This window comes from Arachis hypogaea, chromosome 8 (genome assembly GCF_003086295.3).
Source record: "Arachis hypogaea cultivar Tifrunner chromosome 8, arahy.Tifrunner.gnm2.J5K5, whole genome shotgun sequence".
Lineage (NCBI taxonomy): Eukaryota > Viridiplantae > Streptophyta > Magnoliopsida > Fabales > Fabaceae > Arachis > Arachis hypogaea.
In genome coordinates this window covers 37,067,259-37,139,347 of record NC_092043.1, presented here as the reverse complement: position 1 = coordinate 37,139,347, position 72,089 = coordinate 37,067,259, and the positions used below count along the sequence as shown (strand labels likewise).

The window sequence follows — 72,089 nt, the reverse complement described above, 5'->3', positions numbered from 1 at the left end:
TCCGGAAAGAAGAACAAAGCAAACCATCATGATAACGAAAGTACATACCTTGTTGGATACGTAAGTATAGATCAGCTATCATTTGATCATGTCTATCCAAACTTATACTTCACAATGAATGCTACATAATTTGGTATATGCATATATAGGCTTGGGATTTATGGACAGAAGAAAGGCATATAGAAGTAGTTGATGAATACCTCAAAGGTGATCTCTCTGAAGCGTTGCGCTGCATTCATATAAGTCTCCTTTGTGTGCAGCAGAATGCACATGATAGGCCAAACATGTCATCAGTGGTTATGATGTTAAGCAGTGAAATTAGCTTGCCTCAGCCAAATCCACCAGCTCTGTTTCTTGGAGATCATTCGGATCAACAACATCCTTCATCTCTCAATGAATTAAGTATTACAACTTTAGAAGCTCGTTAGGATTCGGAAGCATGCCTCAATAATCACAATATGCTGCACATGTAAATGAAACAAACTCATGCAATATGGCATGGCTAGTAGTGTTTTTAATTTCTTTCTTTATTTCTTTGCCTGGGTGCATTGTGTTAGTTGCTATGGAGTTCTGCATAATAATGTAGTTCAATTTGGATAGTACATGTATATCCTGTGCTATGCTATCGCCTCCATAATATAAGGCAAAGGGCAAAGGCTTTCCCTTAAAAGAAAACCAAAACAACAATCTCCTATTTCAAAATTAGTTAGTTAGTTAGTTAGTTAGTTAGATGCGCTGATGTCATCAAGTTAGTTATTTTTCTGTTTCTGATAGTTAGTTATAGCTTCATTACATGTGTATTCAGTATTCACTTCTGTGTGCTTGAATGGTTTCACACCTAAGTCCCCAACTGATTATGCTTATTAATATTACTTGATCTTTAAACAGGGATGTACAAGAAACAAACCTTTGAATGGTAGAACTCATGGGTTTGTTTGGCATTCTTTTCTGCCTTTGGAATATAATAAAATTGAAATTGATCTAAAATAAATTAAAATAGTTTTTATTTAATGTTTTATTTAATTCTATAATATCCGAAGGATAAATTTTATTTAATTTCAAAACTAGAATGAAAGCACAATTTGTGGTGATAATTTTTATTTGGGAAGAGTCAAGGTCAATAGGCAATAAGTCTTTGAGGATAAGGAGACCCAAGAGTAAGTGTACGTTACTGTCGCGACTACGGTTGAAATACGTGTTAAAGGTGTTGTTGAAGAAATGCCCCCCTTAAAACATTGCAGCAATGTCAAATTCAAAAGATGTTAGTTATAAGCTATTCCAAGAGGGTTACTTAGAAAATTGATTTGGGTCTCGATGTGAGATTTAGATTTTTTGTGAGGCAACATTTTATTTTTTTGGGTGTCGATATGTTGTCGTATGAGTTTTTTATGAGGAGGTGGAAGTGATATCTGTAAAAGATTTCGATACTTAAGTTAGCAAGAATTTTAAGCAGATTTTTAGTAGATTGGAACGTGAATATACTTGAGAAGTATCAGTATATTTATAATAGAATTATTTGACCACTTTTGTTGAAATAATTCCACCTTTATTAATAAGTGTAAGATCCCAAATTTTTAAAAATTAAATAATTAATTATTTATAAGTTATTATATTTATTGAAATTTTTTTTAAAAAAACTATTTTATCGATATAAATAAATAGAATTTTGTAATTATTAAAGTTTAATTTAATTATAACTTATTCTATTAGTTTAAAGTATTTATTAAAAATTATTTTAATAGGCAAAAAATTAAAATTAATTATTATTATTATTATCATAACACTAATCTAATTGTACTATTATTATTATTATTATTATTATTATTATTATTATTATTATTATTATTATTATTATTATTATTATTATTATTAAAAGAAAAAAAAAAGAAGCAGCCGAAAGCTTTAAGGAAGTAAAGATAATAAAAACAAAGGTTGCTTGCATGTAAATATATATAAGGGAAAACTCTGCGTACAAGCGATTAGGGCTTGTAAGTATTACAAGTCAATTAAACTCTAATCCCCAAAATTCGCTGCAAGTGCTACGTTTCTTACACGCGCTACATCCTTTCTTCTTTTTCTTCTTTTTCGATCGTTCTTTTCTCCTCCTTTCTCACTGGTTTGTTCTTCGTCGTTGATGTTAGTTCCTCCACATACTGTTACGGCATGTTTTCATTGCACCTTCTTCTTCTTCTTGCTGCACGTTCTTCTTCCTCTTCCTCTTCTTCTTCTTCTTTTCTTTTGTTTCTTGCCTTCTCTTTCTCCTTCTTCATTTACGTGCTTTTCTCTCTGTTTTCTTTTTTCGTTATTCTCGATTTCTATTGTTTTTTGACATCAAGCTCTGAAATCGTTTTTGAAGAAGAAGAAGTAGCAGAAGATGAGGAGGAGAAAGAGAAAGAGTTCTGAATTATGCATGATTTTGGGTGTATTTCTTAAATCCTTTGGGTGTATTTTCTGTAATCTTTTGGGTGTATTTCTATAATCGTTTGGGTGAATTTCTATAACCGTTTGGGTGTATTTCTGTAATCTCTTGGGTGTATTTTATGTAATCGTTTGGGTGTATTTCTATAATCTCTTGGGTGTATTTTATGTAATCGTTTGGGTGTATTTCTGTAATGCTTGCCATTTTTTCTGAAATGAAAAATACACCCATAGATATCAGTAGGATACACCCATAGATATGAGCCAGATACACCTATAGATATCAGTCAGATATCACTCAAATACACCCAAATGATTACAGAAATGCACCCAAAGGATTACAGAAAATACACCCAAACGGTTACAAGAATTCACCCAAACGATTATAGGAATACACCCAAAGGGTTACAGAAAATACACCCAAAGAATTTAAAAAAATACACCCAAAATTCGTTGAAGTACATCTTATGCATAATTCAGAACTCTTTCTCTTTCTCCTCCTCATCTTTTGCTGCTTCTTCTTCTTCAAAAATAATTTTACCATGAAAAATCGAAAAAAAAAAGAGAAAACAGAGAGAAAAGACGTAAATGAAGAAGAAGAAGAAGAAGAAGAGGAAAACGAGGAAGAAGAACGTGCAGAAACGAAAGAAAAGGAGAAGAAGAAGAGTAAGAGGAAGAAGAACGTGCAGCAAGAAGAAGAAGAAGAATTTCAGAAACCATGAAAATCGAAAAAAAAACGAAGAAGAAGAAGAAGAAGAAGAAGAGGAAGAGGAAGAGGAAGAGGAAGAGGAAGAGGACAAAGACGAAGACGAAGACGAAGACGAAGAAGAAGAAGAGAAGAAGAAGAAGAAGAAGAAGAAGATGAAGAGGAACCGTTTGAGTGGGGCGCGTGTAGTTACGCTCCATTTAAAATGAGTTAATGCGCGTGTTAATGAAGTTTGGGCTGATAACTTGTAAAACTTGTACGGCCTTTTTACTTGTATGTGTAGCAGGCCCATATATATATAAGCATGACACATGTTATTCTATTTATTAATCATCACCATTTTAACTTCATTGGCTTCTTTATCACCGAACCAATATGAAAGAATCAGAGAAAGGAAATTGACCGAGAGAAAGGGAGAGAACCGAAGCTCTTTGATTTTTTTGGCTTTGATTTATTGAGATTCGTAACTTCAATTAAAAATCTAATTCGATAAAAATGTTTGTATCTTTTTCTTTTATATATTGGCGTTATTTTTATCCGATAGAAATTGACGGTGACGTAACTCCTCTTCCCTTTGAATTCGGCCAACTGGAGTTCTAGGAGGCACAGATGATTTCTGACGCTTTCTTCTTCAACAGCTCGTTCAAAAAGTTTTTTCAAAATTTTCGTTGATTTTGATTTCATACGGAGATAGAAGATTTCATTTTTAAAATTACAAATTTTTAATTTAAAAATGCCAAAAAGGTTATTGAGTAATTGTAAATAATTTATACGTATTTTGTGTGCCTAATTGATGAGAATTGGTTGTAATTGTGAGTGTTGGTCAATTTGGTGTTGCTTGTTAAATTAAAATGTGATTTGAGTTTATGAATTGGATTTGAATTAAGACTGTGTTTGATGCTGGAATTTATGGTTATGGAAGTGGATGGTAACTGCTTTTGGTATTAGTATGATGGTGAATATGTGTTGATGAAGGGCTGATAAAAATACGCAAGAAGGTGATTTTGGTTAGTATTAAATGTTAAATGAGTATGGTCGGAAGGATTTGTAAAGTCTGAATGAAAAAATGAATTTCCTTTAATTTCAAAAGAAAAATATTTGAAACAGGCTAATTTTATTGAAATAGAAAGAGGCTTAGCTTTAAAGAAAATGATTTGATTCTATTTGATATTTTGAACGGTGTGAATATTGAAAATGATTTGTTACTTGAAAATGTTTTGAAAAAGGTTTGAAAGGTGGCTAGGTTGGGACCCTTGAAGGGTGGCAAAACCCAGATTTTAAAGGAAATGCTGCCAAATTTTTATAAAACTCTAAAACTTTATTTAAAGTATTATTTAAAAGCAAATCTAATCTAAGAATATTACTTGTTTTTGATATATTACGAAAAGAGTTTTGTTTTCAAACCGATTTATTAAGAATAGTATAATGTTTTAAACTCAATATTTTGAGAAGGGATTTTGCTTTAAGTTATGTTTTGAGTTCGGTTTGATAAAAAAGAAAAGAAGAAGAAGAACGAAAAATAAAGGAAAGGAAGATAATTAAAGGAACCTCTGCCACAGGAGAGCAGAGAATAAATATTAAAGAATATACTAACTAAAAGGATCTCTGCCACAGGATAGCAGAGAACAAAGATTAAAGAAATATATTAATTAATGAAATGACTGCCACAGGAGAGCAGATGTGACATTGTTTGGGCCTTAGTGCCAAATGTAAAGTGTGGACGCCCACACACTGAGAACTGTTTTCCAGATGTACGCTTATTGATTTGGAAAGTCACACTGTATGCGGCCTAGCCGTACGACTTATAAGCACACTGTATGCATCTGGAAAGTCATATCTGGGACTCGTGCCCAGGTAATGTCGGGAGCAGATAGGCAACCAACACATGAGCTCATGGCCTGCATTAGGAATAGACATGCATCATGTTGTTTGCACATTTGTATTTGGTTGTGTTTGCTTGTATTACTTCTCTGTGATTGTGTCGTTTGACTTGTTTGTATGTTGGTTTGAATCCCTTACTTGTGCTGTTAGTTCACAGATGTATTGAGGTGAGATGTTGTGGTTGAAATATGATTATGTGGCTGAGAGATGGTTAGTATGACTAATTTTGTGATTAAAATCTGTTTTGAGTTTAGAAATTTAAAGAAAAGTAATTATTTATCTAAAGTAGAAATAAAAGTATTTCCAAAGGTTTAACAAAATAGTTTTACTAAGTAAATTGATTATTTGCATTAAATTCATTACTTTTACGGCATTCTCATTCCCTACTGAGAATGTGTGGTTTGTTCTCACCCCAAAATTTTTCACTCTTTTAGTGACAGGTTTGAAGATTTAGTATGAAACTGCGGACGATTAGTAGATTTACTTGTGATACCTGTTGTTTTTATAGAGTTCTCTCGTCTTTGTTGCTTTAGCTTTTATTTTTTCCAGAGGGATATGTATTGTTTTCAAATTTTATATTGAATTCATTTGTATAGCATTTATTATTATTAATAATTAGGTGATTTTAATTACTAAAAATAATTTTCTGGTATTTTCTCAAAAACTGAAACCCGATATCGACGTAAGGGCTCAATAGTAAATTTATAATAAAGGAAATCGGGTCTGTAACGCCTTACTTTTGGTACGATCATGACGTGCTAAAAGTTAGGGTGTTACAATAAGTAACCGCTCTATTAAGATATTCGAAAAATAGAGATAGTGAAAGATATTCGAAAAAGCAGTTACTTATTTGGATAAGTATACATCGGTCGCTTTCATCGTATCCTACCTCTTTAAAGAGATTGAGTATGCGATAGAGACTACCCTCTTAAGTAGATCTTTTATCCTTATTGAACCTAATTTTTATTTTTTGAGTCAGATATGAACATAAGTCACTGAAATTAATTATTAATATAAAATATTTATTAAAATATAAAATATATATTAAACTTAAATTAAATTATATATATTTATATAAAAATATATAATAACTAATTTTGACAAATAATTTAATATATAAATAATATTTTTAAATAAAAAACATCTATTTTTTAATGGTTATTATTAAGTGTAGTTTTTTATTATACACATTTTAAGTAAATAAAAGATAAATATGTATAAATTTATAAGAAAATTTAAATTTATTTTCAATTTTATTAAGAAACCAATTAAAGGTGCAGTCAACTGCATCCAACAAATTAAAAAAGCAAAAAAAAGCAAGCCTATAGTGAGGCGTGTGTTTTTTGAACGCAAAAGTATTTTTTTTTTTTAATAATCCTGCTAAGAAATCGACTAAGAATATAACCAACTGAAGTTAACTAGCTGGAAAAATATGTTTACAACAACAACAACAATAATAATAATAATAATAATTCCTTATTATCCTAATTTTTTGAATTTCAAAATTGAAAATAGGGTGAAGTATCGTTTTATTTCTAACGTTTGGGGTAAGTCTTATTTATGTTTCTAACGTTTAAATCGTCATATTTGTATCCCTAATGTTCATAAAAGTGATTCAATGTTATCTTGCTGTCAATTATACTAATAGATTAGATTGTATTTCTCAATTATTCCCACTTGAATGTGTTCGATTTTAATATTGTACTCAAAATTTGTGTTTATGTTTAATTATATTCCTAAAAAAGTGAATTATGTAAATGTTGCAGGGATTAGTTTCAACTTTTAATGAATTATTATCCGGAGTGAATCATCGATGCTGACCCATAAATTTGTATTCTAACTTTAAGAAGAGATTTTTAGAACTACTAAAACTCATGATGTTTACTTGACAGCAGGATAACATTGAATCACTTTTACAAACGTTAGGGATACAAATATGACAATTTAAACGTTAGGAACATAAATAGGACTTATCCCAAATGTTGGAGACAAAAACGATACTTTACTCTTAAAACTAAAAAGAAATTGATTTAGTTGACTTATATTGTAGTTGACTCTCTAGACTTTTTCTAATTTTAAAAAGTTTGTTCTTTCAACTAGTTGGTTGCACCTCCAGTTAGTTACTTATTTTTTTATTTTATATTGACTAGTATATATAATTACCAGTTTAATATTTAGTCTAATAATTTAACAACATATTTTTAACTAATATTTTTAACAGATCTGCTACACATTCAAGGCTTATTGTCATCCAAGTCCAACCAAGTAGGTCCAACACCAACAAAAACTACTCTCATTAAAAGAGCGTGTAACACGCGCCCGAAACCCCAAACAAACATTACCTCTCGTTTTGCGCTCTGATATGAAAAACTGTTCACATCTCCTACTCAAAACTACAACAAATGAATTTGAAATCTCTCTAAAAGTTCTTTCAAATTCTCTACAAAAACTACAGGAAAATCCAGTTTTGCGTTTGAGATCATCATTAAAAAATACAAAAAAAGAACAACAAAGATTCCTCAAGGTACTGACAAAACTACTTGTTCATTATGTTCAATTTTCTCCTTCGCATTTCTCGCATTTTTACCAGTTCGGTTTAGGGTTTAGTGGATCGAGTTCATCCATGTAGTAGATCGAATTTCTCTGATTCAATCTTTTCTTATTTTTCTCTATGACTAGGGCATCGAATGAAACTGTAGTACTTGTGCTGCATTTTAGGTTCATTTTTTAGTTTATTTGACGTTCATTTGGATTCAGAAATGAATTTAATGTGTTTTTGTTGATGATTGAGTCTTTTTGACTACTTGTTCAAATCTGAATTAATTTCGGTTCATTTGTGAATTAACTGAGGCTCACTTGATACTGCTGTTAAATATTAACTACATATTTTATTCTTTAATTTTCTTTAGTGCTATCATTAAATAATCTGGTTCATTTCTTAGTTTAGGTTCATTTGGATCCAAAAATGAATTCGATCTGTTTTTGTTGATAATTGAGTCTTTTTTATTGCTTGTTCAAATATGAACTAATTTTGGTTCATTTGTGAATTAACTGAGATTCACTTGATGTTGCTGTTAAGTATTTACCAAAATTTTTATTCCTTAATTTTTTCTAATGCTATCATTAAATAATTTCGATTTATTTATTAGTTTAATTGAGATTCATTTGGATCTAGAAGTGAATTTGATGTGTTTTTGTTGATGATTGAGTCTTTTTTATTACTTGTTTAAATATAAACTAATTTTGGTTTATTTGTAAATTAACTGAGGTTCACTTGATGCATGCTGTGGTTAAGTATTTACAAAATGACAAAGAAGACCATCTCAAAAAAGGAGAAGCCACTTTACGATGTATGCATATACACATTAAATCAATTCTATTTTTGTATTATAAATATATCATATAACATGTTTCAAATCCTTGTAGAAAACTCACAAATTGAGATGCTCAACGAGAACGATAGCTAACGTATTCGCCAACATGAATGATCGAAAGAAAGCTATCATCGAGAAAATGGGATTTGGTGCACTGAGACATATCCATAATTGAATGTCTCACACAAGCTCTTGAGAGAATTGATACTTTTCTTCGATCTCTATAAAGAATTCTTGGAGACGTGCCATGGAAAAATCTACATACCCCTGCCAAGATAAGAGATGCAAGGGCCTAAATTTAAGCGGTAAAAAAAAGGCTTTTCTACTATATTCTATCAATAAAGTTTTGCTATTTTTCTATATTAATTTGTTTATATTAAACTATTTCGGTGATGATGCTATTGTAGGGGGATAATTTTCCTGAAAAAGTTGTGTACAACAAACTGAATAAGGAGCAGAAGGAAATTGTTGACAACTTCAAAGGTGTTACTTTGGCGTCTTTATTAACAAAACCTGTGCTGGAGATAAGTGTTGAAGGGGAGGAAAACCTGCTGAAATTCAAGAGGACATTCATCATTTTTATCCAGAAATTCTTTTTATTGCCGATAGCAATAAGCACAGTCTCTCCGATCCATAAGCCAGTTGTCCTTCATGTGGACACAGTCCGAGAATAGAATTGGGCGTCTTATGTGCTCAACTTCCTGATCAAGGGATTAAAGCCTAGAAAGCAAGAGAGAAATTTGCAGTTAATGGCTGCATTTTTGTATTGATAATAATCTATTTTCATGAATCGATGTTCACTGACGCAGTAGCAGATGATACTCCGGACAACCATGGGTGGTGTACTGGACACCGAAGAGGTTGGTTAAAAGGATTGCCTTTGAGAAAAAGAATGAAATGGTAAGTAAAAAAAAATCATTCCCCTTGAAATAAGTTATTGTGTTAACTAAATAAGTTTCTGTGACCTCGTAAAAAGAGCAGAGCTGAGGGGGAAAGAGAAAGAAGAAAAGAAGGAGAAAATGAAAGACAAATAGAAGAAAGAAAAAAAGAAACCTGTCATCTTGCATTCATCTTCGAAAGAAAAAATTGATTCTGAATATGAGTATACTTCTCACAATAACTTATCAAAAATTATCTATTTATTTAAAGTTATATATTGTTATTTTAACAAATTTTTTTGTATGTATTACAAAGAAGAACAAATATAGAAAATACCACAAAAAAAAAACGAAAACAACCACAAAGAATGGCAATAAAAAAGAAGATTGTTCAACCGAATTCATCTTCGGAAATCGAAACTGAATTTGAAAATGAGTAAGATTCAGAAATTATTTTGTTGTTATAAATATATATTCTATTTTTATTTTAATAAATATTGATGATCTACTCTGATAAAAAATTAATTCTTATTTCTCTGCTTGTTTTTGAACATGGATTATATGTTGCAATCATTTAAAAATTTCATTTCATTTCCTTTTGAATTAAAGTTCATCCTTATTTTAAATCAAAAACTTTAAAAGTACAATAATTATCTCTGAAAGTTTGCTTTATTTAATCTTCTTGCTATGCGACTAGGGCTTCTTCATTGCACTTGATGCTAACTTGTGTGATTATCCGGTGCAATTGGTTACCAAACTTCTTCCTACACATAGATACACACTTGTGCACACTCATATGTTAGCTTCCTCGACTTGGAGAATGGTTTGTGTTGCTAGTAACATTGTTGAAAACTAATATACGATCTTTAAACTAGATTTTTACTACTGTTCCAACTAATAAATAATGAATAAATTACTATTTGTACTCATGAAAGATAAAAATACTGACATATATATTCATACTAGATTAAAAGTAAACTTGTACCCACCTAAGATACTATCCGTGTGACAAAAATATCCTGTCTTTGGAGAATTAGAGTGTCACGTAGAATACTTTTGTTACATAGAGGGCATCTTACGTGGGTACAAATTTAATTTCGATCTTATATGGATATATATGTCAGTATTTTCATCTTTTATAAATACAAATGGTCATTTATTCGACAAATAATTATATTATTTTCATTATAGTTTCATTTGGTATGAATTTTTTGAGTATTCCAATGATTATCCTGATTATATTGCATTTTCGAAACAATAGAACATGTGTAGTGCATTATTGATAGAACCTTGTATGAGACTTTAAAGTATTGTAACCAGGATCATTCTGTTGAAATCATGTCATCATTAATGGATAAATTGTTAATTACATATTCTAATAAAGTATTGTTATAAATATGTATTCTATTTTTATTTTAATAAATACTGATGATTTATTTTGATTAAAAATTAATTTTTGTTTTTCTGCTTGTTTTTAAACGTGGATTGTATGTTGCAATTATTTAAAAATTTCAGTTCATTTCTTTTTGGATTAAGGTTCATTCTGATTTTAAATCAAAAGTTTTTGTATGAATTGTCAGAAGTGAAGAAATAGAGGAGATAACTAAAAGAAAGAAAAGAAACAGAAAAAAGATTGAAAAAAATGACAGTCCTGCAAAAACAAAAGTTGCTCAAGCTGAAACACAAAGAAATGACCGTGACTCGACAGACGTGCACTATGACTAATCATAGACATAAGATTTAGTTTCTTATATAAAGTTCTTTTTCTTTCTCTGCTAAGTTTTCCCAAAACCTGATGTAATTTTTTTGGTTTTACTGAATAATATTTATTTTTTTGCTTAGATTGCCAGCTGTAAATTTTGGTAGTAAAAATGAACCTAAGTTTCAAACACAGACAAGCTTGGAAGGGTCTGTAAACGCACTGAGCAATACCATGTAATTTCTCGTAACATTTATTTACTTCTTCTGTTTCTAATTAGAATATCTTGGTTGATAATTTTAATTTCGTATATTTTTTATTTGAAATAATACCCCTTAATCTCCAGTTAGATTTTTTACAAGAAAAAAATGGCATGAAAAAAAATTTGAGTTTACAACCTGCAACTATGTAAGTTGACATACTTACGTTGTTCTGTTAAATTTAGGTAATAATAAGTTTTTTTAATTATTAACACAGAATTTTATTTATTATGAGTAGCCCAACAGTTGATCGCGAAGAACAAATTCTAGTAGTTTGAAAACAAAGTCAGTCTCACTCTCTGGATATGTGAGTTTTTCAATTTACTTTCCTATTATCAATGTGCATATTTCATTTAATGTAGATTTCCAATTTACTTTATTGCATGTTAATTCCTTTCTTATTTACTTTCATTAGAGTTTCTATTGTAATTGCTCTTCCAAATTCTCTTAAGGCAAAGCTAAAACAAGAAAAAACATTTACTTTTGTTCCTTCACAAACTCAAACAGAAGAAGCTTCTATTAATGAATAAGTTCTACTTAAATTTTTTTTATTAGTTTGATGTTATATCATAATAATTTTAGTTCATTTTGAAACACTTTACTGTGTGATCCAGCTGTCCTCCACAACCACAATAGCAAGCTCCCACAGAAATTTTGGCAAGGAAATCAGAGCAAGAAACTTCTATTAATGAGTAAGTTCTACTTAAAACCATTTTATTAGTTTTAATGCTATATTATAATAATTTTGGTTCATTTTGAAATATTTTACTGTGTAATCCAGCTGTCCTCCACAACCTCAACAGCAATCCCCGCAAAAACTTTGGCAAGGGAATCAAAGCAAAAAGCTTCTATTAATAAGTAAGTTCTACTTAAAATCATTTTTATTATTTCTATTGCTATAGCATAATAATTTTGGTTCATTTTGAAACACTTTACTATGTAATCCAGCTGCCCTCCACAATCTCAACAACATGCCCTCGCAGAAATTTCGACAAGGGAATCAGAGCAAGAAGCTCCTGTTAATGAGTAAGTTCTATTTAAAATATTTTTTATTAGTTTTGATGTTATATCATAATGCTTTTTTATTATTTTTGAAAACCTTCTTCTGTCATCTTGCAGTCCTCCCCATCCTTAGCATTTGGAAGATGACTTTAGTGCACCTTCATTCGACCTTGGCATACGCACAGACCTTATAAATTTTGGTACATGTGCGTACTCACACTTTAAAAATCTTCCTGGGCGTGCGCACACACAACCCTGCGTGGACGCACACGCCCTGTTTCAAAATTTTAAACTTTGTTTTCAACTATTTTCCTTTCCCAACAAGGTTGTAAGCTTCTTAAACACCATTTTAAGGCTTTTGGGCTTAAATTTGAGTATGGGAATATGAGAGATAGGCGAAGGGTTTTAGTTAATGATTATTATGAAAAGTTAGAACACGGAGGTTTAAGTTTCTGGTGTATTGAGGATGAGTTTGATTGAGAGAGAAGGAGGGTAGTAAACTGGATGACTGCTGACAGTGAATTGAGAAACTGATGAACTTGAGAAGTATGAATGTTTAAGGATGTTAATGGAAATAAAGATGGTTATGATGAGTTGAGGACTCAAAAGAAAGGAATGATGACTTTGTTGAATGTGGAAAGTGTGTCAGGCACTATATCCTCGGAATGATAATGATTGAAGGAGAGTGTGCCAAGCACTATATCCTTGGAATATTGAGAGAAGAAAATTAGAAGTGATTTAAGATGAGAAATAATGATGACTTGGGGTTGATGGAATTGTGGATATGGATAGTGAGCCAGGCACTATATCTTTGGAATGATAGTGTGCCAGGCACTATATCCTTGGAATGATTTGTGATGAGTTATATGTGTTGTTGTTTCCTTCTCTGCCACAAGAGTGTGACAGGCACTATATCCTCGGATTGAGCATGCAAGTGGGCCAGGCACTATATCCTCGGAACAAGAGCGGGGCAGGTGCTATATCATCGGAAGTGGCAGAAAAGGCGACATCCGAAAGAATATGTCAGGTTTGCATTTATAGACCGACAAGTGATATCACGAGCCAATAGGATAGACATTCATCATATGCATCATCTACATGCTTGTTTGCTTTGTTTACTTGAGTTTGCCTAATTATATAACATGCTTACTTGCTTCTTGAAATACTTGCTAGATACTTGAATATTACCTGTGTTTTCCTTGCTTGTGTTATCTGTGTTTGTCTGGAATTGAGAAGGTTCGGAAGGCGGTGGCAATGGGATCGCATGGAGGATCGGTTGGTACAGGCTGTGGGATAGCGGTGCTTGACTAGATTAGAAATCTCCTAAGATAGATTACCCTTTTATGGTGCTATGATTTAGTTATGTTAAGACTTATATAATTATGCTTACTTGGTTTAGAATGCTTTAAGCTTGAATCGTTGTGATGGATATGGAGTCTAGGATTGCCTTTGGCGTCCCGGGGTCTTATATCCTACATCACAGGGCACTGTTACCATACTGAAAACCTCCAGTTCTCATACCATATTCTGTTGTATTTTTTTTAGATGCAGGTTGCAACCCACCTCGGTGAGTTGTCTGGTTGGTGACAGGAGCGGAGGATCTGGATACTTTTGAAGTCCTTTTGATTTAATATGTGTGTGTGTGTGTGTGTGTGTGTGTGTGTGTGTGTGTGTGTGTGTGTGTGTGTGTGTGTGTGTGTGTGTGTGTGTGTGTGTGTGTGTGTGTGTGTGTGTGTGTGTGTGTGTCTTACTTTTGTATTTTGCTTGGCCTTGAGGCTTGTATTTGAGAGAACAAAACTTGTATAAGCTGTGTTTACTGTCTGTTTTCATATATGGTCTGTATGTAGCTAGCCGGCTTAAACTCTGCGAGCCGTGGCTAGATTTTTACGATATTATACTACTATATTTTGTTATATCACATCTGTTTCTTGTACCTTAAGATAGTAGCTTCGTTAGTACGTTTTGCGCTTTTGAAATCCTATTTTGAGCTATATCTTTCATCGGACTTCTAGATTATACTATCCTTTCTGTGTATATATATATATATATATATATATATATATATATATATATATATATATATATATATGAGCTTAGAAATGTCGTAATCTCTGGTTAACCTTTGCTTTACGACGCAAGGTAAAGCTTAGGCTAATTAGGGTGTTACATAAGATACTTAAAACTTTTAACTTTTTCTAGGATGTTTTCTCCAATCTTCACCTTTGTATTAGGGTTTTTTCTTCGGCAGCCGAACTTACATTCCATATATTCTGTCTTGCTACGGTTTATGTGCAAACTGTACACTTCTAAAGCTTCTCTCCATAAATCTAACTTCTTATTTAGGTATCTCTTGACTTTCCCATAAGGACGATATCATTGGCAAAAAGCATGCACTATGGAACATGTTCATGGATATGCTCTGTGAATACTTCCAACACTAATGTGAAAATGTATGGATTTAAGGATGATCTCTAGTGTAATCCTATACCAATAGAAAATTTCTCTATCACACTACCTTAAGTCTTCACGTTAGTTGTAACCCCATCATACATGTCTTTAATTGCATGAATATATGCAATCCTTACTCTCTTCCTTTCCAAAACCTTCCATAAGACCTCCCTTAGCACCCTATTGTACGCTTTTTTCAAATCAATAAACACTATATGTAGATCTCTTTTATTACTACAATACCTCTTTATCATCTTTCTTAACAGGTGTGTAGCTTTGTTGGTGGATCTGTCTGGCATAAAACCAAATTGGTTCTCTATTACTTGTGTCTCTTGTCTCAGCCTCCGTTATATCACCCTTGTCCATAACTTCATGGTATGGCTCATGAGCTTGATCCCTCTATAGTTTACGCAACTCTGTATATCCCCTTTCTTGTAGATAGATATCAAGGTGCTCTTTCTCCATTCATCTGACTTCTTCTTTGACTTTAAAATCTCATTAAAAAATTTGGTTAATCAACTAATACCTTTCTCTCCAAGGCCCTTTCAAACTTCAATCAAAATATTATCGGGTCCTACTATCCTGCCATTTTTCATCCGCTTTAAGGTCTCTTTTATCTCGAAGTCTTGAATCCTTTGGTAGTAGTCAAAGTTTTGATCTTCTTCCCTCGTGTATAACCGACCAAGGTTCGGAAGAGTCTTTTATCCTTCATTAAATAACTCATAGAAGTAGCTCTTCCACCTTTTATTAATCTTCTCATCTTGAGCCAAAATCTCTCCGTCTTTATCCTTTATGTACTTAACCTGATCCAAGTCTCTTGTTCTTCTTTCACGGCTCTTTGTGTTTCTATATATATTTTTTCTCCTTCCTTTGTGTCTAAAGACTGGTAGAGACCCTTATATGTTCTTGTTCTTGCTTTACTTACAGTCACTTTTGTCTCTTTCTTAACCACCTTATACTTTTTTCCAATTATCTGCATTGCGGCATAGAGACCATTCTTTAAAGCACTCCCTTTTTTATTTTATCTTTTATTGTACACTCGCATTCTACCACCAGGACTCCTTGTCCCTTGATCCTATCCCTCTAGATTCACCAAAATTTTCTTTTGTTGTTCTTCTAATAACTTCTACCATCTCCCTCCACATTTTCTCCACGCTTCCATCTCTTTCACACTTTGCCTCTTTCCCTACCTATCTTAGGAAACTTCTTTGTTCCTCACCTTTTATCTGTCACCACCTCGTCCTTGGGTTCTTTGTATAATGTCATTCAAAAGCTAAAACAAATATTGAAAATGTATGATTCTTTTAGAGAAGCTTGAAAGAGGAAAACGAGAACTGTATAACTGCATTTTTTGTGACTCTTTTTTATGGACAACTTTTTTTTGCAAACGCTGACTGTAAGATATAATAATTGCATAAACAAAAATTAAATAAGAAATTTTCAATTTTTGTTTTGGATTCTTAAGTAAATTTGCAGAAATTAAAGAGAAAAACAAAGATTAAACAAGAATTTCAAAACATGTAGACAAATAAGAACTTACCTACAATCTGTAACTGATACCAGATGATAAGAATTAAGGAGTTTAATTAAGACAAAACATTAAAGTTCCAGTAGAAGGATTGGAAGGGTGGAAGGAAGAAGAATAAAAAAGGACACCATGGGAATAGATGATAAGAAATTATGGCAACTTAGTTTTCTTCAGACTCCAATCCTATACGGGGTTCTAAAGGAGCAAAGTTTGAGAATAAGTCAAAATTCAAAGTTCTCGATTTCAAGAAGAATATTATAGATTGACATAAGAAGAGGAGTTCTTCTATGCCTATCTTTGATTCTTCTTCAAAGCTAGAGATAAAAGACTTTGTTGAGTATGTTGTAGATGGGGATGTGTATTTGAAGGATCCAAAGATGCAAAATTTCTCAAATAAGTCCTTGGAATGTGAGCAATTTGAAAAGCAAAAAAGAAAAGAAACTGATAAAGAGAGTGAGTATTTGAGTAAAAAGAATCAATGTTTGCTAGAAAGCGAGAGTTTTGAGAGAAAAGAAGAGAATAGTGAGCGAGAGAAGCCAATGAGAGAAAAAGAAACTGAGAGAAATAAACACACTTGTGAGAGAGATCTAGCAAGTTCTGGCTTAGACAAGAGTGCATTAGTATCATTGAATTCCAAAGAGTCTTTACTTTCTCATATATCTAACCATGAATTTCCTAGTGCTTTTGTGTCAATGCAACTTTTCAAGGTTTAAAAGATTCATTGATCAATTATGCAGACATTAATATGGATGAAAAGGAAGAGATACAACTAATTCCAAACTTTGAACAAGGTAATAAGAACATGATTGTTAATGAATTGTTCATATGGTATGATTTCATCACAACGCTTATTCCTAAATTCTTAGTTTTTGATTATATAAAAAAAATTTATGCAACTAAATCTGATTTTTGTTCTATATCTGTTTCTTGTAGAAATATTGATTTAAAGTGCCAACATTTAGAGATTCACAAGGATAACAACCAGCAAAGTTATAAATATCTGAATTATGAGATGCTCCATATCTTGCATAGATTTATCCAAAACAAGCTTAAGATATTCTCATCCAAACAACTAGCATTAGTTAGCACATTAACAAACTCTTTGAAAAACAACTCAACAAGGTGTGTGTAATCTTTAATATTTTGACTTGCAATTAGAAATATCATATTAAATCTATCCACTGAAAAATTAATGATATATGTGTGTTTTCTAATCCTAGACAAACCAAGTAGAAAATCCATAGAAATATCAATCCATGTATGAGTAGGAATAGGTAAAGGAATGCACAACATACTTAAGAAAGTTTGAGATTCAACTTTCTTACATGCAATAAAATCAGAATAAAGTTCATCAACACTCCTACGTCTATGAGGCCAACAAAAATATATAGATAACATATCTGAGATTCTTTTTGTTCCATCATGACACTTTAAATCAATATAAGCAAAAGATATAGAATAAAAATCAGATTTAATTGCATAAAAAATCTTTATGTGATCAAATACTAAGAATTTAGGAGTAAGAAGTGTGATTAAATCATACCTTATGGACAATTTATTAGTAATCACGTTCTCATTATCTTGTTTAAAGTTTAGAATTAGTTGTCTTTCTTTCTGTCCATTCGTATTAATGCCTCCATAATTGACTAATAAATCCGCAAAACCTTAAAAAATTGACATAAAAGCTTTAGGAAATTCATAGTTAGATATATGAGAAAGTAAATGTTCTTTAAAATTTAATGATACTAATGTATTATTATCTAAGTTAGAACCTACTAGATCTTTCTTCCAAATGTAGTTATTACTCTCACAAGTATGAGTGTATGCCACCTTTAGAATTCCCTCCTCAGTGCACACCCAAACATTGACTGTGCAATCAGGTGAACTCGATAACAAATGATCTTCCCGAAAACTAAGTGATGTGACTACGTTAGTATGTGCGTTAAGTGCCATCGTGCACTGTAATGTATCAACGTCACAAACCTATACACAATAGGGTTATAATTACAAATGAAATCATTTACCAAAAAATAGCGTGAGGATGGTGTAAAAGCTCTACATGAAACATAACCGACATTGAAATAAACAAACACAATGCTAGTTGACAGAAAACTGGTGTGCGAAATTTAACTTCGTATTACTGACCAGCAAGTGCACTGGGTCATCCAAGTAATACTGAGGTGAGCCAGGGTCGATCCCACGAGGATTGTTGGCTTTGATCAAATAGTGGTTATCTTGTAAATCTTAGTTAGACAGATAGAAAAGTTGTTTATTTGTTTAAGCGCATAAAAGTAAAATAAAGATAACGTTCCTCAGTGGTTGTGAATTCAATGCTAAGAAGGTGGTTAAGGCTTCGGAGATGCTTTGTTCTTCTGGATCAATCCTTTCTTACTGTTTACTCCAACTGTAAATGATTTCTTCTATAGCAGGCTGTATGTGATCAACGCCGGTTGAGAGGCCGCCAATCTTCCTCTAAGCTGAACACCAGGTTTAGTGCGCATCCAGTCTGAATGAGGGTGAAGCTCCTGCAGTTCATCCCCTTGGTGATCCTACTGAAAACGCCACAAACAAGATCGAATCTTTCGGATCAGAGAATGTTGCACCTTGGTTCTAGCTTTTACCACAAAGACCTTAATCTCCCCGTACCTCAGCTGAACTGATGTCTCGAGAAGTCCCAAACGAAGTCGTGGATTAGCTGTCTAAGAGACGTATCCTCAAGCTAGTAGTTTAGTAATATCCAATGAAAGACGCTCACTGAACCCATGTAGAATAGAGATAACTTGTGACGGTTCAACTCATTCATAAGGTTGAAGAACAAAGATACATCTTAGAAGAGAATCAAACACAATTTAAAATAGAACAGTAGTACTTTTTTTAATCCATAAAACTCAACAGAGCTCCTAACCTTAACCTAGGAGGTTTAGTGGCTCATACTGTACAATGAAACTCAAAAATATGAAATAATGTGCTATGGTGGTCGAAGATCCTAAAACAAGGGTGATCTTCTCCTATATATATATTAATCTAATAACTAAGGATTATAGAAATATAATAGGCTTAGGCTTGTAGTGCGAAAATCTACTTCCGGGGCCCACTTGGTGAGTGTTTGGGCTGAGTTAAGGGTGTCTCCACGTGCTAGTAGGCTCCTTGGGCGTTGAATGCCTGCTTGGGACACCTTTTTGGGCGTTGGTTGCCAACTGCTCCCTTTTGGGCGTCTAATGCCAGAAAAAGGGTAGGTGGCTGGCGTTGAACGTCCGTTTTGGGCCTTCATCTCTAAAGACAAGTATAGACTATATATTGGTGGAAAACCCTGGATGTTAGCTTTCCATAGCCGTTGAGAACGCTCCATTTGGATATCTGTATCTCCAGAAATGCTTGCTTGAGTGCACGGAGGTCAGATCCTGACAGCATCTGCTACGCTTTTCTTGCCTTTGAATTAAACTTTGTCAAAACTCTCAGATTTCAGCCAGAAAATATCTGAAATTACCATAAAATACAAAAACTCATAGTAGAATCCAAAAATGTGAATTTTATACTAAAACCTATGAAAATATAATAAAACATAACAAAAATTATATGAAAATGATGTGAAAAAGCGTATAAAATATCCGCTCATAAAAAACATTAGCTTAATGCTATAGTCCACAGACCTAGAATAAAGCATCTTGTAGTATCCAATAGCAAGACAAACCACCAGTTTAGTATAACCACTTTGTGTTGCAACCAGTTCGAAAGGAGACTCAGCTTTAATATCAGATATGCATCTCCAAGCATAAATAACACCAATCTGCAATTTAAATAAACAAATTATTTAAAAACTAATAGGTAATAGAACTAGCTGAAATGTGCCGGTTCTAATCACACAACAAAAGTAGCAAATGGCCGACTATATATAAAGGTTGAAATTACAAAAATCATAAATCACTACATGGCAATTTACCTCTGCTGCGCTCCAGGAGGATATCATTGGCAACATTCAAGGAAAGGACTTGCTCCTTTGGTCCATCAAGAGTAAAATCTGCACCGGTTTAAATATTCCATGCCTTAACAACTACCACAAACAAATTATCAGCTCAGTTAAAATTCCTATACACAAGATGTCATTGTTACAATAAAACAAAAAGGGGAGTGAAATATGTAAAATTCTGAAATTAATAAATAAATAATTAATTAATTAATTAATTAATTAATTAAAAAATTAGAAAATTTAATTTTATACTTTGAATAGGTAAAAATAACTAAAATACGAATTTTGACACAAATTTTAAAAATATTAACCTAAAATTGAACTAATAAACCAAACTGATTAGACTTATTCACGTTGAACTTGTGAAGAAGAAAGGGAGCACCAACCTAACCCTCCCTCCCAAATTTCAATTTGCCAAATCCGGAGTTTCGATTGACAAGTTGTCAGTGGTCACGCGTTCGTCTCGAAAATCTCTATAAATCCATCAAAAAAATTGGTAAGAAATTTGAGATTTCATGCCCAGTTCTTACCCCTTCAATTTCGTGATTTTGGGTGTTATATGTTGAGGGATTTGGTGTTCTTGATGTTTTAGGGTGAACTCTAGTAGCAAAAAATCACTAAGTTTAGTCTATTTGACCTGTTGGTAACGGTAAGAAAATCTTAAACCCTGTGAATTGGTGAATTAGTAACCCCTATCATGATTGTAATGATGTTGTGTGAAGTAGATTATATTCTTGTTGATTTGGAGTTCATTTTGGCAGTTTGAAATAAAATCCGGGTGATTGGGCTTGCAAAATTGGCAATTGGGGGCTTGGAGCTTGTGAAGGTGAGGCAAGTTGAGGTGTTTTTGGTTAGAGAGAAATCGATCAAGGTATAATTTTGGTTTCTCATAGTTAATGTTTAATGTCAGATGAAAACTTGTTGAAGTTAATTATGAAAATGTGTTGAATAATGATGATTGTGATGTTTGATGATAACAACGAGTTATGAGGATGATAGTTGATGAATAATGAGTTACGTTACCTTGATTTATTTGGATTGGTTGTATGAGTTGGTTTTTGTTAAATTATGATTTTGATGAGCATATGAAGTTGTATGTAGTGGATTATGATGTTAATGATTTACAAATAATAATGATTTTGATGATTTTGGTTGAGGAAATTGTTGAGATATATGAATTGTATATGATGATGATTTGAGGATTAGGAATAATTATGAATGTGAAATGGTTGAGAAATGATGGAGAGGTAATTGGTAGTTGTAACACCTTAATTTTTAGCACGTCATGATCGTACCAAAAGTAAGGCGTTACTAACCTATTTTCTTTTATTATCTATTTAATATTGAGCCTTTACGTCGTTATCGCGTTTCAGTTTTTAAGAAAGTTCCACAAAATTTTGTTTCTATTAATTAAAACTACATATCAAAGATCTTCAAATAATAATAATCATATAAATATTATTAATAATAAGTGCTATACAAATAAATTCAATATAAAACTCGAATACAATACCTATCCCTCTAGATAAAATAGAAACTAAAGCAACAAGGGCGAAGAAAAATTTTATAAAAGCGACAGAAATCATAAGTAAATCTACTAATTGTCTGCAGCTTCATACTGAGTCTTCGAACCTGTGTCATTGAAAGGGTGGAAGATTTTGGGGTGAGAACAAAGTACATGTTCTCAGTAGGGAATTGGAATGCCGTAAAAGTAATGAATATAATGCAAACAGTTAACTTACTCAATAAAACTATTTTGTTAAACCTTTGGAAATACCTTTTACTTTTACTTTATATAATTAATTACCTTCTTTAAATTTCTGAATTTAAAGCAAATCTCAATCACAACCTCAGTTTCTAATTATAGAGAAACAATAGCACGAGAAACAGATCAACACACAAACAAATTGCAATAAGACAAACAACACAATCACAGAGAAACAAGATAAGCAAACACAATCAAATGCAATGCACGAATAAGGATGATGCATGTCTAGTTCTATACAGGCCATGCGCTCATATGTCGGTTTGTTGCCCGATTCTCGACACTGATCCTGAGATAAGCATTTCGTACCGCCGTCCTTATCTCAGCTATCGTCCCCTCCATGAGCGTTACGTATCGCCATCCTCGTGGGGGAACCTTGCTTTTGGTCTCTAGTGAGTATTACGCATTGCCGTCCTCACTGAGTCGTAACCTTCCTTTCGGTCTCCAGTGAGCATTACGTATCGCCGTCCTCACTGAACCGTCCTTATAGTATCAAGTGAGCGTTACGCATCACCGTTCTTACTAGACACTTGCCACTAAGGCCCAACAATACTCAATTTCTTTTAATCTTTGTTCCTTGCTCTCCTGTGGCAGAAATTCCTTTAATTATCTCCCTTTCCTTTACTTTTCGTTCTTCTTCTTTTCTTTCTTATCAAACCGAACTCATAACATAATTTAAATGAAATCTCTTCTCAAAAGATTGGATTTAAAACATTATACTTTTTATAATAAATTGGATTCAAAATAGAATAAATCTTTTCTTAACTAAATAAATCTCAAATAATTTAATTTTCCAAAACCAAATCTTTTAAAATAGCATTTCAAACAAAGTCTCAAATTTTATAAAACTTTTGGCAGCATCTTACCTAAAACTTGGACTTAGCCACCCTTATGGGTTCCCTCTTTCTTAACAAATCACCAACCCTTTTGTCAGCAGTGATCATAACAACAGATTCTCAATAAACAACTCATCATAATTTAGTTTAACGACTATCATTCTATCACCAACTAAAATCAGAATTTTCGTCAATCATTATTTTAAAAGTAAACCCGTCCAACTTCAAGAATTCTAAATACTATTCAAAGATCAGCCTCACATAATTCCAATTATTTTAGAGTTACTTATTCATTAACAAAGTTACAATTTATCTTAATAAAAATCAAATTTTAAGAAAACAATTCACGAACCAAACTTCAATCATTTACAATCCACAAAATTAATTCTAGTTAATCATAAATCAACATTAACAACAATCACAACCTCATCAAACAACCAGTTCATTAACCACCAGTCACATATTTATTCCGCATCCAAAATCCATCATAGATCAAGCATTCATATATTCACAATAATTCAGTAAACTTCTTAGGCATTCAAAGTTTAAAATATTTAATTTAATAAAATATCCTCTACTTCAACTCGTCGAAAATTGAAAGCTATAAAAGGCGTCAAAGACCCCTTTTTCTCGACCCGCAACAGCGGCAACCATCAAACACCATATGCAGTCACAGTAATTTCGACCCTGAGACATTAACGTCACGAAAACCTCAACAAACTAAAACAAAATGCTAATGGCTAGGGTTTCACGACAAGAACAGCTTATTGTACCGAGCAAGAACCAGGAACGAAGCAGCCGCAGCTCTAGCGGTGAACTCTAGCAGCGTAAACGCTGCTCCCGGCAACCATGCACGGCGGCAGAACCACCTCGTGATGCCTTCTCTCTCTTTACACATGTTCTCTCTCTCTCTCTCTCTCTCTCTCTCTCTCTCTCTCTTCACACACGTTCTGTCTCTCTCTCTCTGGCAGTGCGACAGTAATAGCTCCATGGAGGTTTGGCCACAATGGCGTTGCATGCAGCGCGAGTTCCTCTCCCTTGGCGCATCCCTGGTTCACGTCTCTTCCCTTCGACGATGACAGCGTGGCTGACGATGATGGCTTTATGGATGGCGACTTGGCAACGGTGGCGGCGGAACTTCGATGACAGCAAGGTAGTGAACTAGATGGCAACTGGGGCGGCGGGGCGGCGAGTTCGGTGGCAGATCGGCAGCAGGGCGCAGCGACAATTCCCTCTCTCTTCTCCCCCCTTCCCCTCTCCTTTCTTCCCTGCTTCTAATCCCTTCTTTTCTTTCTTTCTTCGATGAGTAAGGGTTTTTTAGGGGGTGAATGGCAGTTGTAGGGTTAAATTAGGGTTAGAGTCTTTTGGGAATTTTTTTGGCAATTTATGTAATTTTTAATAAGATTAGGAGTAATAGAATAATTAAAAACTAATTTTAATCCAACACTAATATTTATACAAATACTATTTAATTATCAACTTACAAGTTTATTTTCAAGTAATACTCTAATTTAATAATTAGAGATAATCAAATTAATTTTTTTTAAAATCATAAAATAAAGTTAAAAATCTAATTATTCAACTTAAAGCATATAAAATTCTTGTTATTATTCAACTACTAAAGTTTTAAATCATAAATAAGAAATTGCTTAATTTATATATAATATTTTTTAAAATATAATCTTAATTAAATATAATAAATCATAAATAATTTATTATTTAATTTCAAAAAATATGGGGTCTTACAGTAGTGATTTTTTATTGTATTTGATGTGAATTGGATTGAAGATTTTGGAAAACTAGTGTTTGGAAACTTTTAGTAAAGGCTGATTTTTTTTTACCAACTTTGGCGGGTCATAACTTGGCTTTCGGATCATGAAACTTTGTAAAACTTATTTTGAATGAAAATTGGGTCCGTTAAATTTATGTCTTTTGAATAACGGATTAAAAACTATTCATAATGAAAAAGTTATGCGCTATCGAAGTTGGATGTGTAAAATTGGTTTTTTGCAACTTAACAGCTTTTTAAAAGAATCTGAACTCTGTGCGTACATGACATGCCATGCGACGCGGACATTGAGCTTTGCCCATAAGTCTTGTATACACGAACATGCCATGCGTACGCATAAAAAGCCAAATTTTGAAGGTACGCGTACGCGATTATGTTCACGCGTATGCGAGACACCCCTCTATTTTGAGTACTCGTGTACGCGAGAAGTGCTTGTGTACGTGAGTTTGACAGGATTATAGTTATATGTACATATGAGGTGGCATGCGTACGCATGACCACCCTGTTTTAAAAAAATAATATTTTTTATTTTTAAACGTGCTTATTAATTTTCCAAATCTTTTTAACACTTATATAGCGTCTATTAGGGAATTTTTAAGTTTTATAATAAAAGTGAATGAATTAAATGATAATTAGACAATACAAAGTTGATAATATTAAATAACAAGTAAATAACGAAGATCATGATAATAATAATAAAACATAACAAAAAAATTTGAATTTTTTTTTTATTTCAGGCATGTAATTTGTGGATAGAAGAGAGACCATTGGACTTGGTTGGTGAACACCTCAGATATATATATAATTATAATTTTTTTATAATTTTATTTTTAATATGATAATTAGATCATAAAAATATAACAATATTAATAGTACATTATAAAATTATAAAATACCAATAATTTATAGCAACGTAAATTTAGAAGAAAATGAGTATTTTTTACAAAAAAATAATATCTAAAGTACATAATGTGATTACCAAAATATAACTATGTAAGTTATTATTAATATAATAATATGAATGTTAAATATATTAATATAAAAAAATAAAAGATTTTTTAAAAAATAAATATAGAAATTATTATATAAAAACTAATTTAAAAGATACAAAGATTTGGAAGTATAATATTAAATTAATTAAATAAAAAATATTAATGAATTAAATAATTAAAATATAAATTTATTACATAATAAAAAATAATACATATAAAACTATTAAATTATATAATATTTTTTCATTTTTTAAATACATATCTCATTATAAGTATAATTTTTTAAAATTTTGGGGTCGAGTCCATTATTTACCTCCCCTAGGTCCGTCTCTGTCTGAAGTATTGCGATACATTCACATTAGTTTTTTTTTAAGAAAAAGTCTAGGGGGCAGCAGTTTTGTTGAATTTTGGCCAACATGTAACCAGCAGAGAAATGTGAGCTATTGGATGAAATCTCACACCAATCTCACACCATCAAATCATCATTGATAGCTAATTGATGGCTAACAATCACAAAAATTACTGGTCCCTAGCATTGCTCTTAATGCGATAGCATTTACATGACAAGCCAGCGATGTCATTTGTAATCTCGATATTAGATAATAAAATTGGTTTGCCTAAACCAAACAACCAGCACTATTTGTCAGAGAATATTCTTCTTTTAATAAGAGTATAGGATACTAACATATTATCTGCCAACTCTTATTTATATTTGTGTTTCATGGAAGTGTGTTTGTAGATGTGTCTAATAATTAATATATTTTAAATACATATATAAAGAGACACATCCAGAAAATATATCTATAAAGACACTTTTATTAAATACAGTTATAAAAAAGACATTTTTATTAAACACATCCATGAACACACTTCCATGAAACACAATTATAAATAAGAATTGGAAGAAGTTGACAGATATGCTGTTGGTAACGTAGCGGAACCGTTTAACTTTTTGTCAATGAATTAAATAAGTCCATTTAAATTTTAGCAAAATAACAGCACATTATTAAAGTGGAATATAGTATGATTATGTTACAGTAGCTATAGTAATTATATAAATATTATTAAAATCATATTTTTTATATTTTGATAATATTTTATTAAGTAATATTTATTTTTAAAATATTATAATCACTCTAATATTGTAGTATAGTCATACTAGAATGATCTCATTATTAAATATCTTTGTGCCCATAACTACCATGATGAACCAACATGACAGTCATGTATTCCTTTCTTTCTTTTTTTGTTTCTTCTGTGTTAGTTTGTGTAATGTTGTGTATTTCTTGTGTTGTCAATAACAGGAAAAAGGTGTTTAATGGGTACAAATCTAACTTTCCATCACTAATACAACTTATTAAGGCTTGTAAGTATGCTGTCCAACAATATTGAAAAATATTAGGTGAATATTAATTTCTCCTTTTTGAATGCAACAACCAAGAAGTTTCACAAGATTACGATGTCGAAGTTTGGCTATTAATTTCACCTCGGTTTTGAATTCATTTAAGCCTTGCTTAGAATTATTTGAAAGCCTCTTAACAGCAATTTCTTGTCCATCATCTAATACACCCTGTATAACAGATGGCATATACAAGGTAATTAAAATTCCTTTTAATTATGCTGCATAATTGGTACTTGTTCTACAAGTAGTAATTTAACATGTTAGAACCTAACCTTGTATACAGGTCCAAAACCACCTTCTCCAAGCTTGTTGTTGAGAGAAAAGTTAGCAGTTGCTATAACTATTCTTGATAGGTCAAGTAATGGAAGGTCCAGCTCTCTTTCTTGTTCATTGGTATCACTAAACATCTCACTAATACTTATATCTCCCAATGCTATTTGTTAAAGAGAATATAGTAAGAAAATAATGGTCAAAAGAGGGAAATTTATTATGTGATCATCAAACTCAAGTGGAGCGAAACACATTGAGAATGATAAAGAGACAAAAATAATAAGTTTAAACAGTTTAAATTTATCTTATTTAACGTTTATTTATTGCATAATGCATTAAATAAAGCTAAAAATAACAAATTTTAACAAATTTTAACTAATATTGTTTTTGTTATCAAATATTTTTAAAAATTTATTATGCCTACAAATTTATTAAGTGTCCAACAATATTTTGATCAACATATAACCAACAATCATAAAATATTCTTAAACATGTATGTGTGCACTAATATAATTATGAAAAAAGTATAGGTGAACAATAAAAATATTAAACAATGTAAACAATAGATATATCAGATATTTATTTTACTAGTATACAGATGATTATTTTAATATTAAAATTTAGAAGGTTAATTTGGAGGTGTAGTACGTTTTTATTTGATTAGTGATTGTTCGTATTGTTCAATAAAATCATTGTCTCCCTAACATTCCCTTATAATTATATGCATGTTTTTTAACAATAAATGTGTAGACTAGAGATTATATTATATTAATTTATATGTTCAAACAAGTGGGAAGAAACTTATAAAGTAATAATAATCATTCTGCATTGTAACTGGAGTACGAGAAGTATGTACTCTTTTAAATTATTTTGCTAAGGTTTTTGCAGTGCTCTCAAGAAATGTTTTTTTTCTTTTAACCTTAATTATTCTTTAATTTCTTTATTCTTCCAAATCATTTTTCAATTCTTTTTACTCTTCTTGTATTTTTCTCATTCTATTATTACATCCTCATTCATATCATGAACTCAAAAGAGAAGTAAATTCTCATCCGAATCCAAGGAGCATGGAAGAAGAGGAGAAATTTGTGTTTGTGACAGAAAAAGACTTCTCTAAAATACTGGAGGCATGTACAGAACTTGTGGCCAAAAAAATATCTGTTGAATAAGACCTAATTACTAATCAGAGGGTGGAGGGTGCCATCCAGTCAATAGCACCCCAAAATTCATGAAAATGTTGTCATGAAAATTGTTAGGGTTTAAGGAGATCCTGACCGTTCACAACTTTAAAGAGATTGTTCAATCTTACTCTCCCGAGTTGGTTTTTCTTTGTGAAACAAAAAAACTAATTTCTACAGGTGAAAAAAAAATTCAAGATTTATGGCTACTCTAATTAGCAAATTGTTAATCCTTCTGATAGTGCGGGTAGACTTGTGTTGGCATAGAAAGATGATTTTGTTATTCATATTTTCAGTTGTTCTGAGTTCTATACTACTGCCTTGATGAAAGATATCTCTCTCAATATTAAATAGAACTTTGTAGCCGTTTATTTAAATTGTAATTAGAATATTCGGTTATTCCAGTTATAAGAAATCTCTTTGGTGCTCTCCCAACTCCAAGGTAAATTGGTGATTGTTGGTAATTTCAATTTCATTATTAATCAAAGTGAGAAACTTGGTGGTAATCCTAAATCTCATTATTCTATTGTTGCCTTTATTACTTTATTGGAGATAACTCATTAATTGATTTGGGAATGGTGGGTAGACCATTTACTTAGAGTAACAGATGTAAGAAAGGAGAACTAATTCTTGTTGATAAATCTTGGTCCCAATTATACTCTCATTCGACGGTCTTGAGACTATCAAAGATAGGTTCTGATCATGCCCCCTCCTTTTGGATACTAACTACCAACCAAAAAGATAAAAAAGGAGATTCAAGTTTTAATCCCGCTGGTATGGTGAAGAACAAATTAATAACTTCATCAACGAGGTCTGAAACTCAGATATAGAAGATTCAGTAATATTCAGATTATTTCAAAAGTTTAAATTAGTTAGACACCGATTAATTTTTTGGCAAAAGAACAGTTCTACTAATTCTAAAAAGGAGATTGTAGAAGTTACTACTCTTCTAAAATAAAAATGGACATCAAGCTTCACGGGAGATACTGAATTACTTGAGTTTGAATAGTGGCTTGAAAAAGCATATTTGGACGAGAAAATTTATTAGAAAGACAAATATAGAATTAAATAGTTGAAGGAAGGAGACCAAAATACAAACTTCTTTCATTGAAAATTTAAAACTAGAATCAAAAGAAATAAGATATGACATCTGTGGAGGAATAACGGGGATATGACAATACCAATGCTGATATTGCTAAGGTGGCTGAGTACTACTTTAAGAGTATTTTCACATATTCTAATCAGGCGAATCCTAGGCCTTTTTCACAGACTTCGAGGCTATAGTTACAGCTAACATGAACCGTAAGCTCAGAATACCTGTTTTTATAGAGGAGGTAAAAAGAACTACTTTTAATATCGACTGTCAGAAAGCACCAGAAGAGGACGGTATAACGACTAAATTCTTCCAATTCTACTAGGATATAGTGGGAGAAGACATGCTCCAGACTGTAAGAAGTTTCTTTGTCGAAGGTAGAATTTCAAAAATTTTTAACCACACCAATATCTGTCTAGTGCCAAAGATCCCAGATGTGAATGATGTGACTTAGATAAGGCCTATCAGTTTGTCCTTTGTTGTCTACAAAATCATTTCAAAGGTACTAGTCCACAGACTCTAAGGGTATATGAACAAGGTAATTAGCCCTACTCAAAGTACATTCTTGAAAGGTAGACTTATTTCTAATAACATTATTCTTATAGCACACGAATGTATGCACTACCTTAAACAAAAGAAACGAGGCTTGGAATACAAAATGAAACTTAAACTTGATATGAGTAAAGCCTACGACAGGGTGGAGTGACATTTTCTATGGTTTATTATGGTGAAGTTGGGTTTTGAATCGAGATTCATTGACTTAATTCGTGAATTGTTGACCACCGTTTCTTACTCTATTGTTGTCGAAGGTCAATCCTATGTTTTTTAAACCAAATAGAGGCATCTGTCAAGGTGACTCTCTATCCCCTTTTCTTTTCTTATTATGTGCAGAAAGACTTTTCTTCTTACTACACAAAGCATAGCAAAATAGTCTCATTTGGAGAATTCAGATAACCAGAATATGCTCAACTATAAATCACTTTCTATTCATTGATGATTCCATTTTATTTAGTAAAATCTCAAAAAATAGTTGGGCCTCTATTCTAGAATTATTGGAATCTTATAAGAGTTTCAATGGGCAAAGAGTTAATCTTAATAAATCGGCCCTATTCTTCAGTAATAACACTCCATAGCTGATTAGAACCTCCCTAGTAGCCTAACTGAATATTTCTCACATAAGTACAGAGGATAAATATTTGGGTCTATCGTCTCTTGTCAACCGCTATAAGAAATCCACCTTCAACTCAATCAAAGAAAAGGTTCTCAAAATGACACAAGGATAGAAAATGTGTTTGTTATCTAATGGAGGAAGACAGGTATTACTTCAAACAGTAGGAGAAGCCATACCAATATACACATTGTCATGTTTTTAAACTTCTGGACAAGTTGCTAAATGAAATTCATAGTATTCTAACCCAATTTTGGTGAAGGCAGTAAGATTCTGAAAGGGAATGGTATGAATTAGTGGGGATAAGATGACTAAGCCTAAAAAAGAAGGTGGAAATAGTTTCAAAGATCTCAGGGCTCAAAACTTGACTCTTTTGGGTAACTAGTGTTGGAAAATCGTGACTCAACCTACCTCTCTTCTTTCTAAAATACTTAAAGATAAATATTTTAGATTTAATTCTGTTTTTACAGTAGAAGTAGAAAACTTATCTTCTTGGGGGTTGACAAAGTATTCTTGAAAACTAAGTTCTAATGATATCTGAATTTTCAGTGAACCATGGCTCCTTCTTCCTTATCCCTTCACTGTTCCACCATCTGTGACACTACTATTAGATAGTTACCATCAGTTATGAGTGAAAGACATGTTTTTGTCAAATAAACAATGGAACAAAGTATTAATCTCAAATATTTTTCCTCCAAAAATTGCTCAACAAATCCTCTCCATAACCCAAGGAGAAGGTGAAGACATAATTCAATGGGTAATGAACAAAGCAAAAACATATGATGTTACATCAGGATACAGGATTGCTTACCAATTTTACCATACCTCTATTAAATTTTGTCTAAATTTTATGCAATAGAAACCAGTTTGGAGTTATTTACGGAAGCTGTAAATTCCTCACAAGACTTTTCTCTTTGTGTAGAAAATTCTCCATATAAGCTTCATGTTCTACTTCTCATCCACCAGCGGTTCCCATCAACTCCGACAACATGTCCAATCTACAAGTCAGCTCTAGAATCACTCATGTACTGTTTATTTTTCTGTGGAGACGCTAATCTAGTGTGGAAGAAGAGTCTTTTAACTTATCTCATTCCAGATCATAGATGTTTCTTGTTCTTCAATTGGTAGAGAGATTCAGTGTTACAAATTGGGTTTCAAGGAACAAGTCCTCAAAGAGCTTGACTGGTTTTGATTATAGCTTGGAATATTTGAAATGAGAGGTGTTGCCACTACAAGAAAGTATTGGAATAGCGACCGATTTTAGCGACTGAAAAAATTGGTTGCTAATAGCGACCAATATAGAATTTCCAGGACCAAATCAATATTGGTCACTAAATTGGTCGCTAAATTACATTCAGCGACTGATTTTAGTGACCAATAAATTCGGCCACTATTAGCTACTGAATTAGCAATCGATAAGTTTTAAATACAACCAAAATAAAATCGGTCACTAAAATCGGTCGCAATTTTTTTATTTAGCGACCAATTTAGCAACCAAAATAGAAATAATGTCTTTGGAACTTTTGGTCACAAAGCGGTCACTATTTTTTATTTTAGCGACCGATTTTGCAACTGATAGTGAAATAGGGTGGACAACTGTTTGGTTGCTAATTCAGTCGTTAAATTAATGGTCGCTAAATCGGTTGCTAATTGTTAATTTAGTGACTGATTTTAGTGACTAACATAATCAGTCACTAATAGCCACTAAATTAGCGACCGACTAGTTTTATACAACTAGAATATAAACGGTCGCTAAAATCAGTCACTATTTTTTAATTTAGCGACCGAATTAGCATCCAAAACAAAAGAATTGAAGGAATGTCCTTGGGACTCTTGGTCACAAAATTGGTCGCTATTTTTTAATTTAGCGACCGATTTTGCAATCGATTTATGGGTAGATAGAATAACGTGGTTGGTTACTAATTCAGTCGCTAAAGTTATGGTCACTAAATCGGTTGCTATTTTAAATTAGCGACCGATTTTATAAATTAATCAGTCACAAAGCAGTCGCTAAGTTAAAAAATAATATTATCTAAATTACCTTCACTAACCCTAAGTTACCTACACCATTCTCATCTCCTCTGATCAGATACCGTCATTCGTCTTCTGCGCGCGTTGTCGTCTTTTTCGCCGCCGTCTTCTGTGCGCGTCTCGCCACCGTCTCCTGAGGTCCCGTCAACATTGTCTTCTCCGGCCACGGCACCATCTCATAAGGTCTCTTCACCGTCTTCTTCCTCCCACAGAAACCGCCACCTCACCTCCCGCCTCCTCCACCCGCTTCGACCAGGTTTACTCTCTCTCTCTCTCTCTCTCTCTCTCTCTCTCTCTCTCTCTCTCTCTCTCTCTCTCTCTCTCTCTCTCTCTCTCTCTCTCTCCGAATTCTTTTTTAATTATCGCTTTTCGTCGTTTGCATTAAGGCCAGCTCACGAAGGAAGAAGCAAATCAGATATGTTTCAAAGAGATAAATAAAAATGCTCTTTCTCTTAAATCAAATATGTTTTCAAGTTTTTTTTTCTATTTTTTATTTCTTCGTTTTCTGATCTGATTCGCCTACTAGAAAATGTGTTTTCGATAAGATCACATTTGTTTGATGCCATTCATCATTTTACGAGTTTTAATAAGTTTGATCAATTTGATTAATTTTTAATTATATATTTGTTCATAGGTTTTCTTGTGCCTTATTTTGGTGGAATGATCTAATTGTCGTTTCTGTGGTGTTTGAAGGAACTATTCAGTAAATTTTTCATCTTGATATGCATTGTCTTTGAATTAGGCTGCAAAAATGAGAACTCAATAAGACAAGTTTGTTATGTTAGTTTGATAAAAACGTGTATTTTTTATGTTATGACGAGGATGATTCTGATTTTTCACATTTGATTATGTCCGTGTTATATATACGTGATTTTATTGAACACTACTCTTGTTCCACTGTTCACATGGAGACATGTGACAATTGGCAAAACAAACACATGGAGACATGTATATGTATTCATGTTATAGCACTAGCCACACCTTTATTTATAAATTAATTTATAGATTAGTTAATCTGTACTCTCACAGTTTAAATTTCTGCTGGATTTTTAATTAGCTGTTGATGGCCTAGATACTATAGAGTTATTTATGTCATTATCTTCATAACTTCATTTGCGTAAACTCCACTGTTATTACTTACTAGCTTATAGGTTAACCATTATATGTTGTTACCTTCTCAAACATCAGGTTGTGTTTTTCATACAATTGAGTAGATTAATTTTGAATCAATTCAATCTTACCATGCACTCACCTATTAGTTATGCATTGCATATATAGTCAAAGCATAGACATTGCTTTTAACAGCTATAAATTAGAAATCAGAACTCAAAGAAGAGAGATTGAATGCATAAGAGAAGACAACCCTCTTTTATAGCTTTTGCAAAGCTCCACATGCTACAGATCTGATATATAAAACTTGGTTATGTAAATTTTTCATGAAATTTCTGCTGTTTTGACTTCATTGTTAGTTTGGGAGCTATATTTTGGTTATAGTTAGTATAGGGTCGAGACCAATTGGTTGTTCAAATATGTTATCTTTTAAATTATAGTTGTGAATAAATAAGCGAACTAGAATAACATGTGCTTAAGGAGGAGGAGGTTATATTTCCATTATGATTGCATTGCTTTTGAGTTAACTTGATTAGTTCATATATTTGATTTTATGTATTAAGAAATAATGGATGAGTACCATTTAAAATTTAAGAATGCTATAGAACAGGCCATGCAAAAAGTATCCGAAGAAGAAAGTAATGTATCAAATGAGATGGATGTGTGGTGTGACGTAGCTAGAGTTGAAAAGGGAAGAATTTATGGACTTGGAATAGAATTCACTGCAATTGACAAAAGATTTAGTTATCGTGGCTCCAGTTCTCAGTCATCCGATTAGTTGCGAAGGTCAGAACATGAAGAAATAATGAAAAAATGTAAGAAGAGAACATTAACTTGAAAGCTAGGTTGGAAAAAACAGAAAGAGGACTTGAACTCAATAATCGTATGTTTCAAGAAATGATAAAAAAGCTTAATTTTAAACTTCCGATTCCTCAACTAGAATGTAGAGAAACAAATATAGGAAAGAATGAATATGGTAAACGTATGTCTGAAGAGTGATTAGTCGTTGTGATGCTAGTTAGTTAATAGACTTTAAATGATGTAATTAATAATATGAGAATGTTACTTATTGTTGCTGTCTATGATATTGAATTGATGAGTTATTTTGGTTATTGTTTAAGTGTGTTATGATATTTTGGTTATTGTTTAAGTGTTGTTTACTTTTATGTGTTAAAGTGTAGGTTTTTTGTTGATGGTTTTTCAATATTTGATGGCATAAATATAAAAATTTAGTAAAAATGATAATTAAAAAATTATGATAAACTAAAATGCTTGGTTGCAAATTAGCGACTGATTTAGCGACTAAAATGTTGGTTGCTAAAATATAGGTTCACACTTATCGACCGAATTAGAGACTAAAATGTTTAATGAATTAGCGATTGATTTAGTGACCGAAATAGCGATCGCGAAATGGAGACCGAAAAACTGCTTGCAAATTAGCGACCGAAAGGTTGGTCGCTATTTAGCGACCGATTTACTCAGAGATCGATTTAGTGACAGAAAATTTGGTCACAATTTAGCGATCGATTTAGCAACCGATACTCTTTAGTGAGGGTTTGGTGGCCTTGTTAATAAATCGATCGCTAAAATCGGTTATTAAAGTTTAGCAACTGAAGTTGGTCGCTATTTTTTTATTAGCGACCATGGTTTTAGTGACCACCCAAATCGGTCGCTAAATTCGTTGCTAAATTGGTCGTCGGTAATTTCTTGTAGTGTTGGTGTGTCTTTGAGCATGTCCAAGAGCCTTCGAAAAAAGTGCTAACAACATCACTTAAGTTGAACTAAGAACTATCTATTTTACCTTATGCATAGTGCTTTAAGATTTATTCCCTATCTACTTTTTTATATTATTTCTTTTTATAATTTTATCTGGTCGTAAATATTTGAAAATTCTCTTTTTTTATTTTTTTTGTCCAAACTTTTGAATATTGTATTTATTTAGCTATTGAATAAAATATCATTTTATTTAAAAAAAACTAATAAAATAATAATATTAAAAATTTTGGTCAATTATTAACTACAAATGATTGGCCTCCTTAATTTTGTAGACCTTTTCCGCCCTAATTCGTAGGACGCCAGAGCCAGACATTAAAAAGAGTAATATAATTTAATAAGATAAAGTTTGTTACAAAGGAGAATCCGAAATTTATTCCGAACTAACATAAGTTTTGTCGGATTTTTTATTTTAATAAATAAAATAAATATAATAATTATTAAAATAAATAATTTAAAAATATTTACTAAAATAAATATTTTTTTATTTTGTTTATAGTATAAGTGATCTCGTTTACAATATAAACAAGATAAAAAATATTTACTATCCCAAACTCTTCTTGTCTTTCTTGAATGATAAAGAAAAAAAATTGGGTTAAAAGAAAACTTTATTTTGGAGTTTTGTCAACAATTTGTTTGTATAGGGGGAAATCCTATATTCTCTGAATCTTTGTGTAAGAAATTACAAAAAAAAATTTTCACCAACGATGCAACAAGATATATGCATTTATAAATAATTTAATATAATTTTTAAAAATAATAAAAATATTAATATTTTTAATTTGACCAAACTCTTAAAAATAAAATATTTCAAATAATAGAAAAGATAAACAGTTCATTTTAAATAAGAGGGAAGATGGACAGTCCATCTTCTCTATTATTTAAAATAGACAGTTTATCTTTTTTATTATTTGAAATATTTTATTTGTAAGAGTTGGTCAAATTAAAAGCATTAATATTTTTTATTATTTTTAAAAATTATATTTAATTATTTATAAATATATATATATTCATTTATACTATAAACAAGATACATACAAAAAAAATAAGATAAAAAATATTTATTTCGATAAATATTTTTTAAATTATTTATTTCAATAATTATTATATTTAATTTATTTATTAAAATAAAAAATCCATGTTTCGTCTTATGCGACTTTGTAGAGTAGTAATAAAATGTTGAGCACCACTAATGCCAAAAATAATTTTTTTTAAAATTATTTATTTAATTACAGTTAAAAAAACATACTTTAAAAATATAAATTAATAATAAAAATATAAATTATTAATAAAATTAAAGATCTAAGAAAAAAATAATTATATTAATATCATAACTAATATTAATTTAAATGACATTAAATTTTTTAAATTAATATCAAATATATTTTTAAAAATCTAAATTTCATAATAAATTTTGTTTAAAGAATTCAAAAAAAAGATAAGAATTACTATACCAAAACTAAAACAATTAGCAATAAAAATGAGTAGATTAAAATATAAATTTATACAAATCATTGAAAAGAGAAAAATTATTAAAAGAATTATAAAAAAATTGTAAATGAAAACTCAACTCATAAAAAATTATTAAATTCGAAAAATAAAAAATATCAAAATGATAATAAAATAAAAACAAAAAGTAATATTATAAAATTTATAAAAATAAAGCAATCCTCTAATAATTTTTTGTTAAAAATTTAAAATTTAAATGAATTAAAAAATTAATATCAGAATTAAATTAATAATTTAAAAAATATAACAATATTTTTAACAAAAATAATATTTTTAATTTATGTTATATATCAATAATTTAATATATAACAATTTATTTAAGGAACAAAATTAAATATTTTTATTTAAAAATATTTTAAATATCTTTGCTTGAATTTTCACAGAATTAACATACTTGAGGCTAAGAATAGAATGAATATAAAATTACTGAGCAGGGCAATATACTGTACCTTTTGACTTTGTTCTTTTAGCGAGCATGTACCAAGAAGCCAAGATCACCCCCAAAATCAGAACAGCGCTGCCAACAACTACTCCCACCACCATATGATGCTCGTTGCGCCTGTGACTTTGGTGTCCGGGTTCTGATCGATTAATTCCCCGTCATCGCAAACAAATAGCATTAGAATTTACCAGAAAAACGAAAGAAATTATCATTTAACTATTTTTTCAAAGGTTTAAACTTATAAAAAAAAATGTCCAAACAGTTATATTTCTAAAATATCTTTTTATATATATTTTTTTAATTTTTGCATAAATTTTTTTCTCTTCTTATTTGATTTATAATAAAAAAATTTAAGGTCAACAAACTTATTTAATATTGATCATTTTTTACAAAAATTTAAACTCAAAAAAATTACATGAATAGAAATATTTGTAACAAACCTGCTACTTGGTCGAAAGCCGGCATTCTAATATAAAGATATTGGTGTCCTCCCTGTATGACCCTAATATCAGACAAATCAGCACTCCAGAATTTGCATCCACCGCTGCCAGTTGTATAAGCAGCCATGCAAGAACAATTACTCTTGCAGTTCTCCTTGCAACCCAAACTCTGGTCCAGCACAGAATAATACGTGCCATTTCCAGTGGGTTCTTGGAGCACAGGATAGGTAACAAACACATCGGTGCTACAGTCGAGTGGTTTCTTTCTGACACACCCCTGCGTAAGGTCGAGGCTACCGAAGGCAGTGAGAGACCTAGGTGTGAAACCATCCAAGCATTCACAAGCTTGCGCCTTATTAACGTCGCAGTTCTCATTGGGTCCACAAATTCCAGGGTAGTCGCAGTAGCTCTTTTCGCTTTGGTTCCGTTGAGTTAAGACAAAATGAGCACTACTAATTATTAGCATCCACTTCAGAACCATTTCCATCCGCTCTATGCTTCTGCCTGCAGCTTTTCTTCTCTTCTCTCTAGTTGTCATTTAGATATTACATCCCATATACATACATATCAAGAATTCTACTGAGTTTATAATTTAATATCTAACTTTTATCTAACTTATTTTTTTTTATGATCAATTTTAAATATTTAATAATTATTTATTTTTATTTTTTAACATTAAATATTAATTTTTATTTTTTTAATAAATTAAACAAATATTTTTAGACATTATAACAATCAGCTATATATATTGTATGGGAATAAATATGATTAAATTTTTATTATAAATTATTTTCAATGTTAAAAATAAAAAGATAAACAAGAAATAATAAACTATGAAATATACACACTTTCTTAATTTGTCTTAATTTGTCGTATTTTAGTGTTGGACGCATTTTAGATAAAACACACATTGACACTCGTCTATTAGGTCGTGTCTTAATAAAAAATAAAATTTTTTTTCCAAACGTACTTGAACGCACTTAAATATCACTTAAATATCATCATGTGTCAGCGTATCTAATCTTATTTTTAACTTATATTCTTAAAATAAGTTTATAAATAATATATATTATTAATTATTAAAATAAAATATATTTTAAATTAAAATATTTAAAAATTTAATTTATATTTTAATATTAATAAAATATTAAAATATTATTATAATTTATTCTAAAAATACTTTATATTTTATATATATATATATATATATATATATATATATATTGTATTTCTATATCATATAAAAATTTTAAATTCATATATCTACATATTTTACATTATATAATATCCTGTATGTATGTCAATATTCATGTATCATATGTGATGTGATATAGATAATGAGTGCACAAGAAGAAAAAATAATGCACAAACCAAAATTAAACACAAACGTCACAAGCACGCAAAATTCAACATCGCCTTCGGGACCTTAGAAAATTCAACAAGCATCATTTAATAGTCAATAATAAGGATAATTTACATCAATAAAATGTTTGGGGAGGATATTATCGGTTTTTCCTGTTTGGAATATGCATATATGCATATCATTTTTACTTTCCGTAATTCATTGCATCCAAAACCGATTTTATTATTTCCACGTAAATCAGTTTAGGTAACAACGATTTAGGTGAGAAGTGGGCAAAAATGTCATCAGTTTTGTATCACAACGATTTACTTAAAAGGAGAGAATGTCGGTTTAAATTCTAGGGTTTTGAACTTGTGGTTCGTTGTCGACTCGAACGAATCAAGGGAGAAAGGGTGCCTAACTAATTCGTGTGCATTACAACGATTTAGCATTTCAAATTTCTCTTACCGTTCGGGGCAACGATTTACGAAGGGGAAGCCACTAACAGTCTTTAAATAAAAATATTTTTTTAATAATTAAAATTTAGCTTATATTATTAATTAAATTATGTTATTTTTATTAAAATTAATTTAGATAAATTAATTTAACAAAAAAAACTGACAAATCAAATTTTAAACTGATCTAAATTAATATTTTCTTATAAAAAATTGACTATAATATTTTTATTATAAAAAATAACTAAAATATTTTTATTTTATATATCAAAAATTATTAATTATATAGTATTTTCAGCCACCGTATATAAATACAGTAAAATACTATATATATATATATATATATATATATATATATATATATTTTGTTGTAGAAATAATCACGCTATATTAAAGGTTGTAGAAGGCTTAAAAAAAGGGATTGAATATATGACCTTTTATTTTAATGAAATAACCATTTTAAAACAAACTTGTGATCTGAATCTATTTGAACTTAGCAGCGAAAAATTTATGAGATAATTTCATTTTGTCTCATGAATATCAGAAAACAGAATAGAACAGGGAAAAGAGAAGCTGACACCATTATGTATCCTGATTCGGTTACCTTGTGCAATGCAACCTACGTCCAGTCTCCACCACAATAGTGGTGGAATTTCCACTATAATTAAAGTATTACATACACCAATTCCACAGGAATAACACAATCTTTTCACACTCAATTTCTAACCTAACTTGACTTGGTTATGCTAATACCTAACTCTTCACTCTTAGTGCTAACCCAACTAAGAAAGAGGTACCTCACTGGTACTGGATACAAGACACATAATCAACCTAAAAAAATCTGAAATCACTCTAGACTTTTCACTCAAGTGTATCACTCTACCTCTTTCCACTCTTAGGCTTTTACTTAAACTCTCTCATTCTGCCTTTTACCTCTAAAAATTACAAAAAGATAAATATTAAAAAAATTACAATCTGTAAAATATGGAGATTAATGCTTTAACAGCCTCTTTGCTATGTGATAAACCAGATTTGCTTGTCTCTGATTTAGTTCCTCATTTTGGCGGAATGCTCCTTTGACTAGGAAGCACTGTCCAAGTTGATGAACTTCTTCAGAGAACTCTTCTCAGAACATGATGATGGATCTAGTTGAACTTGAGAAGGGGGGTTGAATCAAGTTAGTTTAAAACTTAAAGCTTCAAACTCTGTTTTTGCTGTAGCACGATTTGCAGGAGATTATTTGAAATAGTCTCATACACAAAACAGTAAAGAGTAGGGAAGAGAAGATGAAGACCAGCATATATCCTGGTTCGGATTTTTTGTGCAATGAATCCTACGTCCAGTCTCCACCACAAACCATGGTGAAATTTTCACTAATCATTCACAGATTACATACATCAATACTATTGAATTACTCCCTAATTCAACTAGTATCTACCCCCCTAAGCTTTCATCACCAAAAGCTTAGCTTCCCATAGTGCTGACCCAACTAGGAAGGGGAATCAACCAGATTCAATTTTCCCAAGTGCTAACCCAACTTAGTAAGGGGAACTAATCCTAGTTCATAAACCCAAAATACATCAGAAATTAGTGGATATTTTGCATCACTCTTGCCTTTTCTCTCTTGACTTTTGAACCTCACATAATTGCCTTTTCTGAAAATAGAAAATAACGCAAGACAGCCATAACACAAAGATCAGAATTAAGCTTGAGTAGAAGAAAGAGATTCCAGCTCTGTGTTAGAGATGGTGCTCTGAGTATATGTGTTATCTCTTTCTTAACTTGAAATGGTGGAGTGAAGCTCGTTATATATCTTTATCGAGTTAAACCCCAAAATAGTCCCTGAGATTGACGTCGTGTACTGAAATCATCCCTGAGATTCCAATTGCACCAATTACGTCCCTGAGATTGAAAAAAGTGCACCATATTAGTCCATAACCTATTTTCCATTAACGACGCGATGACATGGCATGATGACGTGGACTGTAAGTGACACGTGTCACTTCATGATTTGGCCACGTATAATGGTATGATGATGTGGTGACCAATGACACGTGGCATACTGACGTGGATGGTTGTGCCACGTGTCACAATGTTATTTGGCCACATGTTCGTTTGTGCCACCTGTCGCAATAGTATTCGTCCACGTGCCATCCATTATTTTATCATTGTAGATGCACCAAATTTGTCCCTCATTTTACATTAAGTGACTCATTTTAGTCCCTGAAATTGAATGTCGTGCACCAAACTAGTCCCTTCACCAATTTTTTCTCATTTTTTTTAAATTTAAGATTTTCAATATCTTGGATACACTAATTTTAATTATATGTTTTCATATATCGTTTAAATACAAGTGCTTTCATCAAAATTTTTAAGATTTTAGTTTTAATTATATAATTTTTTAATAATTTAATATTGGTAAATTGTAATATATAAGTATGTTATTATAAAAAAATAATTATATGATTGATTAGACACATTTTTTTCATAAAAAACGTGTGTTTTTAAAAAGAAATTAATAATTAAAATAAACACCTTTTTCTTATTAAATACACGTTTTCATTATATCTAAATGAGTTAGATTGAAGGCACTTCAAGCACCCACACTACAATCTCCGATCTCTACAGTCTAGACGTAAGAGGTCGGAGATGGTAATGAGAGAAGCTTGAAATGCCTTCATGTCAACTCCAAGACGGCGGTTAGGGGTATCCGCAAGAAAAAAATATTTTATAAAAGCACTGAAAGAGGTCGGAGATGGTAGTGAAGATGCTTGAAATGCCTTCACGTCAACTCTAAAATCGGCGATTAGGGTATTTGCAAGAGAAAAAATATTTTATAAAAGCACTTTTATTTGAAGAACAAGTGAAAAAATATAATAGAAATTAATGCATTCAAAAATATTGAGAATTTTGAATTTATAGAAAAAAATGAGAAACAATTGGTAAAGGACTAGTTTGGTGCACAACATTCAATTTCAGGGACTAAAATGAGTCATTTAATGCAAAGTGAGGAACTAATTTTGTGCACCTACAACAGTGACATAATGGATGACACGTGAACGAATACTGTTGCGACATGTGGCACAAGTAGACACGTGGCCAAATAACAGTGTGACACGTGGCATAATCATCCACGTCAGCATGCCATGTGTCACTGGTCAACACATCATCATACCATTACATGTGGCCAAATTATGAAGTGACACGTGTCACTTATAGTCCACGTCATCATGTCATGTCATCACGTCATTAATGGAAAATGGGTCAGGGGCTAATATAGTGCATTTTTTTCAATCTCAGGGACGTAATTGGTGCAATTGGAATCTCAAGGACGATTTCAGTGCACGACGCCAATCTCAGGGACCATTTTGGGGTTTAACTCGACAATCATCTTGGCTTCATTGTAGCTTCATCCTTTTGCTTGTCCCAGCTATCCGTTGGGGCTTTCTCTGAGGGCATGCAGTCCTTGCTCATCTGCTCCACTAACGCTGCTTGTTGGAGGGTCTGATCCACCAACCTCTGTTGTTCTTGGAGTTGCTGTCTTTCTTGGCATGCAAAGTACTTCCATTTTTGAGCCATTCCAACTGCTATCCATAGCTCTGCGTTTTTGTTTTGCTCTTCCAAACTTGCTAATGATCTTCTGCATTTTGATTTGCTGATGTCCTTTGTGTAGTGGCATTGTCCTTGTGTGTTGTTCTTTTCCTAGAGCCACAGCTGTCCCATAATAGTGCCAAATGTCCCATTACCTTTTTCTTCTTTTGTTCAAACCATAAACTTGCGAATCTCTCTCTTGACTCATAGGTTCTGATTAGTTTCTTCATTAACTTGTAATGGGCTGAAGCTTTGGAGTTGTAACACTTGAAGTTGCTGAAGCAACATTAACTTGGGCTGAAGCAACATGTAAATGGGCCTGCATCACTTAATATACACATTAAACAAAATTGGGCTTTAACCTAAAGAATGTTTGTCATCATAATTTATTTATCAAAATCAATCTTAACTCAATACATGAACCTCAAAATACTGGTTATCTCTCCTTGGCTTCAGAATGATGAAAAATCTTCTTTTGTATCTCCTTGCATGTTGATGAGTTGATCTCTCTTAGGTCAACCCTTGAGCTGTGTGTTTCACCAACTCACTTTTTCATTTTTCCAGTTAATCCTTAAAATAGGAACTTTGGTTCTGACCCTTCTTTGTTGACTGAAAGCCATAGGACAGCAGAAACAAATATTTTCAATGGTAAACCCAAATCTTAGCCATTGAAACATTACTTGGTCCCCAAGACACACTTTTGACCATAGATTTACAACAGTGTTGAACAGAGATCATCTTCCCATGTATCCCAATTTGGACTAGCAGAGAGTTGGGGAAGAGGAGAAGAAAGCAATATGCATGCAAGAGAAAATGTGTTACCTTTGACCTCTGTCTTAGCTTGATTTGGTTGATTAGACCTTAACCTTTCTTGCTTAACCTTTTCTTTCTTTCTTCTTTTGTGAATAGTTTAGGAACTAAGCTCTCTCTCACTTCTCTTATTTCTGACCAAGAGGAAAAAAGGTGAACGTTGCTTTTGGTGAAAGCAAATTGGAGGGATTTGAATGAGAGATGCAATCGGGCTTGGATCGGTTATCATTCTTGCAACCCATTTGCCCATCTGAATTCTTTTGCTTTGATCCCTTTGGGCTTCCTTTGTTTGTACAGTCCATCAGTTTTGATTTTTTTGTCTATTTTACTGGGCTACTGCACCAAGGAATTTTGGCCTGCAATACTCAACCAAAATAATCAAAACTAATTGGGTGATTAGCCCAATATTCTAATGTTTGTCATCATCAATTATGTTAGTTAATTTCTTAACTCAACATATACTTACGCGCTAAAACAGGGAACCATAATCCCACCCAACCCAGTTCTACGAACTCGCGCCAAAATGGAGAACCACAACCCACTCAACCCAGTTCTTCGATCGAGCGCCACTACTCCTCACTCCTCAATTTCTTCTTTTCTCCATACAGCGCTTCACTCTCCTCTTCTCAGTGCAGTTGAGTCTCTTCTTCTCATCGTTGTTGAGTCTCTTTTCAGCGCGTTACTCTTCTATTTTCAATGCAATTCATTCTCCTTTTCTCAGTTCGTTTGACTCTCCTCTCCTAATCAAAGGTGGAATTCTATTTTGGTTTATTTTAAAAGCATTACGTCGATTTATGTTGGTTCTTCTTCTCTTAGGGTGTTGATTCGATTTTATTGTCCAGATTAAGAAAGTTGCTATTTATTGAAGTAAAGTCATAATTCAATGGAATCCACAAGTTCTAATGATGAGGTTTGTGCTGTGTTTAATTTATATGTTGTTAATTTTTTATTTCTGATTTGATTTTAAGTGTTTTTTATTTGTTGCTTTTCTAATTTGTTAATATATAAGTTTTTAATTTTTCATCTTGACACTGTTGTCAATAATCAAACGCCTTTTAACTTGTTTTTTTAAAGTATTTGATTATCCATATTTTATGTCATTGCAAGCATATATAGAAATGTGATTTTTCTCTATAGAAAAGTATGAAGCTTTTTATAATAATTATGCAAAGAGAGTCGATTTTTCATAGAATATAAAAACTATTAAATGGGATTAAAATAGACAGATTATATACTAAATCTTGTTATGTTCTAGATCTGGTTATTGAAGATAAAAAATTGATCCACTAAAAAAGACAAATTTAACTTTTGAACAAAATTTTTAGGATTTTGATTTTTTATCGTGTAATTTGTAGCCAAAACTGAAAAAAAATGTTATTGTGATTAGAATCTATTGGAATTAGAGCACAAATATTTTTTTGCAGAATAGAGTTAGAACACTAATGTTAGATACGTATGATTTTAAGTGGGATGTTTGGTTATACCATTCATTTGGAGACAATGGTTATGACTTTTCAACTTTTGTATGTAAACAATTTCATTTTTCATTTGGTTTGTGCTTTCAACAATACTTTGTTGAAGAACTTTTTAACATTTTTAATTACTACAATGTATAATTAACTAGCAAAAATCTACTATAAACACTCTAAAAAAACTTACTTTAGGCTAATTTTGTTGTTAATTTCTAAAAGGTTAGTTTTTGTCAAATTTATGGGTATCAAATCATCATCACAAGAATAATACTCATATTTCATATGGTTATTAATTATTATGCAGAAAAATGAGGGATAAGGGTTCATTTCAAATTGTGGACACTCTCAATGAAAAGCTATTGTGTGGATAGTGATGATATTCATGCATATCAGGTAAAACTTTTCTTTAATTTATTATTATAAATAAAAATTATTAATATGAAGCTACTAAAACTATAATTTTGATTCTTTGTTTGCAGGCTGCTCACAAGCTTGTTCTTCAACATAAAAAGCAGAATGGCTATTAACCAGTGCAAATTATTATCAATTTACATTTAATTCATTTTAAATTGTAATTGGATATTTGGATCATCACACACTACAACTTTGGAGAAAAATTATATATACCAATATTTGTTTTGCTTTTCTAAGTTATCTAAAAAATTTTTACCTAACTATTATAAATACAATAAATATACATTAAAAATATTATAATAATAATTATTATAAAAATTTCAATTACAAATATTGAAATTCTAAAACTATACATGTTAATACTCTTACTGCTATATTATTTAGTCTACTTATACATGTTACATAACATTCTTATTACTCTTTATTTCTTAATTTCTCATACTAATTAATAAAAAAATTTTCAAATAATTAAGTTTAAATTTAACACATTTTCTTACTCAGTACATTCAAATATATCATGATTATAAAATTAATTTATAATTTTATATTATATTTTTGGTATTTTTCATTCTCATTCATTTTTTTAAACTCAAGTAAGTTCAAGTTTGGTACATCTCTTTACTAGGTATATTCAAATAATATATCATGATTTTAAAACTAATTTATAATTTTATATTATATTTCGGTATTTTTTATTCTCATTCATGTTTTTTAATTTTTTTTCAATTACTTACAAGACAAAAACAATATATGAGAAGATAAAGTATGACAACTAAAATAAATATAAAAATAAAAACAACAAATAAAAATATAATTTTATACAATTCTAATATAAAAAACTTATATCCTTTTTAAAAATAAATAAATTTAAATTTTTTAAACTAATAAATTATATTTTAATTTATATTATATTTTATTTTGAATAATTATATAAAATTATATACAAATTATCAAATAAATATTTTGTAAAATATTTTTAATATAAATAATTTAAATTTAATATTAACTTAATTATGTATTATCTAACCAATTTTTAAATAATATAATATATATTAAAATACAGTAATACACTATATAATATAATTAATTTATCTTTCTATATATATTATGTACATCTCATTCTAATTTCATACAAAAATAATTACATACAAACTTTTATCTTTTTTTAAGAAAACAGGAGATTTTCACTAATTTTTTAATAAAACAAGAGGGCAGTTGCGTTGCAACGAGGGCTAACGTGAGGCCAACGGCAAAGTCACCAGTCAAAAAACACTTTTTTTAGTCAACATATGAAAGTTTTTTGGTGACTAGTCAACATATGAAAGTTTAAATTTATAAATAAATTCGTGGAAGAATTGGTCAATTAATAATATCATAGTAAGCCAATTAATAAGCAACCTTTATATTAGACTACATGTTTTAGTATAAAATATATTTTATAAACGTAATAATATAGGTAAAAATTTATAAATACTAAAATATTCACTTTTAAAATTATTGAGATTAATAAAAATTTTTGATAGGTAGATAAATAAATTAATTTTTATAAAATAATAAATTTATTTTTTAAATAGGATATTAATATTAAAATTTAGATTATTGATATGAATTAATATTTTTTAAAATATACTTTTTTTAATAAATAATTCAGTGTGTGAAATTATAAAATTAATTATATAGATATTATTTTCTATAATAATATAAATATGTTCTAAAATAAATACTTTATTTTATGTTATTGTATGAATACCATGATAATTTTATATGAAATTTAAAATTCATTTGTCTTTCATTCGTATTGACACTATTTTCATCACTTTTTATATATTATAATAGATATAGATTAGACAATAGATTTCAACATGCATGCTTTTATTAGTCAACATATAAAAGTTTAAATCTTATAAATAAATTTGTGGAAGAATTGGTCAATTAATAATATTATAGTAAGCCATATTAATTAGCAACATTTACCTTAGAGTACATGTTTTAGTATACAATATATTTTATAAATGTAATAATATAGGTTAAAATTTATAAATATTAAAATATTCGCTTCTAAAATTACTAGAGACTAATTTGGATAATTACTTTATAATATAACTACTTTTGTAGTTATTCTTTTATTAACGAAATATTTTTATAAATGAAACTAGTTGCTATTAAAGACACAAAATAATCTACATAAAAATAAACAGTTAAAAGGAATTAAAAGATAAACTTTAATATTACATAAGAAAAATAAAAAAATGATGTTACGATAGAAAATTATAAAATAATAATTTCATCAAAATATTTATGTGATAATATTAGAATTTTTTCAATATGTTAAGAGTTTATTGTGTATTTGTGTCAGTATTTGATATTTTTTTATAGATTATAAATAAATTGATAGATAGATAAATAAATTAATTAATTTTTATAAAATAATAAATTTATTTTTTAAGTAGGATATATAATATTAAAATTTAGATCATTGATATGAATTAATATTTTTTAAAATATATTTTTTTAATGAATAATTTAGTGTGTGAAATTATAAAATTAATGTTAGATTAATTATATAGATACTATTTTTTATAATAATATAAATATATTCTAAAATAAATACTTTATCTTATGTTATTGTGTGAATACCATGATAATTTTATATGAAATTTAAAATTTATGTGTCTTTCATTAGTATTGACACTATTTTAATCACTTTTTGTATATTATAATAGATATAGATCAGACAATAAATTTCAACACGCATGTTTCTATTAGTCAACTTAAAAAAGTTTAAATTTATAAATAAATTTGTGGAAGAATTGGTCAATTAATAATATTATAGTAAACCATATTAATCAGCAACATTTACCTTAGAGTACATGTTTTAGTATACAATATATTTTATAAATGTAATAATATAGGTTAAAATCTATAAATACTAAAATATTCGCTCCTAAAATTATTAGAGATTAATTTGGATAATTGCTTTGTAATATAATCGATTTTGTAGTTATTCTTTTATTAACGAAATATTTTTATAAATAAAACTAGTCGCTATTAAAGACACAAAATAATATACATAAAAATAAAGAGTTAAAAGAAATTAAAAGATAAAGTTTAATATTACATAAGAAAAATAAAAAATGATGTCATGATAGAAAATTTTAAAATAATAATTTCATCAAAATATTTATGTAATAATATTAAAAGTTTTTTAATATGTTAAGAGTTTATTGTGTATTTGTGTCATTTTTTGATTTTTTTATAGATTATAAATAAATTGATAGATACATAAATAAATAAATAAATTTTTGTAAAATAATAAATTTATATTTCAAATAGTATATGTAATATTAGAATTTACATCATTAATTTGAATTAATATTTTTTATATTATACTTTTTAAAAAATAAATAATTTAGTGTGTGAAATCATAAAACTACTGCTAAATTAATTATATAGATGCCATTTTCTATAATAATATAAATATAATCTAAAACAAATACTTTATTTTATGTTATTGTATGAATGTCATGGTAATTTTATATGAACTTTAAAATTTACGTGGCTTTCATTCGTGATGACACTGCTCGTCTCTTTTTTTATACTATTAAATTAAAATTCCTACCATGGGCAAAGAGCTAAATTAATTATATTTTATAGTATAAATTTAAAATATTATATATATATTATTTAGGGATATATTAGATCATATATAAATTAATGTTAAATTTAGAAGTTAATTTATAAAAAATATTGTACAATATATTTATTTAATTTGACAATTTATATATAATTTGATAATATTATTATTAAAAATACAAAAAAATACGATTTTAATATAGATAATAATTATTTTTAACCGTTACATTATAAATTCAATTAATAATAATATGAACTACAAATTTAAAACTAAGTTGGGTTGGTCTAATAAGTAAATGTTAGTGGTTCGAATTCTGTCTTGTGTATGCATTATGCAACAACCCATTCACTGACAAACTAACTCTTAAATGGAACCCAGTACTGCGACAAATTAGTCCTTAACATGCCGAGTTGTGATATACCGTGAAAAAAAAATATGAATTACATTTAATTAATTAAGAATTAAAGTTTAAAATTCTGTTTAGTAGCATATCAAAATTTATTTAAATTTTATAATGGTTGATGATAAATGATAATTTAAAATAAAAAATTAATTCAAAATTTAATAATTATAATGAATAAAATTATACATAAATTAGATTTTTTAATTTTATTTTTTATGAATTATGACAATATGTATTTTTAAAATTAATTCAATTTTTTATTTTATTTTTCATGAATTATGATAACATATATTTTTAATAATATTATTATAACTAAATGATATTAAAAAAATGTAAGTTCTTAAAAAAAGAAGTGATATATAAACCACAAAGATACTATATAACTTATGAATACAATTACACAAAAACATATAAAAATTAATGAATACAATCACACTATTATATAATACATACGTTTGGCAAATTAAATAAAAATTATGGTTATCAACTAAATTCTAGTTGTGCAAAAAATTAGTATAAATTAAGAGGGAGAAAGAGAAAGAGATATAAAATCATGTTTGAGGAGATCAAAAAAATATTTAAAGTGAATGTTGATTTATATAATAAATATTATTAATGTTTTGATAATTGAAAAAGATATTTAATTTTCTAATTTTATTTTTTATAAATCATGACAACATGTATTTTTAATAATATTATTACAGCTATAAATGATACTAAGAAAATTTAAATTGTTGAAAGGAAAAAGAAGTGATACATAGGCTATAAAGACCCTATATAACTCTAAATACAATTACTAATAGAAAATAGAAAAATTAATGAATACAATCACACAATCACTTAATACATATATTTAGTAAATTATAAAAATAAAAATAAAAATACAGTTATAAATCGAATTCTAGTTGTGTAAAAAATTAGTAACAATGAAGAAGGAGAAGGAGAAAAAGAAAGAAATATGAAATTATGTGAGAAGAGATAAAAAAAAATGTGTGAAGTGAATATTGATTTATATAGTAAATATAAAAATGAGTCTGGAGAAGATAATGAATTAGATTTTAATCAAATTTATACCTATTAAAAAAAATTAGTATTAATATTGAAAATAATAGTGTAATTTCCTAAAAATAAAATGTGAAAGAATATGAAAAATTAAGATTTAAAAAAAAATCTTATAACATTATATATAAAGATGGGTTATTATGAAGAGATAAAAATATAAAATTCTATAGGCTATGATAAAAGATTGTGATCAAGTTGTAAGAACTAGTCACTTAAGTTAAAGTGGCATCATGATAAAAAAAATTAAAAGGCTAATGATACATCTAGAAACTACTTTAGTTCTGTTTTAATATATGATTAATAGATAATAGATAATAGATAAATAGATAGATAGATATAGACAATAGATTTCAGCACCCTTGCTTGGTCATCACAATTCACAACATTGTAAGCTGCAAAGAACAATGGAAAACTTCATTATTGTTATACCAATGATATGTTTCTACCTTATTTTTCCAATTTCCAAAACCATAGCAGAAACTGATACCATCACTCACTTCCAGTCTCTAAGTAAAAGCCAGACCTTAGTTTCCAAGAATGGAGAATTTGAACTTGGTTTCTTCACTCTTGATAACTCTACCAACCATTATTACCTTGGCATTTGGTACAAAAAAATCCCAGGTCAAACCATTGTATGGGTCGCAAACCGTGAAAAACCCGCCACAAATCCCAACTTTGTTTTATTGATTATAAACAACACAACAATGAACTCACTTCTCCTTAGTCACAACAACAATAATGTTCTATGGTCCGTGAGCGTACCAAGAAAACTAAAAAATCCAGTTCTGCAGCTCTTGGATTCAGGGAATCTTGTTCTGAGAGAACAAAACAATGATGATGAGAATGAAGAAAAGAATTATGTATGGCAAAGCTTTGATTACCCTGGTGATACACTCTTGCCAGGGATGAAGCTTGGTAAGGATTTGAGGACTGGTTTCGTTAGGCGCTTAACCGCGTGGAAGAACAAGAAAGATCCTTCACCAGGAACCTTTAATTGGGAAATGGACGTGACTAAGTGGCCAGAACCAATGCAGAGAATAGGATCAATGAAACAGTTCAGCTCTGGACCATGGATTGGAGTGGACTATGGTAGCAAAATAACGAGAGAGGGCGAAAGGTTTTTCAAATATGTTTACTTCTCCAACGAGGATGAAGTGTACTTTGCATTCCAACTTGATAACAATTCTGTTCCCATGAGGATGGCGTTGGACCAAGCCACCTACAGGCGTCTGTATTTAGTTTGGATTGATTCTGACCAACAATGGCTGCTCTATAATTTACTGCCAAGAGTCTTTTGCGAGCGATATGGTGTTTGTGGTCCTAATTCCAATTGTGATTGGAATAAGTCCGCTTGTGATTGTTTGAGAGGGTTTAGGCCTAACCGTGCAGGAAGTTGCTTGCGCGACAAGCCACTGAATTGCAAAACCGATGGGTTTGTTAAGTATGTGAAGATGAAAGTGCCTGACACTTCGAATTGTTTATACCTGAATCAGAGCACGAACCTTGTTGAATGCAGAGACAAATGCCTCAGGAATTGTTCTTGTGTGGCTTATGCAAATTCGGATATTCGAGGGGAAGGTAAAGGTTGTGCTTTGTGGTTTGGTGATCTTAATGATTTGAGGACTCTACCAGATGCAGGCCAAGATCTTTATATTAGAGTGCCAGCTTCGGAGATAGGTATGTAATACATTTACCTGACCTTAAATTTCCCTTAATCTTTTTATTGGATGCCAAGACCTTTGTGTTTGCATTGTGACATTAAACCATTGAAGAGACAAACAATGGACGCAAGGTCAAGATAGGAATTGCAGTGGGAGTCACAATTGGCGTATTATATGGCCTGGTTTTAGTGCTCTTTTTGGTACGTAAAGGACGAAAAAGGAGCACTCTAAAAGGTAAAAATTCTGTTTTTTTTTTTTTTTTTTTTTTTTGAGCATTAAGAAACTTCTTTTATAATTAACAGTAATTAATAACTTGGAAACTGTAGAGACTAACGCAACATTAACAGATCATTCCAAGGAAGAACAAGAGGAAGATCCAGAGGTCCCATATTATGACCTATCAGTTATAGCTTCTTCCACTGAGAACTTTTCACACGAAAACAAGCTTGGAGAAGGTGGTTTTGGATCTGTATTTAAGGTAACAGACATACGAAGCTACTTTTGTAAGAACATCAGAACAGCAGATGAAGAAATTTTAAGCTAATTTGCAATTGATAAATGGCAGGGAACATTAGAAAATGGACAAAGAATAGCAGTTAAGAGGCTCTCAAGCGGTTCTGGACAAGGGATCAAGGAATTTAAGAATGAAATTGCATTAATTGCCAAACTTCAGCACCGTAATCTCGTCAAGCTGCAAGGATACTGCATTCAGAATGAAGAGAAATTACTTATATATGAATATATGCCTAACAAAAGCTTGGATTTTTTTATATTTGGTACAAAATCTGGATTTTTTATGTATGTTAAAATTGTTAATATTAGCCGTAAACTTCTTGCTTTGAATATGTGAAAATTTTGAATTGCATGTACATCTTACTAGATCAAACGAAAAAAATGGTTTTGGATTGGCATACACGATTTAATATCATTCTCGGTATAGCAAAAGGACTTCTTTATCTTCATCAAGATTCAAGACATAGAGTTATTCATCGAGATCTCAAAGCAAGTAATGTTTTACTTGACGATGAGATGAATCCAAAGATCTCAGATTTTGGTTTAGCTCGAATTTTGGGAGGAGACCAGACCACAGAAATTACACAATGCGTTGTTGGAACATAGTACGAATACTCATCATTTCTTAATTTCCATTGTGTAATGTAGAATTATCTATAATATCGTGTTTTTAATTATTCTATATTATTCATTAGTGGATACATAGCACCAGAATATGCAATAGATGGAAATTTCTCGGTAAAATCAGACGTTTTCAGTTTTGGTGTTTTATTGCTGGAGATAGTATCAGGAAAGAAAAATAGAGGAGACCAACGTCAAAACGAAAATACAAATCTTATTGAACAAGTAAGCAGAACATATACTGTTATTATTTCTATTCCTACTATCCACTGTGAATTAATGATATTACTGATTGTTAATTTGATGTGTTTTTTTAGGCATGGAATTTATGGATTGAAGGGAGGCCTTTAGATTTGATAAATGAAGACTTAAAAGAATCTAGCAACAGCTCTGAAGCATTGCGATGCATCCATATTAGTTTTCTGTGTCTTCAACAGCATCCACATGACAGGCCAAACATGTCGTTTGTGATTATGATGTTAGATAGTGAGATTGGCTTGCCTCAACCAAAACAACCAGCTCTATTTGTTGGAGAATATTCTTCGTTAAATAAGAGTAATTTACTTTCTGTTAATGAATTAAGTATGTCCATTTTGGAAGCACGTTAATTTAGAAAGCATTGCTTAAAAATGTGTAACATATATAGTGCATATGTAGTAATAAAATTGAGCAGATTATTAAATGACTCTATAATGTTAACTATTACGAGCCAATATGGCAGTTGTGTAATTTTTTGTTTTCTTGAGTTCCATGTTAGCTTGTGTAAGCTGTGTAAAATGTGGTGATGATTACCTGTGTATTACTGTATCGGTAATAAGAGAAAGGAGTCTTTCATAATTAATCTCTGGTAGACTAGCTACAGTTTCATATTGGAAATGAATATTGTTTGGCCTCGTTTCTTTGCTATCTAACCTTTTAGCTATAAATAGATTCTTATTATCATTATAAATTAGTGAAATTGGTTTGCCTAAGCTAAAACAAGCAGTTTTATAGTCACCAAAAAAAAAAAACAAGCAGTTTTATTTGTTATTAAAGTATTCTTCTAATAAGAAATATTCTGCTGACAAATAAGAGTAATTTAACTTTTGGCAATGAATTAATAATGTCCATTTCAATTGTAGCAAAATAACACATTATTAAATGGCTTTGTGCAGTAAATATGATGAGCCAAATTTGGCAGTCATGTAATTTTCCTTTGTTTCTTTTTTCCTTGTTAGCCTGTGTATTGTTGCGTATTACACATTTACATGAGTTGTCAGTAACAAGAAAAAAGTGCGTTTAATGATACAAACCTTTCAACTTTCTATCACGTACTAAAATGCAACTTAAGGCTAGTAAATGTCTATATATATATAATATGATGTTTAATTTATTATCGAGGTTCCAACTCTCTAACGCTCAATTCGTTTTTACAAGAGGAGGAGCTTGTGCCTTTAGAAGATTCAGTTATGAAAAATGTAGGATGTTTGGGTTGAGGTAAATCAATTTCAGTTCCAAGCATAAGAAGCACTGATGACATAGTTGGCCTATCTTAGGAATGCTGTTGTGCACATAGAAGACTAATGTGGATACAGAGTTGCACTTCATACACATTCCGTGTCTCCTTCTGCTGCCATTTATCCACCAATTCTAAAGACCTTCCTTCTTTCCATAGATCCCATACCTATTACACACACATGTTAGCCATCTTAACAACCTCAAAAGGCTTAGATAGATTTTCTTTCCTGATAAAATTCGTGACTTTAATTGTTTCAATTAGATGATGATATAACAAGTTAAGTATCACATAGCAATTTAAAAAAGGAAAAATCTGGGAACCAGCAAAAAGTGAGTGATGTCCCACCATTAGATATAATCTCATACTATTAAAAATACTATTGATGGCCAATTGATGATTACACAATACTAAAATTGCTGAACCCTAACATTCCTCTTTAAAAAATATAAGAGAAGGGACCTCGTTGAAGAGAAGAGAACAACGATTTAAGGTTCAATAAGTTTTGTTTCATTAGATCATTATTATATGATATTGTGTTTCGGCGTTTGGTTTATACTAGCCCAATTGTTGCCTTTTTTTTCAAGTTGAGTTGTTGGGCTTCGGATTTAAAATTTTAAAAAAATTCAAACTTTGTCATGAGTGGGATATCCAAGAATTATTAAAATGTTTAGCCAGTAGAACATTTTCGATTTTTTTATTATATATGTCACTGAAAGTATTTATGTGGTGATAACCATTATATTTACATGGTATATGAATTCTTGCCTGTATCATATTTTGATTAATATATAATTTATTAAATAGTAGCCACATCATTTTTAGTAATAATTAGGGCAATTTACGTTTTTAAATTGTTTCAACTCCAAATTTACGCAAATGCATTGTTTCAAAAATGGTTACGCAATTACGTTGTTTCACTATATTATATAAACCGCTATTGGCAGTAGCGGTTTAGAGATGCACAGAAACCGCTAGAGCCAGCAGCGGATTCTGCTCAAAAAATGCATTATAGAAACCGCGACAGCCCATCGCGGTTTATGCTTGAGATACGATGGTCATAAACCGCTGCTGCCAGCAGCGGTTTATATGCGTGGGGATATGTGCGTAAACCGCTAGAGGCTATAGCGGTTTACGTTAAGTATGCATCATTATATAAACCGCTGAGCCAGCCGCGGATTATGCAATTGGAGGTTGGGAGAGGAAATTCTAGAGAGAGGTCAGAGCAAGTTGAGAGGGGGTCCGAGGTATTTGAGCTGCGACTTCCGGCGGGATATCATGGCAGAAGACAGAAGGAGCATGTACCGACTGAACGGTGTTGCTCATGTTGCCGGTTCCATTGGTGACGAGGTTAGTTAATTATTTTGGTCTTTTTTTAGGCTTAGGAATTTTTTAGTTAGGAAAATGATATGAATGCAACCATATATGGATTTTATAGATTAGTCCCTTTTAGTTTTAAAAATAGTATGAAGGTTAAAATATAAAGAAATTTTTTTTTGGAATTTTATAGTTTAAGGTTTGTAATACTTTTATAATTGTGGGTGTTATCTAATAAGTTAAGTTTGTTGTCATTTGTGCTATTGTAGTTAATATTTTACATCTTAATTTCGCTAGTTTATTGACTACTTATTTATAGGTTTTAGGGATTAATTTGTTCACCGGTCAAAAATTTGTTGACATTTTGGAGATATGTGTTATTATTAGATAAGGAATTTCGTTATGGATTGGAGAATTTAATTGTATCCTGCATTGATTGTGCTGTTTTTTGCAGCCCACTAGGTGTATATACAGTGTGAGACGGCAACAGAATATGCCCCTGCATGATAGGATCATCCCGTATTTAGAGAGGACTGGATTGTACCATTTGGCCAGGCTAAACAGCCATTGGTTCTGGTTGGATGAACCATTGGTTAGTGCGTTCGTTGAGAGGTGGCGTCCTGAGACACACACGTTCCACATGCCTTTTGGAGAGTGCACAGTGACATTGCAGGACGTGGCTTTTCAGCTTGGGTTGCCTGTCGATGGGGAGGTTGTGAGTGGTTGCCTAGGTGAGTTTGAAACATATATTGAGGGTGGTCGACCGGCCTGGGAGTGGTTTCAGGACCTATTCGGTGAGCTGCCACCACCGAGTAAGGTTAAGCAGATGACGGTCCACTTTACATGGTTCCACGAGAGGTTTAGTGTGCTACCACCAGATGCGAACGAGGAGACAGTTCGCATCTACGCACGTGCCTACATCATGATGCTTTTATCTACTCAGTTATTTGGGGACAAGAGTGCGAACCGGGTACATATACGGTGGTTGCCATTTGTGGCGAACCTTGATGAGATGGGGCGATATAGCTGGGGTTCGGCTGCGTTGGCTTGGTTGTACCGATGTATGTGTCGGGTAGCAAACAGAAATGTTACTAACCTTGCGGGTCCCCTCCAGTTGCTACAGAGTTGGATATTCTGGCGTTTTCCCTCGTTGAGGCCGTCCGGGTTTGATTATTTCTCTTTTCCACCGGCATCCAGGTATGGTTTATGTCTTTTTCATAGTTTAAAAAATAGTATGTTGTGTTTTTCGAGTTTGTGTCTCATTATATTTACAATTAGGTGGTCTGCTTACTTACCTCCGAACGATGGGAAAGAACAGAGGGTCATAAGTTATAGGCTTGCATTGGATCGCATGAGCGCTCGTGATGTAAGTATTATACTTGTTATGATTAAGTTTTAGGGTTGCCTTGGAGTCGTGAATATATATATACTTGTTATGGCAACGTCTGATGTACTTTGATTTTTCAGATTATATGGGAGCCCTACTCTGCGCTTGATGTACTTGCTGTGGTCCATCCGGAGATACTCACAGACGAGCATTCTCGCATCTGGCGAGCGGTCACTTCTTTGATATACTTTGCTGTCATCGAGTGGCATCAGGTTGATAGGGTTGTCCCACAGCTTGGTGGAGTGCAGCATATCCCCGAGGATGCCCTGAACATAGACTGGCTGCATGCTAAGGATGGAAGGGGAGGAGATAGGTGGTTCCCCCATTACTATCGGGACTGGCATTTACACTGGGGGAGCAGACTTGATGCAGTCATTTCCATTGAGCGTGTGGCTGATCCGGGTCCATCAGCAGATTACCTAGATTGGTGGTACCGCGATGCTCATAGGTTCCTTAGCCCAGGGGCTGCATTCACAGATCCCAGGGGAACCGAGATACCTGAGGAGGCATTACAGAGAGGTTTGTCACAGGTCCCACGCAGATCACAACTTCCTCATATGCCAGATAACCGGCGTGTTGAGAGACGTCATCGTGTTGGTACTCGTGAGTCCGGTCGAGAGTGGCGATGGATATATGTGCTGCACGAGGATGACGCAGGAGGGGAGGCTGCTGATGTGGGCGGTCACTGTGTCCGCCGGTCTAGTGGCAGACGTCGGGGTCCTCAGGGTGCTACCCAGTTCGGTGGTGCAGCTAGTGGGACCACGGGGACTGAGACTGCAACCTGGTCACCCACTCTAACCGGGGAGGTCTTCAGCAAAGCAACGGAACCGTCCATGGTTAACGTGACCCCAAGGATCCATCGGGGCAGATCCGCATATGACTCCTCCCAATCGCCGTAGATCTGTGCTACTGCCTTTTGCTTTGCCAACCACACTTTCCGATAACTTGGCTTGAAACCATATGTTGCCTCTGTTGCCTCTTGCAACACCTTAATCGATACCGACGCATCAGCTCTAACCAATGGAAAGATTCTTGCACAAATCACATGATAATCAAGCTGCCTGTGGTCGCTCGAAATCGATGTGGCCATACACGTGTGTGGTCCGTTGTACCTCCTAACTTCCCATGTGCTCTTCCTTTTTCGCATTACTATCCGGATCAACCACGTGCATCCGTTACCGAACTCCTTGCATCTCCCTTGGTATTTTAGACTGTCTGACTCCATAACCCTGTACTCAACTCCACGCCGAATGCTGTAATCTTTCACGCTCAGCACAGCTTCCTCCTTACTCTGGAACGATTGGCCAATCTGAAATTCAGTCAAACCTGTCCCATCATGCATACCCTGTCCATCGAATGTTGCCTCAACATTCTGGTGCTGACCAAGGGCATCCAAGTTCAAAGACGACAGGTGCGGAGGGTACTCTTGTGTTGCAGAACCGGAACCTCCATGGGCTGCACCTATTGGTATATCATCTTCACTGTCCCCACCAATATCGAGCGGCTCCTCATCGGAATCATCATCACAAAGCGCATTCTCAACTCGATCCAGTCCAACCTCAAACTCAACCTCAGCACGTTTTGGCTCGGGAGGTAGAACTACCGCGTGAACCACAGGCAGTGATGTCGATGCACCGCCCCCTGTGGTCGACTGAGGACCCGGTGCTGATGCCCCAGAGCTATCCACACGATCTTCCAACTTCGCAAACATCTCAGGTATCCTCACCTCCGGAAAACTACGCCTGCAGTGAAACAAGACCTGCAGGTCTTCATCCGACCCAATCACAAAGGTCTCAAACCGCACGCCGGTTGACACAATAGTAATGGGAATCTTGTAAAACAACTTTTTAACCTGCTTCGTACCACAGGTACCGAGCTTCTGTAGTATGCTGAGCTTAATCTCTGCCAATGTACTTGAAGATCGAATAAAAATACTAACCGGTTCTCTATCTGTGAATTTCACACCGTGGCGTCTGCTCTTTTGAATTTTTCCAAAGCAATGGACCAGAGCCACAAAACTATCCTCCCCAGCCATTTGTGAATAACACTCTACCTCTCCACATTTGCCCCTCCATGGTTTATATAGGGAACCCAATGACATAGAATACACGTAAACCGCTATGGCCACCAGCGGTTTACGCACGCATTTCAACAAACATAAACCGCTGCTGGCAGCAGCGGTTTATGAAGAACCAAAAATCAACAGAATCCGCTGCTGGCTCTAGCGGTTTCTGTGCATCTCTAAACCGCTACTGCCAGTAGCGGTTTATATAATATAGTGAAACAATGTAATTGCGTAACCATTTTTGAAACAATGCATTTGCGTAAATTTGAGGTTGAAACAATTTAAAAACGTAAATTGCCCTAATAATTATATTTAAAGAAATTACATAAATATTAATATAATATATTTATAATTATTGTAAATTATATAACGACTTATCCACAAGAATTTATTATATTATTCATATATAATAAATTAAAATAAAAAATGTTTTACTTTTTATTTAATCCACAGATATTAAGTAATATTTTATTTTTTAGTTTCAATACTTTAGTCAATATAGTAAATATTATATGTGTTAAAGTCTTTGTCCACAAATAAATTTTAATGACACTATGATTCATATTTATTTTGATATAATTTGTATTGACATGTATTATCATATGTTAAGAATTTTAATGTGTCTATTTAAAGTTGAGTAATGTTAGCATGATTTATTATTTACAGCAATAATGATATCTAAAACTGTATCTGAAGTTCATTTGTTAAGTAGTGACAACTATAAGGAGTGGAAAGATAAGGTTCTCTTTCACTTAGGGTGTGAAAAAACCTTGACTATGTTCTTTGTAGGGAAGAGCTTCCGACACCTACTGATGCTAGTACTCAAGTCGAGGTAGCATTATATACGAATGGTGGAAGAAATCCAACCGTTTAAGTATGATGTTCATTAAGTCTCGTATCTCAACTAGTATATGGGGTTCAATTCCTGGTTGCGGGAATGTCAAGGATTACATGAAGTCTATTGATGAACAGTTTGAGTATTCTAGTAAGGCAGTACAAGCACCCTAATGGCACAATTGTCATCCATGAGGCTTACTGGCGTAAAGGGTATGCATTAGCACATCATGAGGTTGAGGGACATAGCAGTACAACTGAAAGTTTTAGAGGTTGGAATCTCTGACTCATTTTTTGTGCATCTTATTCTCAATTTCCTTCCTGCCTAATACAGACCATTTAAGATTTCTTATAACACACATAAAAAAAGTGGTTCATTAATGAATTACTGGTGATATGTGTGCAAGAGGAAGAAAGGATAGTTCAAGAATTTAGTGAAAGTGCACTGTTGGTGACAAATGAGGGTGGTAAAAAAAAAGCTCATAAGTAGAAAGAAAAGGGTATTGCATCCCATCCTATGAAGAAAGAAGATGCACGATGTTTCTTTTGCAAAAAGAAAGTATACATGAAAAAGGAGTGACCAAAGTTTAAGGCTTGACCTGAGAAGAAAGGTACTAACCTTTATGATCTCATTCCTTCAATATGTTTTGAATTTAATTTTGTTGAAATATGTCATGACACTTGGTAAATTGATTCTGGTGCTGAAATTCATATTTTAAATACCATGCAGGATTTCATAAGAAAAAGAAAACCGATACGAAGTGAAATGAACATCTATATGGGCAATCGAATGTGTTCACGAGTGGAAGCTATTTGAACATTTAGCCTTTTATTAAGTACTAGTTGTATTTTAGATTTAGAAAGAGCTTTTTATATTTCAGAATTCTCTAAAAATTTGATTTCTTTATCTAAGCTTGTAAAACAAGGATTGTGTATAAATTTTTATGAATAATGGTTCCGTTCACTGTCCGAATTGACAACCATATCATCGACATATACCTCCATGTTGTGTCCTATTTAATTTCGGAAGACTTTGTCCATCAATCTCTGAAATGTTGTTCCTGCACTTTTGAGGCCAAAAGACATTACTTTATAACAAAAATTACCATGATCTGTGATGAATGTTGTTTTGTCCTTATCTTTGGGGTGCATTAGGATTTGGTTATAGCCTGAATAGGCATCCATAAAATTGAGCACTTTGAATCTGGATGTGTTATCTACTAGCTTATCAATGCTCGAATGGGTAAGAGTCATTTGGATAAGCTTTATTTAGATCAGTGAAATTTACACACATGCGTCACTTGCCTGATATCTTTTTCACCATAACTACATTTGCCAACCATGATGTGAACCAAATTTTTCTGATAATACTTGCTTTTAGTAATTTTTTAGTTTCTTGTATTGCTGCGTTGTTTCTTTCCTTTCTGAGGTTGTGTTTCTTCTGACGTATTGCCCTCGCCATCGGGTCCAGGGTGAGACTATGACACATGACATTTGGATCTATCACAAGCATGTCCGCATGAGTCCATGCGATTAGGTTGGCATTTGCTTGGAGCAAGGTGATAAGGTGTTCTGCTTCATCTGTAGTCAAAGCATAACCAATATTAGTATATTGCAATTCATTGTCAGTGAGGATTACCTTGCAAAGGTCGTCAGTAGGTGTCGTTTGGCATTCTTTATTGGATCTCGGATCAAGTTCTGCCAATATCGGCAAATCATCACCATTGTATACAGAGTTAACTCATTGGATTGATCCGGGACAGACTGCGGGACCTTTAATCCTGCATTATAACATTGTCTCGCTTCCTTATAGTCGGAATGTATGGTTGCAATAACATTATCCTGCACACGGAACTTAACATATAGATGAATAGTAGAAACAATAGCTCCAAAAGAGGTTAAAGATGGTCACCCTAATATAATGTTATAAGGGCTAACACAATCAATCACCAGATATTGGATATCTAGGGTTTTTGAATGGGAGTATTCCCCTAAAGTTGTTCTTAACCAAACATAGCCTGCTATGGGTACTCTTTTCCCGAAAAAGCTAACCTTCTCTAGATGAAGGTTGCATACTGTTTGGGTTTAGCTGTATCCTCCAAAAAGTTGATAAGAATAACACATCAGCACTGCTACCTGGGTCCATTAGTACTTTCTTAACTGTGGCCTCTCCTACAGTTACAGATATGACCACAGGATCATCCAGGTTCTGGCTTTTAGATCGGAAATCAGAATCAGTGAAAGTGATACTTGGTACTGAGTGGGATGAGTTCTGAGGTCCCGCTTTTTCCTCTGTCAAGGTTAGAATGGTCCTGTAGCTTCTTTTCCTTCTCGAGCTTGTAAGTCCTCCACACGCAAATCTGCCTGAGATATAATTTATGACTTTTCTTTTTGAGGGAGGGGATTTATATTGGACCATCCGGCGTTTAAATTTGGAACTGTGGCTAAGTTCGCATGATCCTTGGTCATAGGGGACTCTCGGAAGTCTTCTGTATTCGGCCGTTGACGTATTTATCTAAACATCTATGTCGTGCCAATCGCTCTAGAAGGTCTTTTGCTACTACACACTCGTCAGTCTTATGTCCAAACTTTTGATGAAATGCACAATGCTTACTTTTGTCGACGTACCTTTGGTCTTGATATGTTTCGGCTCTGCTGGGAGGTTTGATGATTTCGGCATGCAAGATTTCCTTTATGATGTCTTCCCTCTTTGGTGTCAATTTGAACAGATTTTTGCCTTCCTGGTTATTGCTCGTCCTATTCTGCCTATCATCATCCCTGCGAGGTGATGGTTTATCCATCTTCCTAGCCTCTCTTAATTGTTCAATTTCAATCTACCTGTTGCTTTATCTTTGAATTTGGCTAATGTTTTTGGTTTTGCTATTGCTTCTTGGAATTTTTCAGGGCAGAACCTACTTTTCAAGGCATGCAAGTGCACTTCTGGATTGAGATCTGGAATTTCTATTGCTACTGTTGCAAACCGGGTCATGTATTCCTTCAAGATTTCATGTTGTCATTGTTTGATCATGCTGAGATAATCCGAATCCCGCATGTAGAGTTTAGATGTTGTGAAGTTCTTTATAAAGGGATCAGTAAACTCATCGAAACTTGAGATTGAACTTGCAAGAAAATTTAAAAACCAAAGTAAAGCAGCTCCGTCCAAAAAAGTAGGGAAAGATTGACACAAGATGGGATCAAAGGCACTGTTAAAAAACATTATGAATTCAAATTTAGTGACATGCACTTTGGGGTCTCCAATCTCTTTATAGGGCATCAACATTGTTGGAAGCATAAAATTTTTCGGCATTTCGAAATTCATTATTTCTTCGAAAAAGGGACTGGTCCTCCACCTTTCCGTTCAATGGGGCATTCCCCCGTCTTCATGTTCGATTCGGAATGGTGTTCTTCGTTGGGGTTGCCATCGTTGACATTTTTGCAATCATCCTTCTCATTATCATTATTTTGTTTGGTCGCCAAAAGCTCAACCATTCTCTGAACTTCCGCCTATAGGGAAGCATTCATGGCTAAAAGCTCGACATGAGTTGGAGGTGGTTGTGGAGCCACAGAGTGGTCCGTCATGATTCAGAACCCTGCAAAGAAAAAGAACACAAAAAAGAGGGGCAAGACGCAAGGTTATATCTAAAATGGATTTTAGGCCCCACGTTGGGCGCCAAATGTTCCTGTCCATAACCGTTCTCCGAGGAGTAGCTCGGCAACACCATCACAGCTTTTAGTTCCAAAACTTTAGTGCCAATCTTCCAGCTCCTCAGAGTTTTGACCCAGGCGCCAAACCTGCAAGAAAGACTCCGACGCTCAAGTCAACTCTTAATACTAAAGAATACTCTTAAAATTATTGTCTTCAAGTGAGTTTGTATTTGATGACCTCTATAGGTGTGACCGCCCTCTATTTATCATTGCATGGTGACAACCGATTTGTGCATCTCTTCTCCAAGTTGTTCGTGGTCAATTTGGTGATAACCAAACTGCCTTTATAGTGTCTGAGATATGCGTGGATATTATAGAGGTGCTAGTAACGATTTTTTTTTATAGGAAATGTTTTCGATATTTGAGAATTAGTTTCGAAATATGATGTCGTATCCGAAGTATTCAGTATGGATATATATATATATATATATATATATATACAACGTTTTTTGCTTGATAATTAAATTTTAAAAGATGAAAAATATTAATGTATGTGCTCCAGATAAAATAGGAAGTATAGTAGTTTTTAAAAAATAATCTGCTATTAAAGATAATAATATGTTGTGGACATTATTTTTTTAAATATATGTAGTCTATTTGAGAATTAAAAAAAATATAATTAACTTGATAAACAGCTTATTTTTTAGATTTTTACTATTTGTATAAAATATAATAAAATAAAAAATTAAAATTCAACTATTTAATAGAAGATGCAACATTACTTAATATATAAACATACGCCAAAGGATGAACAACTCCATATTAATAAGGCAAAAGCTACATCTTACTGTAAAGAGAAAAACCATAACCATACGGAAAAAAATAATAATAAAGAACAGTTATAAAACAAAATCCCAACTTATTAGTCAACGAGTAAATAAGTCCTGAAAATTTTAAAAATAAATATTTTATTCTTTAAAAAAAATTAATATATAAAAATATTTTTAAAATTTTATTTCGTCAGATAAATCAGTCTCCATTCAATCTATTTTTCACTAGAATAATTACCTAAATCAGTCTCCAAAAATTTTAAAAGTGAACATTGTAGTCCTAAAAAATTAATATACAAATCAATTTTCATCGTTTTTTTCTATCAAACATAACAGTCCCCAATCCATAGATGTGTATGTTAAGTTGGTCTAATTATGGGATTTTTTTAAATAAATTAAATAAATAGTTTATTTGCTGAAATAAACGTTTTCAGATTTTTTTTGAAATTGCATCCTATAACTTATTTCGTTTACACTGTAAACAAATTAAGACTGAAAATGTGGTGGCCGTATGACATTTACACATGTGTTGTGTAACGAGCTTATTTTGTTTAAAGTGTAAACGAAATATATGAAAAATTATTTCCTTTACACTGTAAACAAAATAAGACTAGAAGTGTCTATATATAAGAGTTTCGTTCACAGCGCATGGCAGAGCCTTAAACCATCCGTTTCCTTCACTTTTCTCCCACTTTTACCCTTTTCTAATCAAATTTACGAGTTGCTAGAAGATTATGGCGCCCACCGATCAGCACAATGTGGACATTAATAGGCTGAACGCCACATGGCACGTTGCCGGGGCAGCCAACTTTGAGGTTAGTTTTATTCTTCGATTAATGTTTATGTTAAACATGAAATGTGTTGCCATAGTGTGGGTACCTTCATAGAAGTAATGTGCAGTAGATATTGTTCTAAGTGGTTTGAACGACTCTGAGGCATCAGAATATGAGTAATGATTCTGTGAAGAAGAGCTCTTTCAAGACCAAGTGACTTGTAGGTTGGAACCGTGCCATCCAGGCCAGAGAGATTCTCGCAGGTTTGGTGCAGAGCTATCTAATATGTGACCCCAACTTGTGAATTCTATTTTTCTGTCATATAAGCGGCTGCTCCCTTATCAACATATCCTAAAGCAGCGCTTATTATTTTTCTGTTCAGAGACATGTGAACCCACTTTACATAGGAATGGATTACACCATCAATAAGCCTCATGTTCGCATAGAACTCGCGAACTAAGGCAGGATACACAGGTTTTTGAATTTTAAACAAAGGAGTCCACTTCATGTTGTCAAAGAGAGTGACAAAGTTGGCGCCTTTTGCAGCCAGAGATTCCAGGTTCACTATGTGGGAAGCACAGAAGTGACGCTTCTTCAGAACTTCATTATGGAACTCATATGAGGCACATGAGTTATACCTGCCTGGATCAAAGTGTGAGTGACCCTTGTTGTATTTGTTTTTGAAATCCAGTGATTCCAAATTTGGTGGTTCCTTGGTGTTGCGTAGAGTGTATCTATTTCCTTACTGAGAGCTTTGACCTGAGGCATGAGGAGTTCCCTTCTTTGGAGGTGAATGAGGTAGAGATGTGTGAGGCTCCTCTTCTTCTTCTACAACTGGCTCTTTGTCTTTTTCAATCTTCCTTCGATATGAAGTTTTCTGGGCAATAACCTTTCTTCTCATGGTTTCGGTTTGTTTGGAGGAGGGTGAAGGAGACGAAGAAGATGTGGAATGTATATGAATGTGAGTATGAGTTTGGGGGGTAGAAGAAAATGGAGAATTTTTGGGGAGAGGAGTTCGGCTACTTCTCTTTGGTGCAACCTTCTTTTTCATGTTATGAAAAATGGAGAAGGGAGAGGGAAGATGAAGAGAGGCCGAAGAGAGTGGTGAGAAGAGGGAGGTTATAAAATCATTTAATGCTGATTGGAGAGAGAGAATTGAGGAAGTTATTACCCATTAAGGGGCGTGGTTATTAACCAAGGAAAGATTTTAAAATTAAAATTGAGAGGTTAGCTCCTAGAATCAAGGGATGAGGGAAGGATAAAGATTTTTGAAATTTGACAACAACCCCTTCCTACAAGATTTGATATGACAACTTCCCAAAAAGTATGAATAAAATATTGAGAAACTCAAAAACGGGTCAGAGTAAGGTCAAAGAGATTTGGTGGGGCCCAAGATAATTCACATCAGTTCAGTCTCCCCCTGTATCAATTCCCATTCATCACATCCTAAAATTTGTCTCCTGCTTTCCTACGAGACAAAACCAAACAGAATAAAAAAATCACAAATTATCAACAGAGTTTAATTCTATCATTCCCAAACTGTTTCTTAAAGAGTAGAATCTGTCTTCACACAAGGGTTTAGTAAAAATGTCTGCAAGTTGTTCTTCGGATTTTACAAATTGAATATCAATAGTACCCTTTTGCACATGTACTCTAATAAAATGATATTTGATCTCAATGTGCTTGGTTCTTGAATGCAAAACAGGATTTTTTGAGATGTTTATAGCACTCATATTGTCACAAAACATGGGTATACTATTGATTTTTAATTTGTAATCCTCCAATTGAGTTTTTAACCAAATTAATTGTGAACAACATGCGGAGGCAGAAATATATTCAGCTTCGGCTATGGATAGAGCCACTGTGGCTTGTTTTTTCCTTGACCACATGTTAAGTGAGCTTCCAAGGAAGCAACACATGCTCGATGTGCTCCTTATATCCACCTTATCTCCCGCATAATCTGCATCACAAAACCCCACTGCACAAAAATCATCAGATTTTGGATACCATAAGCCATAATCACTAGTTTCCTTAATGTATCTAATGATGTGTTTAACAGCCGAAAGATGGGATTCTTTTGGATGAGATTGAAATCTTGAACAAACACCCACACTTTGAACAATATCCGGTCTAGAGGAGGTAAGATACATGAGTGAACTTATCATTCCTCTATACTTTGTTTCATCCACATCCTTGCCATCATCATCCTTTTCAAGTTTAGTGTTTGGATGCATGGGTGTTCCCATTGGTTTGGAATTTTCTATGCCAAATTTCTTAATTAATTCTTTAGCATACTTTCCTTGGTGAATAAATGTGTCGCTAGGAGTTTGTTTAATTTGGAGACCAAGAAAGAAGGTTAGTTCTCCCATTAAACTCATTTCAAACTCACTAGTCATGAGTTTTCCAAACTCTTCACACAAGGATTCATTGGCCGATCCAAACACTATATCATCCACATAAACTTGAACTAGGAGAATATCATCATTAGATGCTTTAATAAACAAAGTAGTATCAGTGGTACCCATTTGAAGTTGATTTTCCAATAAGAAAGCAGTAAGCCTTTCATACCAAACTTTTGGAGTTTGCCTAAGACCATAAAGAGCCTTTGAAAGTTTGAAAACATGATTTGGAAATTTTTTATTTTCAACATCCGAGGGTTGAGCCACAAATACTTCTCTATCTATAAAGCCATTAAGGAAAGCACATTTGACATCCATTTGGAACATTTTAAAACCCTTATGGGCAGCATAGGCAAGAAGCAACTGAATTGCTTCATTCTTGCTACCGGAGCAAAAGACTCATCAAAATCTATACCCTATTCTTGATCGTAACCTTGGGCCACTAATCTAGCCTTCTTACGAACAAACTTTCCATCCTCACCTAATTTATTTTTGAAAGCCCATTTAGTACCCGTTACCTTCTTACCATCCAGATGAGGTACTAATGTCCAAACCTCATTCTTGTCAAATTGGGCTAGCTCTTCTTGCATGGCTTTGATCCAAGTGGAATCTCCAAGAGCTTGCTTCACATTGTGAGGCTCTATTTGGGACAAGAAAGCAATATTGCTTTGTTCGGTTGGCCTTTTGGTTGAGGATCTTGTTGTTACACCTTGTGAGGGATCACCAATAATAAAGTCATGAGGATAACCCTTTATTGACTTCCATTCCCTTGGTTTCCGGAGTGATGTTGAACTTTGATGAGTTTCAGCGGGTTGTTCTATTTCAGATTCTCTTGCTGGCCCAGGAGACAAAACATAAATGTCTCCTCTATCCTGATGAGATAAATTTGGGCGGACAGATTCTTCAATAGGGACAGATTTGGGATTTTCTTCACTCGTTTCCTTGTTGACAACATCTTCACAATCTGTATCATCTTCTACCACAACACTGGGAATTGAATTAGTATCACAAAAAGAAACGTGTATGGATTCCTCTATGGTTCTATGTTCTTTGAGGTAAATTCTATAAGCCTTGCTAGTGGTGGAGTATCCAACAAACATCCCCTCATAGGATTTTGGGTCAAATTTACCAAGATTTTTTTTATTGTTAAGTACAAAGCATTTGCATCCAAAAACATGGAAATACTTAAGATTAGGAGGGGTTCCTTTCCATAGCTCATAAGGAGTTTTCTTTAACCCTTTTCTAATGATAGTCCTATTCAAAATGTAACAAGCTGTATTTACAGCTTCAGCCCATAGAAATTTTAGAACCTTATTTTCACATAGCATAGCCCTAGTCATCTCTTGAAGGCTTCTATTCCTTCTTTCAACTACCCCATTTTGTTGAGGGGTTCTAGGGCATGAAAAATTGTGAGCAATTCCAAAATCATCACAGAATTTTTCAAAATCTTGATTTTCAAATTCTTTTCCGTGATCACTTCTTAAGTGGGCAATTTTTAAATCTTTTTCATTTTGAATTCTTTTGCAAAGGGTTGAGAAAGCATGAAAAGCATCATTCTTATGAGCAAGAAAAAGTATCTAACCAAATCTAGAGTAATCATCCACCACCACCAAGCCATAGTGTTTACCCCCTAAACTTTGAGTTCTTGTGGGACCAAAAAGATCAATGTGCAATATTTCTAATGGCCTTTTGGTAGAAATTCCATCTTTAGGTTTAAAAGAAGATTTTACTTGTTTGCCTAATTGACAAGCATCACAAGTAATATCCTTATCAAATTTAATATTTAGAATTCCTCTAACCAAGTTTTTCTTAACTAGCTTAGAAATTTGGTACATGCTAGCATGACCCAATTTCTTATGCCAAAGCCATTTTTCAGATTCAAGAGAGGTAAAACATGTTACCTTTTGATCCTTTAAATCTTCAAGAGTCAAACCATACACATTATTGCACCTTTTGGCTTCAAACAAAATATCCTCAGATTTTTCACAAATAACTAAGCACACCAATTTTTTAAAAATGACTTCATATCCAAGTCACATAATTGGCTAACACTTAGTAAATTGTGTTTCAAACCATCAACAAGATGAACATCATTTATAAAAGATGAGAAGCTTTTACCAACTTTTTAATGGCCACTATTTTTCCTTTACCATCATCACCGAAAGTGACAAACCCTCCATCATACTCATCGAGCTTAATGAAGAAGGTTACCTTCCGGTCATATGCCTAGAGCATCTGCTGTTTATGTACCACATATTGTCCTTTCGCTTGGATGCTAGGCATACCTACAAAATGAGCTCAAATGACCTTAAGTATACAAATCTTTTTGGATCCTTTAACGTTAAACCATCTCCTTTGTCCCAAGCCATTGTAATCACAAACAACTTTACAAAATTTGTTTCCAATCATTCTTTCAACAAAAAACATTGAATGGGAAAGTGACCATTCCGGTTGCATAATTTATGAAACCTTGGAGTTGCTGTTTTGTTAAAGCTTGTTGGGTTTTGAAACCTTGTGTCATTAGAAGATGAGGCTATGTTTACAAAAGAAGGTTTCTCAACAGATTTCAAAGTTTTATGAAAACCTAAACCAACTTTATCATAAAGAGGTTTTTGACTAGCCAAGATTTGATTTAAATTTTCAGAACTTTGAGTGAACTTGGCTAAGTCATCTTCGAGGCTTTTGACCTTTTTAAGCAACTCTTCATTTTCTTTAAAACAATTTAGATATGCCACCACAGAATGATTGCTTTCACAGATTCTAAGTTGAGCCTTTAACTGCTTGTTTTCTTCAACAAGTTCAACAGCAGTTTCAGCCTCCCTTAACTTATATTTGAGAAAATCATTTTCAGCTTTAAGAATGGTGATTTGTGATTTAAGATCTTGGTTATCAAGTAAGAAACATCTAATTTTTTAGAAAGACTACCTGTTCAACGTGATCTGCCATGAGACATGGTTGAGACTTGGTTTCTGATTCTTCATCATCTTCTGAGTTGTTTTCCAAGTCCTCCCAAGAAGCCATCAGTCCCTTTTTCTTTCCCCTTTTTTGGCTTCTCTTCTTTCTTTAACTTAGGGCAATCGGATTTGAAATGGCCAATCTCTTTGCAGTTGTAGCATGTCACCTTGCTGAAATCTTTCTTTTGTTTTCTTGAACTGCTTCCCTTGCTTCTTTCCTTGAGCTTTACCATTTTTCTAAATTTTTTGGCAAACAACACAAATTCATTTTCAGAGGAGTTATCACTGGATTCATCATCCAGGGGGTTAGAAACAGATGTAAGAGCTATTCCTTTTCTTTTTGAATCTTTTTTCAAATAGGTATTTTCAAAAGCCAATAAGTTTCCTCTCAAATCATCATATGTCATAGAGTCAAGACCACTACTCTCAGATATTATTAATGCCTTAGTTTCCCAC

General features: G+C 32.3%; 3 protein-coding genes across 4 annotated transcripts in view; 2 read left to right on the top strand and 1 right to left on the bottom strand.

Moving 5' to 3' along the window:
- LOC112707292 (G-type lectin S-receptor-like serine/threonine-protein kinase At4g27290) overlaps window positions 1–885 on the top strand; it is a 3,760-nt gene extending 2,875 nt beyond the window's left edge. The window contains exons 7-8 of the mRNA XM_025758968.2: window positions 1–60; window positions 150–885. The exon at window positions 1–60 is cut by the window's left edge and continues 91 nt beyond it. Of these exons, the coding sequence (XP_025614753.1) occupies window positions 1–60; window positions 150–428 (339 nt within the window). The 3' untranslated portion in view covers window positions 429–885. The remainder of the gene's footprint in view (window positions 61–149) is intronic.
- A 25,808-nt stretch (window positions 886–26,693) lies between these two features.
- On the bottom strand, window positions 26,694–38,576 carry LOC112705338 (G-type lectin S-receptor-like serine/threonine-protein kinase SD1-1). The gene is made up of 4 exons (XM_072201261.1): window positions 37,957–38,576; window positions 37,524–37,655; window positions 27,218–27,378; window positions 26,694–27,113 (listed from the first exon to the last, which is right to left on the bottom strand). Exons 1-4 carry the CDS (start codon window positions 38,492–38,494, stop codon window positions 26,901–26,903), a joined length of 1,044 nt encoding a protein of 347 aa, XP_072057362.1. The 5' UTR covers window positions 38,495–38,576; the 3' UTR covers window positions 26,694–26,900.
- Window positions 38,577–51,460: 12,884 nt separating this feature from the next.
- On the top strand, window positions 51,461–54,774 carry LOC112705337 (G-type lectin S-receptor-like serine/threonine-protein kinase At4g27290). 2 transcript variants are annotated; one of them, XM_072201259.1, is made up of 7 exons: window positions 51,461–52,816; window positions 52,912–53,034; window positions 53,127–53,278; window positions 53,366–53,576; window positions 53,681–53,918; window positions 54,009–54,159; window positions 54,252–54,774. In XM_072201259.1, the coding sequence occupies exons 1-7, from the start codon at window positions 51,544–51,546 to the stop codon at window positions 54,540–54,542; spliced, it is 2,439 nt and encodes an 812-aa protein (XP_072057360.1). In that variant the 5' UTR covers window positions 51,461–51,543; the 3' UTR covers window positions 54,543–54,774. The 2 variants fall into 2 exon arrangements, with proteins under 2 accessions (XP_072057360.1, XP_072057361.1); XM_072201260.1 differs by having other exon boundaries at window positions 51,463–52,816; window positions 53,148–53,278.
- Window positions 54,775–72,089: the final 17,315 nt, after the last annotated feature.

Coding starts and splice junctions, on each gene's coding strand:
- LOC112705338 (XM_072201261.1), bottom strand. CDS start 38,494: ATGACAACTAGAGAGAAGAGAAGAAAAGCTGCAGGCAGAAGCATAGAG. Junction 37,656..37,956: donor GGCTTTCGACCAAGTAGCAG/GTTTGTTACAAA, acceptor TTAATCGATCAG/AACCCGGACACCAAAGTCAC. Junction 27,114..27,217: donor GTTTTGGACCTGTATACAAG/GTTAGGTTCTAA, acceptor TCTGTTATACAG/GGTGTATTAGATGATGGACA.
- LOC112705337 (XM_072201259.1), top strand. CDS start 51,544: ATGGAAAACTTCATTATTGTTATACCAATGATATGTTTCTACCTTATT. Junction 53,035..53,126: donor AAAAAGGAGCACTCTAAAAG/GTAAAAATTCTG, acceptor TGGAAACTGTAG/AGACTAACGCAACATTAACA. Junction 54,160..54,251: donor ATACAAATCTTATTGAACAA/GTAAGCAGAACA, acceptor GTGTTTTTTTAG/GCATGGAATTTATGGATTGA.